Below are 72,089 nucleotides of genomic sequence, written 5' to 3'. Positions count from 1 at the left end.
TTGAAGAATAATGGAGGCCACTGTGTTCTTGGGGAACTTCAATGCTGTAGAAATGTTTTGGTAACCTTCCCCAGATCTGTGCCTCGACACAATGATGTTCCAGAGCTCTACGGACAATTACGTCAATCTCATGGCTTGGTTATTGCTTTGACATGCGCTGTCAATTGTGGGACCTTATATAGACAGGTGTGTGCATTTCCAAATCATGTCCAATCAATTGAATTGACCACTGGTGGACTCCAATGAAGTTGTAGAAACATCTCAAGGATTATCAATGGAAACAGGGTACAACTGAGCTCATAGCAAAGGGTCTGAATACTTATGTAAATAAGATATTTCTGTTTTTATTTTTAACCTGGTTTGACTTTGTCAGAATGGGGTATTGTTTTTAGTTTTTTAATCCATTTTATATTAAGGCTGAAATGTAACAAAATGTGTAAAAAGTCAAGGGGTCTGAATACTTTCCGAAGGCACTGTATATAACATATAATGTATGTTCAAACCTGTGAAAAAATTATTTTCTTCCGTTTTTACTTTTTTCCACATATGGGACTGATCAGTTTACCCTGAACATTTCAATCTTAATGGTTATGTAATTGCACCCCAAACAATCATTAATGGGCGCTTGCAGCAATACTGTGAAAGTCGGGTAAAAGACTGTTGAGTAAAATGGTTGTTGTATATTCCCCCCTCCTTCACTCAGCCCCCCTCTCTCTCCTTGTTTGCTCTTTCTCCCCTGTGCTGTGGGAGAGGCGGGGTTAGGGGAGGCTGCGTTGCTGCCATTTGGCTTGGAGGTCCCCATGTGTGCCGGAGGTCTTGGTTTTGATTCTAAATAGCCCTGACACCAAAACAAACAAACTCTCCCCACTGCCCCAAACAGGCCTGAAAAATTATGGTCACAGGGAGAGAGATGCAATTACGACAGCTAATTTTGGTCACCAAAGCTAACCCCCCCCCCCACCCCACCCCTCCCACCCATTCCCATTTTCTAACATTGGGGAGTATGGGCTGGTGTGTATATGTTTGGACAGTGAGAAGGTGTGTGAGATAGGTTATCCCATGTCTCCTCTTCTCTCACAGCTGCAAGAAGGTCAGGCCATTAGCTTTGCTCATCACGTACAATTAGAGTTTGCACTCTGCATGGAGGCATCTGTTGCTAATTGAAGCCGAATAGATATCAAGGAGTGCCATGCATTCTCCATGCTGTAAAAACAAACAGTCCACAGAACTGGAAGTAAATAGACTTTGGCTTGTGTGAAATTGAAACTTTGAACCACCTGCATATCTAAAATGAGAATGTTCTGTACTGGGGGCTTTGTTTGCAACTGTTAGGAATTTGTTAGCTTTTACACTGGAAGGGCCAAGATAATTGCCTGGTAATTTTAGAATGAGTGGATTGGCTCCAAAGCACACAGAATACACACACACACACAACCAGACACGCAGAGCCAGGCAGGCAGACAAAGAGGCTAGATGTCTTGGGGGCAGAGTGAATGTGAGCGGCACCAGACCAGGGCTGTGACGGCGATATGATGCGACTGGACTGTGTGCCCACTGGCCAGCTGACATCAGCCAGCGTCTGCCTCCCTGGTAGAGCGCTGATACCCCCCAGGCCCTTCATGCCAACACCAGATACAAAGAAAGAAACCAAGGCAAGCACTCCCAACCACACAGACACAGATAGAAGCACACACATGCAGTGCCTATAGAAAGTCTACACACCCTTTTTTCACATTTTGCTGCTTTAAAATTCAATCTAAAAAAGGAATAGAAATGTTCCTACAGATCTGCTCCATATTTTCAAAGTGAAAGAAAGTTATTGAACATTTTCCAAATTTAAGAATACAGTGCCTTGCGAAAGTATTCGGCCCCCTTGAACTTTGCGGGCTTTTGCGACATTTCAGGCTTCAAACATTAAGATATAAAACTGTCTTTTTTTGTGAAGAATCAACAACAAGTGGGACACAATCATGAAGTGGAACGACATTTATTGGATATTTCAAACTTTTTTTACAAATCAAAAACTGAAAAATTGGGCGTGCAAAATTATTCAGCCCCCTTAAGTTAATACTTTGTAGCGCCACCTTTTGCTGCGATTACAGCTGTAAGTCGCTTGAGGTATGTCTCTATCAGTTTTGCACATCGAGAGACTGACATTTTTTCCCATTACTCCTTGCAAAACAGCTCGAGCTCAGTGAGGTTGGATGGAGAGCATTTGTGAACAGCAGTTTTCAGTTCTTTCCACAGATTCTCGATTGGATTCAGGTCTGGACTTTGACTTGGCCATTCTAACACCTGGATATGTTTATTTTTGAACCATTCCATTGTAGATTTTGCTTTATGTTTTGGATCATTGTCTTTTTGGAAGACAAATCTCCGTCCCAGTCTCAGGTCTTTTGCAGACTCCATCAGGTTTTCTTCCCATCAATTTTAACCATCTTCCCTGTCCCTGCTGAAGAAAAGCAGGCCCAAACGATGATGCTGCCACCACCATGTTTGACAGTGGGGATGGTGTGTTCAGCTGTGTTGCTTTTACGCTAAACATAACGTTTTGCATTGTTGCCAAAAAGTTCAATTTTGGTTTCATCTGACCAGAGCACCTTCTTCCACATGTTTGATGTGTCTCCCAGGTGGCTTGTGGCAAACTTTAAACAACACTTTTTATGGATATCTTTAAGAAATGGCTTTCTTCTTGCCACTCTTCCATAAAGGCCAGATTTGTGCAATATACGACTGATTGTTGTCCTATGGACAGAGTCTCCCACCTCAGCTGTAGATCTCTGCAGTTCATCCCAGAGTGATCATGGGCCTCTTGGCTGCATCTCTGATCAGTCTTCTCCTTGTATGAGCTGAAAGTTTAGAGGGACGGCCAGGTCTTGGTAGATTTGCAGTGGTCTGATATTCCTTCCATTTCAATATTATCGCTTGCACAGTGCTCCTTGGGATGTTTAAAGCTCGGGAAATCTTTTTGTATCCAAATCCGGCTTTAAACTTCTTCACAACAGTATCTCGGACCTGCCTGGTGTGTTCCTTGTTCTTCATGATGCTCTCTGCGCTTTTAACGGACCTCTGAGACTATCACAGTGCAGGTGCATTTATACGGAGACTTGATTACACACAGGTGGATTGTATTTATCCTCATTAGTCATTTAGGTCAACATTGGATCATTCAGAGATCCTCACTGAACTTCTGGAGAGAGTTTGCTGCACTGAAAGTAAAGGGGCTGAATAATTTTGCACGCCCAATTTTTCAGTTTTTGATTTGTTAAAAAAGTTTGAAATATCCAATAAATGTCGTTCCACTTCATGATTGTGTCCCACTTGTTGTTGATTCTTCACAAAAAAATACAGTTTTATATCTTTATGTTTGAAGCCTGAAATGTGGCAAAAGGTCGCAAAGTTCAAGGGGGCCGAATACTTTCGCAAGGCACTGTATATCCATTGTTTTTGTCAAAATTGTTCAGGCTCAGTAAATTTGGTTTTGGATCATTGATGGACATCGATATTTAAACCTTGTCTCTGATTTTCTAGTAGATTTATGTCAAGGCTGAAACTAGACCATTCAAGAAAACTCAACAACACCTCTTGGAAAGCCATTCTGATCAGTCTTTGGCATTAAAATGGGTGTTATTGTCTCGCTGAACTATTTTAGAGTTAGGTTTTCAGAAGACTTCATCTATCTTTTTTACCTGGGCTTTGCTCCTTTCATATTTCTTTTGATCCTGACAAACTCCCCAGTCCCTGCCGATGACAAGCATACCTATAACATGATGCTGGCCTACAAACCACTCTGTGGAAAGGGGAGACTCTCACGAACATGATGGTGTTCTCCATTCTGCTCTATGTCCCCCACACATGGTCACGGGACTTATCTGAAAGTAACGGGTACCGGTTTAAAAATAAATGGAAGTATGGGGTCGTTTTATGCCTTACCCAAAAGAAAGGGGTTAAAAACTTGTATAAAAAACAAAACTATTTCCTCAGCTTTCTCATATCTCCTAGATATAGGACAGACACTTCAAAACCTTATTCCTTATGATTTATTGTATTTTTTGCCATTTATGAATGTGTTATTTGATGCGTTTCAATGGGATTTGGTAGTAAAAGGCCAAATTAAATAGCATAGCATTCCAAATCAAATAGCTAAATGATCCATGGTATGACAATCTTAAAACAATTATATATGTCAGCTTATAACCCTCCCTTGTGACTATGCATGTGCATCTGGATTTCTTGTTAGCACAGTGCTAGTAGCAGTTTCACATGATAAGACTAGGGTTATGGTCACAGGGAGAGAGATGCAATTACGACAGCTAATTTTGGTCACCAAAGCTACCCCCCCATTTCCATTGAGCTGTCACTCAACAGTGATGTTGAGTGACAGCAATACCCCACATGAACTGATTCATCTGCCACTGTGGGGAGAAGTGGTGTTGGGTGTCACACCACACCTATTCTCCAAAGGTCTACATTCTTGACAAGTAGACAGCATTTTACAGTAGGGGAAAAAAAGTCAGAAGAGCACACTATTCTAATGGTTGACCCTTTCACTGGGTAAAGCTTACACACCTTTTACGTCTCAACTACTCTTAGAGTTAGGGAAAGAGAGGGGGGGAAGAAAAGAGAGAACTGGCATTTGATTTGAGTGAATGGTGGTGAAAAGGTCTTCAGAAAGGGCCGTTATTTTTCATGGCGGTGAGCTTGTGTTGGTCGGAGGAACTGAGTGTGGAAACTATGAGGACAGACCTGTATAACGTCTGAGGGGAGCTTTGTGCGGTGATTTTAAAGGCTTCCTCCAGCAACTAACACACACACACACACACACACACACACACACACACACACACACACACACATAGAGCATAACAGGTTTTTATCCTATTTGACCTTCACAGTGAGAGTAAGAGGTAGAGCTTTGCTGGTTCAGCTAACTGGTGTGCCTGTCTCGAGGTGCAGCCAAAACACTACATATTAGTGTTGTGGCCCAATGGCTCTCGCTCAGAGTAATAAGTGTACCGCACCACTGGCTTTCAATGTATACTTTCACCACGGTTCCTCCTGGTGTACATCATGTTGTAGCCAGCCGTCTTGACCCCTGGCCTAAAGAGTAGTAAACATTATAATCCTGTTACAGTTCAGTGATGTAAGGATGCGGTGCATCTTTATCTATGGTTGACCCTGTAGTAGGTGGACAGAATTGTTCTCGTGGCCTGAGTGGGTGTTAGCCTAGAGAACAATATTGAGTGTAAAACATTAAGAACACCTTCCTAATATTGAGTTGAACCCAAGGTGTCGAAAGCATTCTACAGGGATGCGGGCCCATGTTGACTCCAATGCTTCCCATGGTTGTGTCAAGTTGGCTGGATATCCTTAGGCTGGTTGACCATTCTTGATACATACAGGAAACTGTTGAGCATGAAAAACCCAGCAGCGTTGCAGATCTTGACACAAACCGGTGCGCCTTTCACCTACTACCATATCCTGTTCAAAGGCACTTAAATCTTTTGTCTTGCCCATTCACCTTCTGAATGGCACACATACACACTTCATGCCTGAATTCTCTCCTCCCCTTCATCTACACTGATTGAAGTGGATTTAACAAGTGACATTAATAAGGGAGTGAACATTATTCATAATAAGGGTTACGTGGAGAATATCTGACCTCTCTGAAATGGAAATGGCTAGCGCACACGGCTGCGGGCCAGAAGGTTGTGGGTTCGCAGATCACCGTGGACAAGAGTAGGGGTGGAAAGATCTCCTTCATAGTAAAAGCATTGCATGAATCGATCATCATATTTGCAGGTTTGAGAAAAAAATGGCCTTTTATGTCATGCAATTCTACGTCATTTTACATATTAGCAGAGTGTTTTTTAATACCTCACAAATAACTGAAATTATAGGTTAAGAATGGACAAAGAGATAGACCAATGTGTTAATCTTATCATATTTCTCTGATGCCAAATAAGTGTGTATTGTTTGCAACAAAATTGTCCCTGTTTGCAAATAATAAAATCTGAGACATCATTAGGAATTTGAGCATGGTACTTCAAAAGTTAGGCTAAACCTTTCCACCCCAGAAAGAGATGGTCTACAAACGCTGAAAAATATAAGCTGCTGGCTACTCTTCTTCCGTAGCTTAACCCAACGAGAGAAGGTCTATTGTACAAAAAGTGAATAGCGTAATAAATTGATAGTGACAGAATTAGATTACTTTCCAAGAAAAGTACAAAAAAATGTATCCTCAACTATAGAAGGTTGTAGTTCAGCCTCTTAATTAAGAAATGGAACAATGAAATTCCCGTATGCATCGGCGCCATGTCTTTCCCTGGAATTTTACAGCTTGTTTCTAGCATAAAGCATCGTGGACCAAAGCTCTGTTATAGATCATTTAAAATAGTCAGATATGTTTTATTTTCTTCAAAATCTTAAGCTAACAAAGGGTAGACCTGTGTTCTTTGCCATTTTCTTTAATAGAAAAGTATGCCTACTGCATACCCTCTCATACCCTCTCATAACTTAACAGCCCTTCACTGATATGGAGTTAAGTTAACTAAAGTGTGCATGGTGGGTGAAGGGAAACGCTCATCCAGAGGTGGCGCTCCTAGTGGCCGGGGACTTTAATGCAGGGAAACTTAAATCCGTTTTACCTCATTTCTACCAATGTGTTAAATGTGCAGCCAAAGGGGGAAAAAAACCTCTAGAACACCTTTACTCCACACACAGAGATGCGTACAAAGCTCTCCCTCGCCCTCCATTTGGCAAATCTGACCAAAATTCTATCCTCCTGATTCCTGCTAACAAGCAAAAAGCAAAGCAGGAATCACCAGTGACTCGGTCAATAAAAACTCTCTGTTTATTATCTATGCATATCTCTTTAACTCTCCCTACATGTACATATTACCTCAATTACCTCGACTTACCGGTGCACCCGCACATTGACTGCGTACCAATACCCCTTCTATATAGTCTTGCTATTGTTATTTTACTGCTTTTACTTGTTACTTTTATTTACAATTTTTTAGTTAACACTTATTTTTCTTAAAACTGCATTGTTGGTTAAAGGCTTGTAAGTAAACATTTCACTGTAAGGTCTACCTGTTGTATTCGGTCCATATCCATTGCGGTGTGTAATGCAGCCCTGTTTTATTTACACCATTCCAGCAGCTATCTTAGACAAAAACTTGCTCTGCGCTTCTCCGAGCATGCACTTCGTAGACTATAGCCTATAGGCTATGGATCATTTGATTGAGACCACACTAAATAGCCAATAGGCACACTTGATATTGCATGCCTAGGGGAGAATCAGAGATACATAGCCTTATAATCAACTCATTCTAAAACACTGAGAAATATTGACATTTCATCAATTATAAATTACATGACCCTTCCCTGGAATAGATTTAAAAAAAATACTAAGCCCTCCCCTTGACTGAAATTGAAAAAGCTTGACCCTCCCCCATTTTCCTCCCGGTACCCATTATGTAAATGTCGATCCATCCCTAAGGAATCATAGCTTTCATCTGGAATCAGCTCAGTCTATGTCATGGAAAGAGCTAGTGTCAATGTTGGTACACTCAGGGACCTGTACATATCGTATGGACCAGTTTAGGAAATATCTTGCTGTTTTTAGAGTAGAGGGTTACTTAAGCAATAAGGCCTGAGGGGGTGTGGTATATTGCCAATATACTGTACCACGGCTAAGGGCTGGTCTTAAGCACGGCGCAACTCGGAATTCCAGATACAGCCCTTATCCGTGGTATATTGGCCATATACCACAAACCCCCAAGGTGCTTTATTGCTATTATAAACTGGTTTCCAACATACAGTGATTAGAACAGTAAATAAGTAATGCTGCAGAAGCATCAGCTAGTAAAATGTGGTATTGTAATAACTTGTGGATTGGGATAATTCACTTTAACTGATTTGCATGCCCTCATCTTCTGTGAAACGTGATCTGGAGAGATTTTGCTTATGTGGAACAAGCCTCTACCCGTGTTTCACCAAATCTATTTCATTAAGATGAATAATGAATGCCAGTGATGAACCTTTGGTGCCCTTTTTTTTCCTCTGAAGCCAGTATTTGTAAAGAATGTTCAGGTACCCAATAGAAAAACACTTGCAGTTACTCAGTGAACAGAGAAAGATCTTGTGTGTGTGTGTGTGTGTGTGTGTGTGCGTGTGTGTGTGTGCGTGTGTGTGTAGTCCTCATGTATCCCAGGCTCTGATATACAGACCTGTAACAACCCTATCTAATTAAGACAGGGACACACTAACAAGGGACACCATCATCATCATCGCTCAGCAGTCTCATCATCATCATTGTCACTATTAAGCTTTATATCAAATTCCACCCCAGCCCGCCAATAGAGGGACTCCTGTGTACCTAATGTATTGTATGTCATTAAATTGTTATTATTACTATGCCAGGGGTGTCAAAAAGGATGGAGATTCACCCATGTAATATTCTATATAGCCAACAGGGAGGACCCGCTTGGCATTCTCCTAATGACAACAATCAATTCCAAGGAATACAAAGGTCATTTGATTACTCCATGTCTCTCTCTCTCTCTCTCTCTGTCTGTCTGTCTGTCTGTCTGTCTGTCTGTCTGTCTGTCTGTCTGTCTGTCTGTCTGTCTGTCTGTCTGTCTGTCTGTCTGTCTGTCTGTCTGTCTGTCTGTCTGTCTGTCTGTCTGTCTGTCTGTCTGTCTCACAATGCAGTCTGATGAGAGTATTCAGGAAGGAACCAATTCAGACCCGAGTTATGCGCGCATACACAGAACTTAATTCCCTTTTTGTGTACTTTTCTCTCTATGCGCACTCTGAACTTGTACTTAGGTATGAGGTAACGCAAGTTTCAGCCAGCTAATCTTTTCACTGTATTTTTTAAAATTTGTATTGTGTTAAATAACAGCCACTATTGGTAACCACCGTCAGTTATGCACACATACATTTATAACGGTCCCTTTATTGTTTCCTGACATTTTTCATCATTCTATTATGTAGTTGTTGTTTTTTTTAAGTTTGTGTGGTTGTTCCTGGAGAACACAGAAGGGTGTGCAAGGTAACCACGCCTGCAAAGCCCTTACGCACCTGCATAAGGTAAGTCTGAGAAGTGCACAGGAAAGGTGTGTTTAAGCATGGGAGGCATTTCCTAAGACTCAATCACTCCTGAAGTGTATGTATTAACTTTATTTTGATGAGGGGTGTCATCCATCTATATTACTTGTGATTTACACACCAAATGCAGTCAATATTGATCGCTATCATAGAAAAGCAATGTGATTACAGTAGCCACTTTCTTTATAGATCCATGCATAATTCAAGTCAAATCACATTTTATTTGTCACATGCGCCGAGTACAGTGAAATGCTTACTTACAAGCCCTTCACCAACAATGCAGTTTTATGAAAAATACCCCCAAAAATAATAAATAAAAGTCACAGATAATTAAAGAGCAGCAGTAAAATAACAATAACGAGGCTATATACAGTGAGTAAAGGTACAGAGTCAATGTGCGGGAGTACAGTTTAGTCGAGGAAATTGAGGTAATATGTACATGTAGTTAGAGTTATTAAAGTGGACCGCTTGCGTGCGGTAGCAGAGAGAACAGTCTATGATTATGGTGGCTGGAGTCTTAGAACACTATATAGAAAACACTATAGAGAAAAGGGGACTAGAAAAGGGGGAATAGAAAAGGGGACTAAAAAAGGTATGAACAAATCTAAGACTGTTCAAACAAATATGTGACAGACTACCACAGGTGTCTGTACCAGCAACCCAGCCTTCTCAATGTAGCTCCTGTGTGGCTATGCTGTTCTGGTTTGTGCTGTTCTGTGCTCTGTGTTCTGTGCTCTGTGCTGTGTTCTGCTCTGTGTTCTGTGCTCTATTCTGTGCTGTGTGCTGTGCTCTGTGCACTGTGTGTGCCTCTGGCCAGCCTGAGCCGGGCAATGCTGAAAAGGCAGGTTTCTGATGATCGATGACTTCATCCAGACTCTTTAACTCCTCCTCTTGTGCAGAGAGAGCGCTTAATTTAACAGGCCCATAGAGAACAGCCCTGATTGGGTCATGAAAGGAGAGAGCCACGGGGAGCCACTTACAGGGAGAAGCTTTCCATGCAGGAGTCATTACCACCCCACACTTCAGTCTAACACACACCACAACCTAGCCCAGCCCAGCATATCACATCAACACCCAGCCCAGCATACCACACCACAACCCAGCAGAGCGCAGACTAGCATATCACACCACCACCAAGCCTAGAATATCACACCACACCACAGCAGTCCAGCCTAGCATATCACACCACCACTAAGCCTAGAATATCACACCACACCACAACACACTCCAGCCTAGCATATCACAGCACACCACAACACAACCCAGTCCAGCCTAGCATATCACACCATCCCCAAGCCTAGAATATCACACCACACCACAACCCAGTCCAGCCTAGCATATCACAGCACACCACAACACAACCCAGTCCAGCCTAGCATTTCACACCACCACCAAGCCTAGAATATCACACCACACCACAACCCAGTCCAGCCTAGCATATCACATCAACACCCAGCCCAGCATACCATACCACAATCCAGCAGAGCCCAGCCTAGCATATCACACCACCACCAAGCCTAGAATATCACACCACACCACAACACAGTCCAGCCTAGCATATCACACCACCACCAAGCCTAGAATATCACACCACACCACAACCCAGTCCAGCCTAGCATATCACACCACACCACAACACAACCCAGTCCAGCCTAGCATACCACACCACACCACCACCAAGCCTAGAATATCACACCACACCACAACCCAGTCCAGCCTAGCATATCACATCAACACCCAGCCCAGCATACCATACCACAACCCAGCAGAGCCCAGCCTAGCATATCACACCACCACCAAGCCTAGAATATCACACCACACCACAACACAGTCCAGCCTAGCATATCACACCACCACCAAGCCTAGAATATCACACCACACCACAACCCAGTCCAGCCTAGCATATCACAGCACACCACAACACAACCCAGTCCAGCCTAGCATATCACACCACCACCAAGCCTAGAATATCACACCACACCACAACCCAGTCCAGCCTAGCATATCACATCAACACCCAGCCCAGCATACCATACCACAACCCAGCAGAGCCCAGCCTAGCATATCGCACCACCACCAAGCCTAGAATATCACACCACACCACAACACAGTCCAGCCTAGCATATCACACCACCACCAAGCCTAGAATATCACACCACACCACAACCCAGTCCAGCCTAGCATATCACACCACACCACAACACAACCCAGTCCAGCCTAGCATATCACACTACCACACCACACCACAACCTAGCCCAGCCTAGCATATCACACTACCACAACCTAGCCCAGCCAAGCATATCACACCACCACAACCTAGCCCAGCCTAGCATATCACACCACCACAACCTAGCCCAGCCTAGCATATCACACCACCACAACCTAGCCCAGCCAAGCATATCACACCACACCACAACCTAGCCCAGCCTAGCATATCACACCACCACAACCTAGCCCAGCCTAGCATATCACATCACCACAACCTAGCCCAGCCTAGCATATCACACCACCACCACCCAGCCCAGCCTAGCATATCACACCACCACCAAGCCCAGCCTAGCATATCACACCACCACCACCCAGCCCAGCCTAGCATATCTCAACACCACCCAGCAGAGTCTAGCATATCACACCACCACCCAGCCCTGTCTAGCATATCACACCACCACCCAGCCCAGAATATCACACCACAGCATAACACAGCCCAGAATATCACACCACAGCATAACACAGCCCAGAATATCACACCACAACATAACACAGCCCAGCGCAGCTGCTTAGCAGAGAGCTAGGGCAGGAGCAGACACAACTCAAGAATTTGGGACTATAAGGTTCTATCTGCAAAAAGATGATTCTGAGATAATTGGCTTTAATGTTCAGAACACTCATTGGTTAGAATGGTGTCAGCAAATTTTGTTTTGTATTCTTTTAACAACATCAATTAGGGTAGGCAAAGGTAACTGAACTAAATGACTATCGCCCCGTAGCACTCACTTCTGTCATCATGAAGTGCTTTGAGAGACTAGTCAAGGACCATGTCACCTCCACCCTACCTGTCACCCTAGACCCACTCCAATTTGCTTACTGCCCCAATAGGTCCACAGACGATGCAATCGCCATAACCCCGCACACTACTCTATTCCATCTGGACAAGAGGAAGTATGTAAGAATGTAAGAATATGTAAGAATGCAAGATGTCTATGTAAGAATGCTGTTTATTGACTACAGCTCAGCATTCAACACCATAGTACCATCCAAGCTCATGATTAAGCTAGAGACCCTGGGTCTCAACCCCACCCTGTGCAATTGGGTCCTGGGCTTCCTGACGGGCCGCCCTCAGGTGGTGAAGGTAGGAAACAACATCTCCACTTCGCTCATCCTCAACACTTGGGCCCCACAAGGGTGCGTGCTCAGCCCCCTCCAGTACTCCCTGTTCACCCATGACTGTGTGGCCATGCACACCTCCAACTCAATCATCAAGTTTGCAGATGACACAACAGAAGTAGGCTTGATTACCAACAACGATGAGACAGCCTACAGGGAGGAGGTGAGGGCACTTGGAATGTGGTGTTAGCAAAACAATCTCTCACTCAACGTCAAACAAAACAAAGGAGATGATCGTGGAATTCAGGAAACAGCAGAGGGAGCACCCCCCTATCCACATCGACGGGACAGCAGGGGAGGTGGAAAGTTTTAAGTTCCTCGGCGTACACACCACGGACAAACTGAAATGGTCCACCCATACAGACAGTGTGGTGAAGAAGGCGCAACAGCACCTCTCCAACCACAGGAGAGAAGCACAAGAAATTTGGCTTGTCAACTAAAACCCTCACAAACTTTTACAGATGCACAATTGACAGCATTCTGTCGGGATGCATCACCGCCTGGTTCGGCAACTGGACATCCCTCAACCTTAATGCTCTCCAGACTGTGGTGCGGTCTGCACAACACATCACCGGGGCAGGCTCCAGGACACCTACAGCACCCGATGTCACAGGAAGGCCAAAAAGATAATCAAGGACAACAACCACCTGAGCCACAGCCTGTTCACCCCGCTACCATCCAGAAGGCGAGGTCAGTACAGGTGCATCAAAGCTGGGACCGAGAGACTGAAAAATAGCTTCTATCTCAAGGCCATCAGACTGTTAAACAACAATCACTAACACAGAGAGGCTGCTGCCTACATACAGACTTGAAATCATTGGCCACTTTAATAAATGGAACACTAGTCTTTAATAATGCCACTTTAATAATGTTTACATATCTTGCATTACTCATCTCATATGTATCTACTGTATTTTATACTATCTACTGCATCTTGTCTATGTCGCTCTGTCATTGTTCATCCATATATTTATATGTATATATTCTTATTCCATTCCTTTTGTTAGATTTTTGTGTATTAGGTAGTTGTTGTGGAGTCATTAGATGACATAGATATTAGATATTGATGCGTTGTCGGAACTAGATACACAAGCATTTTGCTACACTCACAATAACATCTGCTAACCATGTGTATGTGACCAATAACATTTGATTTGATTTGATTGAGAGTACTATATAGGTAGAGAACATTGAACAGAACAAGGCCATGTCAATAAATCATTTTTGACAAAAATGCAGATAGAACCTTATAGTTCCAATTTCTTGAACAATCCTTTGCTGTTGACTGTGGGGGTGTGTAGGTCTGCAACAAGGCGTGTACTTATAATGATGTGATTATATAATCAAACATGGCGTAGCTAAGTGATTGTATGGATGAAACTACATTGATCCCCAAGGAAGTAGAAAAAACCTCACAAATAGCCTCTATTTAATTCTGACTTGTTTATGTAACTTCTTTAAGCATTCCCTATAGAGGTGGCTAATCAGGGCCTAAGGTTGCCCCATTCACGTGTTGCCTGTGGCATTATGTTTTACCGTGGTACTGAGTGCTCGGGTTATGGGGTCTGGTGCTCAGGTATGCTTAATAGACTTTGATTTAATTCAGTTTTTTGGTTTTGTACAATACCCACCCCTCCCCCAAACTAATATAACACACACCGCCCCTCGCCACACAAACTCAAACCACCCCTTTCCAAACCCTGCCAACATCTGCTTGTTCTTTCTCTGATGAAAAAATCCTCTGTGTTTCATTATCACTGATTTGCATAGTAATAGCATGCATATTAAGCAGCTACTTCAGAGGGTGGGCGGTCTAATGAATGCTGCAGTCTCCTCTGTTTTAACTCAATTTTGCCTCATCCATATTCAGACATGTTCCCTCCTTCCTACCCCTTCTCGCGACCCCCCCTGCCCTCAGGGACCACAATTCAGTTTCCGCTGAAACGCTTCCCCCAGCCTCTCCCCAATCCCAAAACCCTCTCCATTAATCCAATTAATTAGTGCCATTGATATATTGGGCCGCTTGGACCAAGCAGCTGTTTGCCTGCCGCTTGCCTTGCAATACTGCGTAGTGGGGGCATGGGGAGTCAGATCACCCATGGCATATCATCGATGTGGTGGGGCACGATCCAAAACCCTCTCAACTCACCCTCTCGCCACATCAAACTCATAAGCACCTTTACCTTTGCAAAATACAAATTAAGTTAGATGGCGTTGTAAGCTGGATGAGTGGACCAGCAACCTAAAGATGGGTCATCTGAAATCCTTGGCATGCTGCCATTGTTGTGACCTATAGGGTCTTAACAGTCAATTGACAATACATTTATATCAAGAAGGATCATATGAAATTCCAGTGCATGCAAGTTGCCTTGTATAAAGGAATCTGACACAAAATAACAGCCACTAAAATTCAAATCCACTCCATTCACATTTATATTGTTTTTTATTACCCTCAAGCAGAGGTTCCTGGGGAGGAATGAAATGAAAGAAGAAAGAATGAAATGAAATGGAAATAGTGATGCCCTTTTATTCTATTACACGCTGGCTATTCCACTGTGGATTGGGAAGGAGAACTAAATATACATCAATGGATGATAATGCTCCCAATACCCCCCCCCCCCCCCCCCCCCCCCCCCCCACCCCCCAAAAAAACAGAATACCTCCAGAGATGTCCCCAGGTGCCTAGCCGGAGTGGTGTGATTCAGAATTACCATAGAGAAATGAATTGCCAGGACAATGTCTAATGTTTTGTGACACAGCACGAATTTGGAAATGTGTGGACCCTGGCCCGATGGAGGGCTGAAGCAACTCATCGGAGATATTAAATTAAGCAGTGCAGGAGTAGAAGAAGTAATTCACTTTTCTGCTTCACTGGCTATCACTGTGGAGCAAAGGGACGCTCTCTCTCCCTCCCTCTCTCTGTCACACTCTCTCACTCTGCCCGTTTCACTCTTTTTCTGTCAAACTGTTTCATGGAGATTAACTGTCATATCGTCGCCGTCTGATGAAACTGTAATTTTACAACGATTTTTGTGTTCAAATGTTTTAATTTATTAAAAACAGTAACTCCCCTTACTGTACACTGAACATTGAATGACTCTAGGATCAAGGACATTTGTTCAAAATAGCTTCTGAAGTTTCATAATTGTATGTTAGTTTATGGGGAAATATGGTCATTTCTTCAATTTCCTGAAAAGAAAATGTTTTAATAAGAGGTTTTCATCAGACAGCGACTGTATTTCTAATCTCTTCAATTCAATATCTTACTTCAGGCTGCATATTTTAGATAAAATGACGGCGAAGAGGATGGCTGATGTTTTACATGCCCGTAATCAATTCTTCTATTTTGTTAGTTTTTTTGTGTGTTTTTTAACTTATTTTGTACATAATGTTGCTGCTACCGTCTCTTATGACCAAAAATAACTCTGGACATCAGAACTGGGATTACTCACCACGAACTGGCAGAAGCTTTTTCCTTTAATGAGTCGAGAAAGATATACTGCTCTCCTGGGAACAAGCGCAGATCCACGTCATTTGGGTGAAGAAAAGACGGAGGAAAAGAGGACGCAGATCAGGCTGCCTTTTGAGAATTAGTCGGCGAGCGAGTAAACTCCCATTGCCATCAATTCTACTTGCGAACATGCAATCATTGGAAAATAAATGGATGACCTACGATTACGATTATCCAACCAATTATCCTACCAATCATACCAACAGTTCATGAAGAACTGCAATATCCTATGTTTCATCGAGTCGTGGCTGAACGACGACATGGACAATATAGAGCTGGAGGGATTTTCAATGCACAGGCAGAACAGAGAAGCAACGTCTGGTAAGATGAGGGGTGGGGGTGTGTGTCTTTATGTCAATAACAGCAAGTGCCCGATGTGTAATATTAAAGAAGTCTCGAGGTATTGCTTGCCTGAGGAAGAGTATCTTATGATAAGCTGTAGACCACGCTATCTACCAAAAGAGTTCTCATCTATTTTATTCGTATCCGTCTATTTACCACCACAGACCGATGCTGGCACTAAGAGTGTACTCAACCAACTCGATAAGGCCATAAGCAAACAAGAAAATGCTCACCCAGAAGCGAAGCTCCTAGTGCCTGGGGACTTTAATGCACGCAAACTTAAATCAGTTTTACCAAATTTTTACCAGCATGTCACAAGTGCAACCAGAGGGAAAAAACCTCTAGACCAGCTTTATTCCACACGCAGAGATGCATACAAAGCTCTCCCCCGCCCCCCGTTTGGAAAATTCGACCATAATTCTATCTTCCTGATTCCTGTGTACAAGAAAAAACTCGCTCAATACGGAAGTGGTCAGATGGCGCGGATGCTACGCTACAGGACTGCTTTGCTAGCTCGGACTGGAATATGTTCCGGGATTCATCCAATGGAATTGAGGAGTATACCACCTCAGTCATTGGCTTCATCAATAAGTGCATCAACGACATCGTCCCCACGGTGACCGTACTCACAAATCCCAACCAGAAGCCATAGATTACAGGCAACATCCGCATCAAGCTAAAGGGTAGAGCTGCCGCTTTCAAGGAGCAGGATACTAATCTGGACACCTATAAAACACCTCCTACCGCAACTGGATCCTGGACTTCCTGATGGGCTGCCCCCAGGTGGTAAGGGTAGGCAACAACACATTTGGCATGCTGATCCTCAACACTAAGGCACCTCAAGGGTGTGTACTTAGTCTCCTCCTGTACTCATTGTTCACCCACAACTGCGTGGCCAAACACAACTCCAACACCGTCATTAAGTTTGCTGATGACACAACAGTGGTAGGCCTGATCACCGACATTGATGAGACAGCCTAAAGGGAGGAGGTCAGAGACCTGGCAGTGTGGTGCCAGGACAACAACCTCTGCCTCAATGTGAGGAAGACAAAGGAGCTGATCGTGGACTACAGGAAAAGGCGGGCCGAACAGGCCCCCATTAACATCAACGTGACTGTAGTGGAGCGGGTTGAGAGTTTCAAGTTGCCTGGTGTCCACATCACCAACGATCTATCATGGTCCAAACACACCAAGACAATTGTGAAGAGGGCACAACAAAACATTTTCCCCCTCAGGAGACTGAAAAGATTTGGCAAGGGTCTCCAGATCCTCAAAAAGTTCAACAGCTGTACCATCGAGAGTATCCTGACCGGTTGCATCACCGCCTGGTATGGCAACTGCTCGGCATCTGACCGTAAGGTGCCACAGAGGGTAGTGTGAATGGCCCAGTACATCACTGGGGCCAAGGTTCCTGCAATCCAGGACCTATATAGTAGGCGATGTCAGAGGAAAGCCCATGAACTTGTCAGAGACTCCAGTCACCCGAGTCATAGACTGGTTTCTCTGCTACCGCACGGTAAGCGGTACCGGAGTGCCATGGCCAGATTTCAAAAAGGCTTTACGGCGAAAGCACACGATTATCTGAGGACAGCACCCCGCACACAAAAGCATTACATACATTTTTCAACTAAGCAGATGCGTTACGAAAGTCAGAAATGGCGATAAAATAAATCACTTACCTTTGAAGATCTTCATCTGGTTGCAATCACAAGGGTCCCAGCTACATAACAAATGGTAATTTTGTTCAATAAAGTCCTTCTTTATATCCCAAAAAAGTAAGTTTCAATGGCGCACTTGACTCAGTAATCCACCCGTGTCCCTCGTTCAAAATGCATGCAAAATCAATCCTGTATGTTACCAATAAAAATATTCTAAACAAGTCAGACAACCTTCCTAATCAATCCTCAGGTACCCTATTATGTAAATTAACGATACAATTTAAGACAGAGAATACCGGAGACCATTACCGGAGATAAATAATGAAGTACGCACACTCACCGGAACGCGCTACAAGCACTACAGCCAAAATGGGAGCCACTTAGAAAAACAAACAATTCTAGCTCATTTTTCAAAAAACAAGCCTGAAACTTTCTAAAGACTGTTGACATCTAGTGGAAGCCCTAGGAACTGCAATCTGGGAGGACTTCCCAGCCATTGTAATCAGAGGTGAGCTGAATTTTTTTTTTTCTGGATGGATTGTCCTCGGGTTTTCACCTGCCATATCAGTTTTGTTATACTCACAGACATTATTTTTAACAGTTTTGGAAACTTTAGAGTGTTTTCTATCCAATACTGTACCACCGCACACTGACTCGGTACCGGTGCCGCCTGTATATAGCCTCGTTGTTATGTTATTGTGTTACTTTTAATAATTTTTTTGTTTAGTTTATTTGGTAAATATTTTCTTAACTCTTCTTGAACTGCACTGTTGGTTAAGGGCCTGTGAGTAAGCATCTCACGGTAAGGTCTACACTTGTTGTATTCGGCGCATGTGACGAATAAAGTTTGATTTGATATGATATTCCACTGTAACATGCAGCAGTCAGACATGCAATCCGTAACATATTGACGTTTTCCCAGGACAGTGGTTTAAGGTTACATTAGTATGTGTGTCTCATCCCGTGGGAGTGACCCTGCTGATGGGTTGATGTTTGAGGTCTTTCTTTCAGGAATATACAAATCAGTATGTTGAAGAGACTTTCATTTTTCCAAAATAACACCTCACTTTTGGGACAGAGAAGAAAGCACAAGTCATTCAGCAGTTAGTATCCACATGCAGAATAGAGAGGCTACGTAATTGTTTAAATTGGTTTACTGTTTCAATTCATTATCACTCATCTTTTTCCCCTTTCTACTGTTACATCACTGTACAAATAACTGTAAACCCTCAGACCTTATTGACCCTTACACATGCACACACACGCACACGCATGCGTACGCACACACAAACGGCAGGTAGGTAGCCTAATGGTTAGTGCATTGGGCCAGTAACCAAAAGGTTGCTGGATCGAACCCCTGAGCTGTCAAGGTAAAAATCTGTCGTTCTGCCCCTGAACAAGGCAGTTGTTCCACGGTAGGCCATCATTGTAAATAAGAATTTGTTCTTAACTGATTTGCCTAGGTAAATAAAATTGCAGTACAATTATGAAAATGTGAAATATTAATAAGAAATCAAACATGAGTGTGTTCCATATAAAAGTATGCATAAACGATAGGAGCTCTAGCAAGACGGAGTAAATGTTGAAATGTAAATGTTTTGTTAGTGCAGAAGGATCTGCCCCCAGGATCTTCTTTAATGAAGTGTTGTGGTTTGTGATGGTTTGTCTTCAGGTGTGGGCCGGATGCTAATGTTGGGGTTTTTAAGCTGAAAGCTGCGGGAGGGCTGGTAACGGACCTGAAGGAAGGCCCGGTCCAGAGTCATCCAGAACCCCCTCCAGGACCCACCTGCAGCCTGCAGCAGCCAAAGCCCTGTGATGATCACCCTGAACACAGCACCCTAGGGTGGGCACAGCACCCTGAGCACAGCCCTGCCATAGAGAGAGGGAGAGAGAGAGACAGAAGACTTGAGGGGGGAGTGAGGAGAGGGTGCGATGGAGAGAGAGAAAGACTGGAGAAGAGAGGTCTATTTATCTGTCTGTGGAGGAAGTGAGGAGAGGGTGCGATTGAGAGAGAGAAAGACTGGAGAAGAGAGGTCTATTTATCTGTCTGTGGAGGAAGTGAGGAGAGGGTGCGATGGAGAGAGAGAAAGACTGGAGAAGAGAGAGGTCTATTTATCTGTCTGTGGAGGAAGTGAGGAGAGGGTGCGATGGAGAGAGAAAGACTGGAGAAGAGAGAGGTCTATTTATCTGTCTGTGGAGGAAGTGAGGAGAGGGTGCGATGGAGAGAGAGAAAGACTGGAGAAGAGAGAGGTCTATTTATCTGTCTGTGGAGGAAGTGCTTCTCCCCCCCTTTCTTCCACTACTCCCCCCAGTCCCCGTCCCCTGATGCAGAGAGCTGTGACTGAAACACACCAATGCAACCTCTCTCGGGATGAGTTCCAAATACAGGGGGGAAGGGGGTAGAGTGTATTGTAAAAATGGAAGGAACGAAGTGCAAAGTAGGGAGCTCCTTAAAGAGTCTTGTCAAAATAATGAAAACAAATGGCACAGCAGTCCCCAGAGACGAATAGGAGAACTTCATTTGTGAGGCATCTTCAGCAGAAATCTGCTGCGCTACAGCAACTCCTTCATTCAAAGGCAGAAAGGGAGACGAGTGGGGAGACTGAAGGAAGAAAAATGGGAGCACTCATTGTAATAATTGTTCAGGGTCAATTATCCCCACATCGGAGCAATCGTGCTGATGTGTGTTAGCAAGCAGGCAGCAGCCATGGAGCTGCAAAACCAACGGGGAATTAAAATAGTAGATATCTCCTCAGTGAAGGAAGGAAGGCCCTGAATAACAGCTCGTTCATCTCTTTAAATCATCTCCCCTCACTAATGACCATCCTGGGATTCTAATGTGCAGGTTTGGACAGGTTTGAGCTGTAATGTGTGTCAGGTGGAACAACAAGAGGTTAATATAGTAGGTGGTTGACTGGTTAACGGTAATAAAGCTCTTCATCTATCAGATACACTTAGATACACGTTCAAAGTTGAATACTCACCAACACAGTTAAACGTAAGTAAGCACCACCATCAAGTGAGCTAGAAGGCATCTTTGTCTCCTAACTCACATGGCTAGCAGTAAGGGAGAAAAATGTGACACTTCTTCTGCCTACACATAATTGTAGTTGTTGCAATTATTCCAGTTAATTTGCAAATGTCTACGTTTCAAAACTCTATCTACACTCTTTAAAAAAAAGTTATTCGGCTGTCCCCATAGGAGAACCCTTTTTGGTTCCAGGTCGAACTCTTTTTGGATCCATGTGGAACCATCTGTGGAAAAGGTTCTATATGGAACCAAAAGTTATTTTCTAAGAGTTCTCCTATGGGGACAGCCAAAGAACCCTTTTAGGTTCTAGATATCACCTTTTTTTTCAAAGAGTGCAGCTGTCTCAGGTTTCTTCTCTCCTGTATCTTTTATGTTTGGAATAAAGCCAATTGAATTGTTATCAGCCTCCCTCAAAAGGAAGAAGGCATTCCTTTCACTGCTTTTTTAGCTTCTCTCTCTCTTCAACTCTTCTTTCTTTATCTCTCTTTTCCCTCTCCTCTTCCTCTCTCTCTCTGTTTCTCTTTCTTTCTCTCTCCCTGACAGCAAATAGCTTTCTTCTCTTATCACCCCTTCTTTCTTCATCCTCCCTCCTCCTTCCTCTTCATCCTCCCTCCTCCTTCCTCTTCCGACTTTGACTTCATCTTTCAAGTGCAGCAGCAGTAGCTTTCCTCCCCATCCCGTCCTCTCCTCTCTGCTGCGTCCACTGTCTGCATTCCTGTCACGTGCTCACCAAAGGTTATATGGCCTACTTTCTTATCAGCTGCATTCTGGGATATCAGCTCTCAGGCCTGTCTTCTGGAGAACTATCTCTAACCCCCCACTCTCTGCTGACTGCTGGGAGGACGACCTTTGTCGACCTTGTTTTTTTCTTCCTTTTCTTTTTTCCTTCCAGGGAATCTTTTACAGAATAAAAATGAAAGAAAGAGCGTAACTGAGAGAGAAGGGGGAGGAAAAGAGAATGGGGGAGAAAGGAAAATAAAGCAGCCCAATTCCCCTGAGAGAATCTGTGATGAGATTGGGACGGAGTTAGCCTTGTAAGAAAAGCGCCGTCGGCCCCCTCTCTCACAGAGTGCAGTGGTTGTTGAATCGATATCCTACCCGCCCCCCAGAACTATTCTGTCGTGCCGTCCACCTGTCTGCCCCGTCTGGGGGGGTTGGGGACTGGAGAGGGGGCTGTGGGTTGGGGGTGCATGGATGTTTGACAGAGCCGTGATGTACAAATTCATTTTGGATCTTGCCAGCCTCTCGTCTAATAGGAACACATGCTCAAGGTCTTTGGAGGTCATGTTGGGACAGGAGTGGAAAGACGCTTCCCTACCTCTCTCTTAGCTGGTGCTGTTCCCTACCTCTCTCTTAGCTGGTGTTGTTCCCTACCTCCCTCTTAGCTGGTGGTGTTGTTCCCTACCTCTCTCTTAGCTGGTGGTGTTCCCTACCTCTCTCTTAGTTGGTGGTGTTGTTCCCTACCTCTCTCTTAGCTGGTGTTGTTCCCTACCTCTCTCTTAGCTGGTGGTGATGTTCCCTACCTCTCTCTTAGCTGGTGATGTTCCCTACCTCTCTCTTAGCTGGTGCTGCTTCCCTGCCTCTCTCTTAGCTGGTGCTGCTTCCCTACCGCTCTCTTAGCTGGTGTTGTTCCCTACCTCTCTCTTAGCTGGTGGTGTTGTTCCCTACCTCTCTCTTAGCTGGTGGTGTTGTTCCCTACCTCTCTCTTAGCTGGTGTTGTTGTTCCCTACCTGTCTCTTAGCTGGTGGTGTTGTTCCCTACCTCTCTCTTAGCTGGTGTTGTTGTTCCCTACATCTCTCTTAGCTGGTGGTGTTGTTCCCTACCTCTCTCTTTGCTGGTGGTGTTCCCTACCTCTATCTTAGCTGGTGTTGTTCCCTACCTCTCTCTTAGTTGGTGGTGTTGTTCCCTACCTCTCTCTTAGCTGGTGTTGTTTCCTACCTCTCTCTTAGCTGGTGGTGTTGTTCCCTACCTCTCTCTTAGCTGGTGGTGTTCCCTACCTCTCTCTTAGCTGGTGTTGCTTCCCTACCTCTCTATTAGCTGGTGTTGTTCCCTACCTCTCTCTTAGCTGGTGTTGCTTCCCTACCTCTCTTTTAGCTGGTGCTGCTTCCCTACCTCTCTCTTAGCTGGTGCTGCGTCCCTACCTCTCTCTTAGCTGGTGGTGTTGTTCCCTACCTCTCTCTTAGCTGGTGCTGCTTCCCTACCTCTCTCTTAGCTGGTGCTGCTTCCCTACCTCTCTCGTAGCTGGTGGTGTTGTACCCTACCTCTCTATTAGCTGGTGTTGTTCCCTACCTTTCTCTTAGCTGGTGCTGCTTCCCTACCTCTCTCTTAGCTGGTGCTGCTTCCCTACCTCTCTCTTAGCTGGTGGTGTTACTTCCCTACCTCTCTCTTAGCTGGTGGTGTTGCTTCCCTACCTCTCTCTTAGCTGGTGGTGTTGCTTCCCTACCTCTCTCTTAGCTGGTGGTGTTGCTTCCCTACCTCTCTCTTAGCCAGTGTTGCTTCCCTACCTCTCTCTTAGCTGGTGGTTCTGCTTCCCTACCTCTCTCTTAGCTGGTGTTGCTTCCCTACCTCTCTCTTAGCTGGTGGTGTTGCTTCCCTACCTCTCTCTTAGCTGGTGATGTTCCTTCCCTACCTCTCTCTTAGCTGGTGTTGCTTCCTACCTCTCTCTTAGCTGGTGGTGTTGTTCCCTACCTCTCTCTTAGCTGGTGGTGTTGTTCCCTACCTCTCTCCTCTCTCTTAGCTGGTGGTGTTGTTCCCTACCTTTCTCTTAGCTGGTGGTGTTGTTCCCTACCTCTCTCTTAGCTGGTGGTGTTGTTCTCTACCTCTTTCTTAGCTGGTGTTGTTCCCTACCTCTCTCTTAGCTGGTGGTGTTGTTCCCTACCTCTCACTTAGCTGGTGGTGTTGTTCCCTACCTCTTTCTTAGCTGGTGCTGTTCCCTCCCTCTTTCTTAGCTGGTGTTGTTCCCTACCTCTCTCTTAGCTGGTGGTGTTGTTCCCTACCTCTCTTAGCTTGTGTTGTTCCCTACCTCTCTCTTAGCTGGTGGTTCTGCTTCCCTACCTCTCTCTTAGCTGGTGTTGCTTCCCTACCTCTCTCTTAGCTGGTGGTGTTGCTTCCCTACCTCTCTCTTAGCTGGTGATGTTCCTTCCCTACCTCTCTCTTAGCTGGTGTTGCTTCCTACCTCTCTCTTAGCTGGTGGTGTTGTTCCCTACCTCTCTCTTAGCTGGTGGTGTTGTTCCCTACCTCTCTCCTCTCTCTTAGCTGGTGGTGTTGTTCCCTACCTTTCTCTTAGCTGGTGGTGTTGTTCCCTACCTCTCTCTTAGCTGGTGGTGTTGTTCTCTACCTCTTTCTTAGCTGGTGTTGTTCCCTACCTCTCTCTTAGCTGGTGGTGTTGTTCCCTACCTCTCACTTAGCTGGTGGTGTTGTTCCCTACCTCTTTCTTAGCTGGTGCTGTTCCCTCCCTCTTTCTTAGCTGGTGTTGTTCCCTACCTCTCTCTTAGCTGGTGGTGTTGTTCCCTACCTCTCTTAGCTTGTGTTGTTCCCTACCTCTCTCTTAGCTGGTGGTGTTGTTGCCTACCTCCCTCTTAGCTGGTGGTGTTGCTTCCCTAACTCTCTCTTAGCTGGTGTTGTTCCCTACCTCTCTCTTAGCTGGTGGTGTTGTTCCCTGCCTCTCACTTAGCTGGTGGTGTTGTTCCCTACCTCTTTCTTAGCTGGTGTTGTTCCCTACCTCTCTCTTAGCTGGTGGTGTGGTTCCCTACCTCTCTCTTAAGTGGTGGTGTTGTTCCCTACCTCTTTCTTATTTGGTGTTGTTCCTTACCTATCTCTTAGCTGGTGGTGTTTCTTCCCTACCTCTCTCTAAGCTGGTGGTGTTGTTCCCTACCTCTTTCTTAGCTGGTGTTGCTTCCCTACCTCTCTCTTAGCTGGTGGTGTTGTTCCCTACCTCTCTCTTAGCTGGTGGTGTTGTTCCCTACCTCTCTCTTAGCTGTTGGTGTTGTTCCCTACCTCTTTCTTAGCTGGAGTTGTTCCCTACCTCTCTCTTTGCTGGTGGTATTGTTCCCTACCTCTCTCTTAGCTGGTGGTGTTGCTGCCCTACCTCTCTCTTAGCTGTTGGTGTTGCTTCCCTACCTCTCTCTTAGCTGGTGTTGTTCCCTACCTCTCTCTTAGCTGGTGGTGTTGTTCCCTTCCTCTCACTTAGCTGGTGGTGTTGTTCCCTACCTCTTTCTTAGCTGGTGTTGTTCCCTACCTCTCTCTTAGCTGGTGGTTTGGTTCCCTACCTCTCTCTTAGCTGGTGGTGTTGTTCCCTACCTCTTTCTTAGCTGGTGTTGTTCCTTACCTATCTCTTAGTTGGTGGTGTTGCTTCCCTACCTCTCTCTAAGCTGGTGGTGTTACTTTCCTACCTCTTTCTTAGCTGGTGTTGCTTCCCTACCTCTCTCTTAGCTGGTGGTGTTGTTCCCTACCTCTCTCTTAGCTGGTGGTGTTGTTCCCTACCTCTCGCTTAGCTGGTGGTGTTGTTCCCTACCTCTCTCTTAGCTGTTGGTGTTGTTCCCTACCTCTTTCTTAGCTGGAGTTGTTCCCTACCTCTCTCTTAGCTGGTGGTGTTGTTCCCTATCTCTCTCTAGCTGGTGGTGTTGTTCCCTACCTCTCTCTTAGCTGGTGGTGTTCCCTACCTCTCTCTTAGCTGGTGTTGTTCTCTACCTCTCTCTTAGCTGGTGGTGTTGCTTCCCTACCTCTCTCTTAGCTGGTGGTGTTGTTCCCTTCCTCTCTCTTAGCTGGTGGTGTTGCTTCCCTAACTCTCTCTTAGTTGGTGTTGTTCCCTACCTCTCTCTTAGTTGGTGGTGTTGTTCCTTACCTCTCTCTTAGCTGGTGTTGTTCCCTACCTCTCTCTTAGCTGGTGGTGTTGTTCCCTACCTCTCTCTTAGCTGGTGGTTTTGCTTCCCTACCTCTCTCTTAGCTGGTGTTGTTCCCTACCTCTCTCTTAGCTGGTGGTGTTGCTTCCCTACCTCTCTCTTAGCTGGTGGTGTTGTTCCCTACCTCTCTCTTAGCTGGTGGTGTTGTTCCCTTCCTCTCACTTAGCTGGTGGTGTTGTTCCCTACCTCTTTCTTAGCTGGTGTTGTTCCCTACCTCTCTCTTAGCTGGTGGTGTGGTTCCCTACCTCTCTCTTAAGTGGTGGTGTTGTTCCCTACCTCTTTCTTAGCTGGTGTTGTTCCTTACCTATCTCTTAGCTGGTGGTGTTTCTTCCCTACCTCTCTCTAAGCTGGTGGTGTTGTTCCCTACCTCTTTCTTAGCTGGTGTTGCTTCCCTACCTCTCTCTTAGCTGGTGGTGTTGTTCCCTACCTCTCTCTTAGCTGGTGGTGTTGTTCCCTACCTCTCTCTTAGCTGTTGGTGTTGTTCCCTACCTCTTTCTTAGCTGGAGTTGTTCCCTACCTCTCTCTTTGCTGGTGGTATTGTTCCCTACCTCTCTCTTAGCTGGTGGTGTTGCTGCCCTACCTCTCTCTTAGCTGTTGGTGTTGCTTCCCTACCTCTCTCTTAGCTGGTGTTGTTCCCTACCTCTCTCTTAGCTGGTGGTGTTGTTCCCTTCCTCTCACTTAGCTGGTGGTGTTGTTCCCTACCTCTTTCTTAGCTGGTGTTGTTCCCTACTTCTCTCTTAGCTGGTGGTTTGGTTCCCTACCTCTCTCTTAGCTGGTGGTGTTGTTCCCTACCTCTTTCTTAGCTGGTGTTGTTCCTTACCTATCTCTTAGTTGGTGGTGTTGCTTCCCTACCTCTCTCTAAGCTGGTGGTGTTACTTCCCTACCTCTTTCTTAGCTGGTGTTGCTTCCCTACCTCTCTCTTAGCTGGTGGTGTTGTTCCCTACCTCTCTCTTAGCTGGTGGTGTTGTTCCCTACCTCTCGCTTAGCTGGTGGTGTTGTTCCCTACCTCTCTCTTAGCTGTTGGTGTTGTTCCCTACCTCTTTCTTAGCTGGAGTTGTTCCCTACCTCTCTCTTAGCTGGTGGTGTTGTTCCCTATCTCTCTCTTAGCTGGTGGTGTTGTTCCCTACCTCTCTCTTAGCTGGTGGTGTTCCCTACCTCTCTCTTAGCTGGTGTTGTTCTCTACCTCTCTCTTAGTTGGTGGTGTTGCTTCCCTACCTCTCTCTTAGCTGGTGGTGTTGTTCCCTTCCTCTCTCTTAGCTGGTGGTGTTGCTTCCCTAACTCTCTCTTAGTTGGTGTTGTTCCCTACCTCTCTCTTAGTTGGTGGTGTTGTTCCTTACCTCTCTCTTAGCTGGTGTTGTTCCCTACCTCTCTCTTAGCTGGTGGTGTTGTTCCCTACCTCTCTCTTAGCTGGTGGTTTTGCTTCCCTACCTCTCTCTTAGCTGGTGTTGTTCCCTACCTCTCTCTTAGTTGGTGGTGTTGTTCCCTACCTCTCTCTTAGCTGGTGTTGTTCCCTACCTCTCTCTTAGCTGGTGGTGTTCCCTACCTCTTTCTTAGCTGGTGGTGTTGTTCCCTACCTCTCTCTTAGCTGGTGGTGTTGCTTCCCTACCTCTCTTTTAGCTGGTGCTGCTTCCCTACCTCTATTTTAGCTGGTGTTGCTTCCCTACCTCTCTCTTAGCTGCTGCTACTTCCCTACCTCTCTCTTAGCTGGTGTTGCTTGCCTACCTCTCTCTTAGCTGGTGGTGTTACTTCCCTACCTCTCTCTTAGCTGGTGTTGTTGCTTCCCTACCTCTCTCTTACCTGGTGGTGTTCCCTACCTCTCTCTTAGATGGTGGTGTTGTTCCCTACCTCTCTCTTAGCTGGTGGTGTTGCTTCCCTACCTCTCTCTTAGCTGATGGTGTTGTTCCCTACCTCTCTCTTAGCTGATGGTGTTGTTCCCTACCTCTCTCTTAGCTGGTGGTGTTGCTTCCCTACCTCTCTCTTAGCTGGTGTTGTTCCCTACCTCTCTCTTAGCTGGTGTTGTTCCCTACCTCTCTCTTAGTTGGTGGTGTTGTTCCCTACCTCTCTCTTAGCTGGTGTTGTTCCCTACCTCTCTCTTAGCTGGTGGTGTTGTTCCCTACCTCTCTCTTAGCAGTGTTGTTCCATACCTCTCTCTTAGCTGGTGCTGCTTCCCTACCTCTCTCTTAGCTGGTGGTGTTCCCTACCTCTCTCTTAGTTTGTGGTGTTGTTCCCTACCTCTCTCTTAGCTGGTGTTGCTTCCCTACCTCTCTCTTAGCTGGTGTTGCTTCCCTACCTCTCTCTTAGCTGGTGCTGCTTCCCTACCTCTCTCTTAGCTGGTGCTACTTCCCTACCTCTCTCTTAGCTGGTGTTGCTTGCCTACCTCTCTCTTAGCTGGTGGTGTTACTTCCCTACCTCTCTCTTAGCTGGTGGTGTTGCTTCCCTACCTCTCTCTTTGCTAGGTGGTGTTGCTTCCCTTCCTCTCTCTTAGCTGGTGTTGCTTCCCTACCTCTCTTTTAGCTGGTGCTGCTTCCCTACCTCTCTCTTAGCTGGTGCTACTTCCCTACCTCTCTCTTAGCTGGTGTTGCTTGCCTACCTCTCTCTTAGCTGGTGGTGTTACTTCCCTACCTCTCTCTTAGCTGGTGTTGTTACTTCCCTACCTCTCTCTTAGCTGGTGGTGTTGCTTCCCTACCTCTCTCTTAGCTGGTGGTGTTGCTTCCCTACCTCTCTCTTAGCTGGTGTTGCTTCCCTACCTCTCTCTTAGCTGGTGCTGCTTCCCTACCTCTCTTAGCTGGTGGTGTTGCTTCCCTACCTCTCTCTTAGCTGGTGGTGTTGCTTCCCTACCTCTCTCTTAGCTGGTGTTGCTTCCCTACCTCTCTCTTAGCTGGTGCTGCTTCCCTACCTCTCTCTTAGCTGGTGGTGTTGCTTCCCTACCTTTCTCTTAGCTGGTGGTGTTGCTTCCCTACCTCTCTCTAAGCTGGTGGTGTTGCTTCCCTACCTCTTTCTTAGCTGGTGTTGCTTCCCTACCTCTCTCTTAGCTGGTCTTGTTCCCTACCTCTCTCTTAGCTGGAGTTGTTCCCTACCTCTCTCTTAGCTGGTGTTGCTTCCCTTCCTCTCCTAGCTGGTGGTGTTGCTTCCCTACCTCTCTCTTAGCTGGTGGTGTGACTTCCCTACCTCTCTCTTAGCTGGTGGTGTTGTTCCCTACCTCTCTCTTAGCTGGTGTTGTTCCCTACCTCTCTCTTAGCTGGTGGTGTTGTTCCCTACCTCTCTCTTAGCTGGTGGTGTGGCTTCCCTACCTCTCTCTTAGCTGGTGGTGTTGTTCCCTACCTCTCTCTTAGCTGGTGGTGTGACTTCCCTACCTCTCGCTTAGCTGGTGGTGTTGTTCCCTACCTCTCTCTTAGCTGTTGGTGTTGTTCCCTACCTCTTTCTTAGCTGGAGTTGTTCCCTACCTCTCTCTTAGCTGGTGGTGTTGTTCCCTATCTCTCTCTAGCTGGTGGTGTTGTTCCCTACCTCTCTCTTAGCTGGTGGTGTTCCCTACCTCTCTCTTAGCTGGTGTTGTTCTCTACCTCTCTCTTAGCTGGTGGTGTTGCTTCCCTACCTCTCTCTTAGCTGGTGGTGTTGTTCCCTTCCTCTCTCTTAGCTGGTGGTGTTGCTTCCCTAACTCTCTCTTAGTTGGTGTTGTTCCCTACCTCTCTCTTAGTTGGTGGTGTTGTTCCTTACCTCTCTCTTAGCTGGTGTTGTTCCCTACCTCTCTCTTAGCTGGTGGTGTTGTTCCCTACCTCTCTCTTAGCTGGTGGTTTTGCTTCCCTACCTCTCTCTTAGCTGGTGTTGTTCCCTACCTCTCTCTTAGCTGGTGGTGTTGCTTCCCTACCTCTCTCTTAGCTGGTGGTGTTGTTCCCTACCTCTCTCTTAGCTGGTGGTGTTGTTCCCTTCCTCTCACTTAGCTGGTGGTGTTGTTCCCTACCTCTTTCTTAGCTGGTGTTGTTCCCTACCTCTCTCTTAGCTGGTGGTGTGGTTCCCTACCTCTCTCTTAAGTGGTGGTGTTGTTCCCTACCTCTTTCTTAGCTGGTGTTGTTCCTTACCTATCTCTTAGCTGGTGGTGTTTCTTCCCTACCTCTCTCTAAGCTGGTGGTGTTGTTCCCTACCTCTTTCTTAGCTGGTGTTGCTTCCCTACCTCTCTCTTAGCTGGTGGTGTTGTTCCCTACCTCTCTCTTAGCTGGTGGTGTTGTTCCCTACCTCTCTCTTAGCTGTTGGTGTTGTTCCCTACCTCTTTCTTAGCTGGAGTTGTTCCCTACCTCTCTCTTTGCTGGTGGTATTGTTCCCTACCTCTCTCTTAGCTGGTGGTGTTGCTGCCCTACCTCTCTCTTAGCTGTTGGTGTTGCTTCCCTACCTCTCTCTTAGCTGGTGTTGTTCCCTACCTCTCTCTTAGCTGGTGGTGTTGTTCCCTTCCTCTCACTTAGCTGGTGGTGTTGTTCCCTACCTCTTTCTTAGCTGGTGTTGTTCCCTACTTCTCTCTTAGCTGGTGGTTTGGTTCCCTACCTCTCTCTTAGCTGGTGGTGTTGTTCCCTACCTCTTTCTTAGCTGGTGTTGTTCCTTACCTATCTCTTAGTTGGTGGTGTTGCTTCCCTACCTCTCTCTAAGCTGGTGGTGTTACTTCCCTACCTCTTTCTTAGCTGGTGTTGCTTCCCTACCTCTCTCTTAGCTGGTGGTGTTGTTCCCTACCTCTCTCTTAGCTGGTGGTGTTGTTCCCTACCTCTCGCTTAGCTGGTGGTGTTGTTCCCTACCTCTCTCTTAGCTGTTGGTGTTGTTCCCTACCTCTTTCTTAGCTGGAGTTGTTCCCTACCTCTCTCTTAGCTGGTGGTGTTGTTCCCTATCTCTCTCTTAGCTGGTGGTGTTGTTCCCTACCTCTCTCTTAGCTGGTGGTGTTCCCTACCTCTCTCTTAGCTGGTGTTGTTCTCTACCTCTCTCTTAGTTGGTGGTGTTGCTTCCCTACCTCTCTCTTAGCTGGTGGTGTTGTTCCCTTCCTCTCTCTTAGCTGGTGGTGTTGCTTCCCTAACTCTCTCTTAGTTGGTGTTGTTCCCTACCTCTCTCTTAGTTGGTGGTGTTGTTCCTTACCTCTCTCTTAGCTGGTGTTGTTCCCTACCTCTCTCTTAGCTGGTGGTGTTGTTCCCTACCTCTCTCTTAGCTGGTGGTTTTGCTTCCCTACCTCTCTCTTAGCTGGTGTTGTTCCCTACCTCTCTCTTAGTTGGTGGTGTTGTTCCCTACCTCTCTCTTAGCTGGTGTTGTTCCCTACCTCTCTCTTAGCTGGTGGTGTTCCCTACCTCTTTCTTAGCTGGTGGTGTTGTTCCCTACCTCTCTCTTAGCTGGTGGTGTTGCTTCCCTACCTCTCTTTTAGCTGGTGCTGCTTCCCTACCTCTATTTTAGCTGGTGTTGCTTCCCTACCTCTCTCTTAGCTGCTGCTACTTCCCTACCTCTCTCTTAGCTGGTGTTGCTTGCCTACCTCTCTCTTAGCTGGTGGTGTTACTTCCCTACCTCTCTCTTAGCTGGTGTTGTTGCTTCCCTACCTCTCTCTTACCTGGTGGTGTTCCCTACCTCTCTCTTAGATGGTGGTGTTGTTCCCTACCTCTCTCTTAGCTGGTGGTGTTGCTTCCCTACCTCTCTCTTAGCTGATGGTGTTGTTCCCTACCTCTCTCTTAGCTGATGGTGTTGTTCCCTACCTCTCTCTTAGCTGGTGGTGTTGCTTCCCTACCTCTCTCTTAGCTGGTGTTGTTCCCTACCTCTCTCTTAGCTGGTGTTGTTCCCTACCTCTCTCTTAGTTGGTGGTGTTGTTCCCTACCTCTCTCTTAGCTGGTGTTGTTCCCTACCTCTCTCTTAGCTGGTGGTGTTGTTCCCTACCTCTCTCTTAGCAGTGTTGTTCCATACCTCTCTCTTAGCTGGTGCTGCTTCCCTACCTCTCTCTTAGCTGGTGGTGTTCCCTACCTCTCTCTTAGTTTGTGGTGTTGTTCCCTACCTCTCTCTTAGCTGGTGTTGCTTCCCTACCTCTCTCTTAGCTGGTGTTGCTTCCCTACCTCTCTCTTAGCTGGTGCTGCTTCCCTACCTCTCTCTTAGCTGGTGCTACTTCCCTACCTCTCTCTTAGCTGGTGTTGCTTGCCTACCTCTCTCTTAGCTGGTGGTGTTACTTCCCTACCTCTCTCTTAGCTGGTGGTGTTGCTTCCCTACCTCTCTCTTTGCTAGGTGGTGTTGCTTCCCTTCCTCTCTCTTAGCTGGTGTTGCTTCCCTACCTCTCTTTTAGCTGGTGCTGCTTCCCTACCTCTCTCTTAGCTGGTGCTACTTCCCTACCTCTCTCTTAGCTGGTGTTGCTTGCCTACCTCTCTCTTAGCTGGTGGTGTTACTTCCCTACCTCTCTCTTAGCTGGTGTTGTTACTTCCCTACCTCTCTCTTAGCTGGTGGTGTTGCTTCCCTACCTCTCTCTTAGCTGGTGGTGTTGCTTCCCTACCTCTCTCTTAGCTGGTGTTGCTTCCCTACCTCTCTCTTAGCTGGTGCTGCTTCCCTACCTCTCTTAGCTGGTGGTGTTGCTTCCCTACCTCTCTCTTAGCTGGTGGTGTTGCTTCCCTACCTCTCTCTTAGCTGGTGTTGCTTCCCTACCTCTCTCTTAGCTGGTGCTGCTTCCCTACCTCTCTCTTAGCTGGTGGTGTTGCTTCCCTACCTTTCTCTTAGCTGGTGGTGTTGCTTCCCTACCTCTCTCTAAGCTGGTGGTGTTGCTTCCCTACCTCTTTCTTAGCTGGTGTTGCTTCCCTACCTCTCTCTTAGCTGGTCTTGTTCCCTACCTCTCTCTTAGCTGGAGTTGTTCCCTACCTCTCTCTTAGCTGGTGTTGCTTCCCTTCCTCTCCTAGCTGGTGGTGTTGCTTCCCTACCTCTCTCTTAGCTGGTGGTGTGACTTCCCTACCTCTCTCTTAGCTGGTGGTGTTGTTCCCTACCTCTCTCTTAGCTGGTGTTGTTCCCTACCTCTCTCTTAGCTGGTGGTGTTGTTCCCTACCTCTCTCTTAGCTGGTGGTGTGGCTTCCCTACCTCTCTCTTAGCTGGTGGTGTTGTTCCCTACCTCTCTCTTAGCTGGTGGTGTGACTTCCCTACCTCTCTCTTAACTGGTGGTGTTGCTTCCCTACCTCTCTTTTAGCTGGTGGTGTGACTTCCCTACCTCTCTCTTAGCTAGTGGCGTTACTTCCCTGCCTCTTTCTTAGCTGGTGTTGTTCCCTACCTCTCTCTTAGCTGGTGCTTCTTCCCTATCATGTATCTCTTGTTGTTGCATGGATGAAATACATTTACATGCTCTTTCCATGACATACACTGATCAGGTGAAACCGTAGTGAAAGCTATGACCCTTATTGATGTCACCTGTTAAATCACTTCACAATGTAGATGAAGGGGAGGAGACAGTTTAAAGAAGGATTTTTAAGCCTTGAGACAATTGAGACTTGGATTGTGTTTGTGTGCCATTCAGAGTGTCTTTGAACGGGGTAAGGTAGTGGGTACCAGGCGCACTAGTTTGAGTGTGTCAAGAACTGCAACACTGCTGGGGTTTTCACGCTCAACAGTTTCCTGTGTGTATCAAGAATGGTCCACCACCCAAAGGACATCCAGCCAACTTGACACAACAGTGGGTGGCATTGGAGTCAACATGGGCCAGAATTCCTGTGGAACACTTTCGACACCTTGTAAAGTCCGTGCCCTGACTAATTGAGGCTGTTCTGAGGGCAAAAGGGGTGTTCCTAATGTTTGTACACTCAGTGTATATATTTGGCTAATAACTGAATAATAATGTTGCTCATTTTTTTTACTGAAAGTTGTCTCTTGCAAAGTTTCACTAGAAAGCATAATGAACTATGTCCCAATACTGCTTCCTTTTCATGTGCGTTTAGGACTGCACAGATGAAAATTAGATGGGTCTGTCTGTAGACCTACAGTGTTTCCTGGGGTTAGCAGAGATAGAGGGGTATCAGCTGTGCTAACACACTATGGGATAGTAATGCCAATCTGAACATTCCTATAGATAACAATGCCAAGGAACTGGAGCAACAAATATAATTACTGTCTTCTAACAGGATGAAAGTGTCCCAGTCCACCCCATTAAAAGCATGTTGTTCTTCATCATTATACTGTTCTGTTTCTGTTTGGGTTGAAGAGACACGTACCCCATGCCTCTCCCTGACCCACTAGGGAGCTACAGTACAGTAGTGGGGAGGGAGAAAATGGTTTAATCACAGGATGGATCCACCCTTTTGTCTTTACTATGTTAGATATTGAATTACAGGCAGGGGTGGGGGGGGGCACTGGGAGATACTGCAAGGAGATCACATAGAGTAAGGGCACGGTCGTGACGATACTGCAGTGCTTTCTAATAAAGTGGAAAAGCAGGATGCATTGTGTGGGGCACGGCATGGTGGACGTAGGACGGTTTAGAAGGTACAGGAGGTTGTGGCTATGCGTTCCACAGGGTGAGAGGTGCAGGGAGGTTGATGGTGAGGCGTGACTCTAAGGGTGATAATAAGATGGCTCTTTATTGGTTCTCTCCACAGAGAACTGTTTGTTTGTTTGCTTGCATGATGTAGAGGAGCAGTTGTCCATGCATCTGAGACTGGGCTGGTTGATGCTGCCCCCTGCAGGGCAGGCACTCTTCCCCCTCACAGTGTTTGCGTGCAGTTTTGGGGAGTAGTTATGTAGTTCAGCTGGTAATTCAATTGCATTTTTCAAGAGACTTGGTGGTAATTGAACTAAATTCAAATGTAAGTAGTGTTTTCAGCAGTTAATTACTTTTTTGTCATGTAGTGGTGTAGCTAACTACTGGAACTACACACTACTTTTTTCTCAAATAAAAGATTGGATGAAGTCGGCAATGATTTCATTTATTTTAAACATCGTTTTTGTGTTTAATAGGGCAAATTTCATATTCTGTTAACATATGACCCCAAAGTGATCTGTTATTGTAATTTGTAGGCTATGACATTTTAGATTTACATATGATCATTTTTGAATGTAGTGAACATGAATATACTGTGCATATTATACTGTGCATATTATTACTGTGGATAATATACTGTGCATATTATTACTGTGGATAATATACTGTGCATATTATTCTTAAGGGTAGCTTCAGTGTAGCTTCACTTCTTCTTGTGTGTGTTACCATGCTTACAGATAAGACTGTTGGGGATATTTTTATAAAGTCAGCGGAGGATTTTCATAGACATCCTGTGAACATTCATAAGGTATCATGAATTACTCATGGATGCCCCCCCCCCCGAAAAGAATAACCTATTCTGTCAACCTGTTTTTAATGTGCTCTGTCTCTCTCCCTCTCTCCACTCTCCCCTGTTTCTTAAGGCTACTTTCTGGAGCTTCCCGTCACCAAAAACTTGGCGATGCAATAAGTGAGGTGAGGAAGCACATCTCTCTAGTGCCTCTCTGGGATGAGGTGGGGGGTGGGCGTTAGAGTTTCACATTTCACGTTTTAATGTCATGTGCAGTGAAATGCCAATCCTAAACCAAGCAACGCAGTAATCAATAGCAACGTGATACTAAAAATAACATAAAGTAGAACAAAAACACACAAGAAATAAAAAATAAGAAATAAGAAGAATATGAGAAAGTAAACAAGCATACTATATACAAGGCCAGTCAGTTCCAGTACCATATGTACAGTGTGCAGGAATACTGGAGTGATAGAAGTAGATATGTATAGGTATGTATAGGGGTAAGGTATAGGGGTAAGTCGACTAGGCATCACCATGTATGATAAACAGAGTAGCAGCAGCGTATAAGATGAGTGTATCAAAGATGAGTGTATCGAATACAATTGGTGTGGACTTTACAGTGAAATGCTTGCTTACGAACCTTCCCCAATGATGCAAAGTAAAAAAACAAACATTAGTTTAGTAACGTAATGTAGTAATAGTAACTAACACAAGATAAATAAAATAAAATACACAAGAATGGAGCTATATACAGGGAGTATCACTACCAGATTAATGTGCAGAGGTACGAGGTACTTGAGGTAGATATGTACATTCCAGATAGATAATAATAAGAGTAAAATAAAGAACAGAGTAGCAGCAGCATATGATGAGTGTAAAAGTGTGTGTGTGTGTGTGTGAGTGTGCGTAAGTAGAGTTTGAATGTGTGAGGGATTTGTGTGGGTGTGACAGTGTAAGGTGTGTGAGTGAGTGTGTATATGTTATGTATATAAAGTCTAGTCAGTGTGTATATGTTATGTATATAAAGTCTAGTCAGTGTGTATATGATGTTATGTATATAAAGTCTAGTCAGTGTGTATATGATGTTATGTATATAAAGTCTAGTCAGTGTGTATATGATGTTATGTATATAAAGTCTAGTCAGTGTGTGTAGGATCAGTGCAGATATTTCAGGTACCATTAATTTACTATTTAGCAGTCTGTCTCTTTAGCAGTCTTATGGCTTGGGGGTAGAAGCTGTCTCATTGATTGTTGGTCCGAGAGCCGATGCTCCGGTACCATTTGCCTGATGGTAGAAGAGTGAACAGTCTATGGTTTGGGTGGCTGGAGTCTTTGAACATTTTCGGGCCTTCCTCTGACACCGCCTGATATAGAGATCCTGGATAGCAGGGAACTCGGGCCCAGTTATGTACTGTGCTGTCCGCAACACCCTTTTTAGCGCTTTGCGATCTAGGCCGTCAATTGCCATACCAAGCAGTGATGCAGCCAGTCAAGATGCTCTCGGTGCAGCTGTAGAACTTTTTGAAGATCTGAGGACCCATGCTAAATCTTTGCAGCCTCCTGAGGGGGAATGTGAGTGAGTGTGCGCAGGGCTCGAAACTAAGAGCGTCCCGTTTATTTCTGGGATGGTTGACAACACTTTGGGACAACATACAACGGCGTTCCATAATAAAATGTTTAAACACAAAGACGAGGCTGATGAAACAGCTCAAAAAATGTAGCTTAAAAGTTGATAAACTATGAATAATTTACATTACAAGCGCAGCAATGTGTTTACTCGTCTCGGCCATTACGAAACGCGCACCTGATGCGAGCGGTTTTTATAATCAGACATGTGGTAGAAATTTAGAAAGAAGGAAAATGTGAAGATGCAGCAATAGGATTGTGCCTTACTGCCTTTGGACAGTAGAAGAAGAAATCCTGGTGTCAATGGCATATAAGGAAATCTTTGCTTTTTTTCTATGGTTGGATTTTGGGTGTAGGCTATTAAAAGCAAGGTAAAATAGGCTATGTAAAACGTCCATGTTTCAAACAGTGATATGACTAGCTAGGCATCGCATGTGTAATTATTTAGGTTATGGAAATGTATAATATTAGAATATCATTCCAAAATTGGTCAAATATGCCTATTAGAATGCACATTTTACTCTCCCAGCTTGTCTGGGGGCCTGAGGTTTTGTGTGCTGGGAGTTGCCATGGCGTTTGCATTGTCTATAGGCTACGGCAGGCAACTACGGTATTCTAGAGAATATGGTTGTAACTCCCTGACCTGAACCGAATGCACTGTAAAATGTGCAAAGTAGTTCTGCCTCGCGCTGCAACACTGCCTGACAGGGGCTGTGCCTGCACATGTGAAGAGCTGAGTGACCGATTCATTTTTAGAAGCGCTGCGCACAGGCATACAAGTTTGTTTAATTTACTTGAAACGGAAGTCTACTGAAGTGAGAATTTGTCCTTGTGTTCCTTGGCTATTTACAATGTTTTCTTCTCAAGCTAGGTTGTTTTTCAATGTTTGAGTTTGAACTGCTAGGAAAGAGAAGCAACGTGGATACTAGTCAGACTCAATCTCAGAGGCACAAACATTGAGTTGCATTACCACGGTAGCCTCTCCACTTTAAAGGGGCAGGTGAAAAATGTTGTCTCATCTGTGATATTTTGGTTAAAAGACTCAGGTCAGTGAGTGTGTACTGTATATTGTTGTGTATATAAAGTCTAGTGAGTGCATATGATCTGCAAGATAGAGTCAGTGATTCAACTTTATGACTCTATGACTCTATGGAGGTCATAGTGGGACTTGTTCCTGTCCACAGCCGTAGCCTTAGGGTAATCTGCGGTAGCCCTGTCTGCGGTAGCCCTGTCTGCGGTAGCCCTGTCGTTTAGTTTAGCGCCATCCTCTGTGTTAATCCAGGACTGATTATTGGGGAAGCAGCAAACCTTCAATGTGGGGACAATGCCGCCGATGCATTTCCTAATGAAGCCAGTGACGGAGGTGGGAGAGGGTGATAGGGGAGTTGAGGTCTGCTCCAGGAGAAAGATTAGAGCGGGGATCAGTGTCATCAGCAGCAGGAGAGTAATGGCATGGGCCAGGTTCAAGGCGAGAGCCCAGAACATATCGCCATCACAGCCACCCCCATCATCCCTCCCCCCCATGAAATAGAGGTTAACTGTCAATCCTAGACTTTTCCCCCCTTTTACTGAGGGTGAAAACTACCGTTGGGAGTCTCAGGACAATTTTTATATAGGATTAGAAAACAAAAATCAATATTTAATTATCTGTGAGCTTTTTGTGTCACTGCATCTTTAGATCAGTAAGTGTTGGAGCGCCCGGGTCGGCCCGCCACTTTAAGTGAAGGAGTCGTTAAAGAGACAGTATCTTTTTACACAGCGCGAACTGTACAAGGTTCAAGTTTCCTGTATCGTTCCCTTGTGGGTGGCTGCATGTTTGTGTCTGTATGAGTTTGTATGTGTGATAATAACGATAATAATAACTGTGTCTGAGAAATACATTTTATTCTGAAATGCCTAAAACGTGATCTTACAAGAGAATGATCTCAAACTCTTGATTTAACAAACAAAACAACTTCATGAACAACGGTGAAATAAAACCCAAGGCGGTGCTTGCATAGCACAAAAGCTTCATGTTCATGTTTATCATGATATGAATCAAATGAAAGAAACTATTAGCAAATGAGTAAAGACAAAATAACTTGCCATTGCCTTTGTCTTTCCTCTATCAGAGTAAAACTATGAACATACCATTTTTTTGCCTGTAGAAAATACAAGGCCAGGCCTTATGCAATTGCATTTTATGTTTAAAGGAATATTCCTTTCACTTTCGCTGGGTTTACTTCAGATAGCCTGCACTGACCCAGTACACAGCAATACACACCAGTGCCATGCACAGCCTCAGAGCCACAACATAAAGCAGCGTGCGTTTGCATGGCTCTCTGGCAGTGTGTTGGATTAAAGTTAGAATCCGCAGTTGCTACATCCATTTTTGGATTTATAACGTAACGATATATACCAATTGATTCTTGAAGAATGGAACTTATAAATCTTACCCCATCAGAACCCCAAATATCAGCTTGTTTTACTTCAATGTTTGCAAACAATGTAAATGTAAACAAACACTGTATATCCTCAAAGCATGGTTAAAACTACAATTTATATTATGGACTGTCAGTCCTTGCATCAATTGCTCTGTCTATGAATTTGAGAGTGGTTACATTTCTCCGGGCCCATCACTCAGCTTTTTACCAATACACAGGTGGGGTGCCCGCTTTGTTGTTTCAACTGTGGATTCTAACTTTAAGGTGGCTCTTTAGCTTTTTCCCCGTGGCAGTGGACGATGGGCTGGTGGAGTGCATGTGACGGCCGCTTTAGCAGTGACAAGCAGAAGGTCAGTGTCGCTGATGAAGGAGTGAGGCCAGCTGGACCTCTGATGTAGCCATCCTTTAGCAGAAAGGGAGAATCTATCCTAGTCAAGACAGACACCCCAGACAGGGACGAACCAGGGAGACACAGAGAGAGAGGGGGGGGGGGGGGGCTGAGAAAGATAGCGAAATGAGGAACAGAAGAATGAAGCAAGCTATTTTTACTCAGCAAGCAAGCCCATTTTTACTCAGCCCCTAGAGTAATTTATTGGAGGGATGAAAAGCACTGTAGGATGCTATGAATCAGACACTCATGGCCCATATGTATGCTGTTGGGCCGAATGTCCAGGCGCTCACACCAGCTGATTGCTATCATGTTAGGTTAAACCAAGTCAAATGGTGGTTGGACAACGTAAGGAGCACCAGATAAAAGTGACCCTTTTCCTCCGCCATATATTGACCTATTTGACTTGGAAATGTAATTGGCATACGTCTTCAAGTTTAATTGGGACAGTTACCATCCGAGAGACTACTACTGACACTAGATCCACACTGCCACTCACATACAGTGTTACCCCATTCCACAGATCCCACCCTATCCCACTGCATCCCACTTACCCACCGAACCCCAGCCCACTGCATCCCACTTACCCACCGAACACCAGCCCACTGCCCACATCTGCACAACACTATGTGAACTTGGCTGTGCTAAGTCAAGCTGAGCCATGCCATGCCAGGTGTTTGCTTTCATTTCCCTTAATGAGGATAGGGAAACTTCCAGACACCAATATATAGACATCTGTAATCATAACCCAGTGGAGAAGCACAAGGGCTATGGATAATGCTTGATATCACTGAATTGCTGTAGACATACATAGGAAACACATTCTATACTGTCAAGACAAGGAATGGAACACAGAACTTGGATGGAAGCATAATATTTTCATATATGCAATAAAATGAACATTTTACACAAATGTCCAGGTGCATCTGTAATGTCTCCACATTAAATGTAAAACTAAATTAAACAGATTGAAAGGTTATGTATCTTTTCCTAGATAAAACATAAGTGGAAGGTGTGCATGTATAGATCCATGCTATGGTTTATATGCTACCAGCTTTAGATTCTGTTGATTGATCAAAATGATACCTGTCACTTTGGGCACATTCCTCTGCCCATGGCGTTGCTGACGTATGCCAGATTTTACAACGCCTGGATAGGTATTTTACGCATCAACTAACCACATCATATGTTATAGCAATCTGTCAGTCGATGACACAGTCGTTGATGTGGCACGCAACCATTGGTTGATGCATGCAAGGTCTGAGCAGGGGAACGCAACCTTTAAGTATGGGGTCATGTGAGTAGGAAGGGAGAGCAACATGGCCGTGGTATGAGAAACAATGAATTAAATGTTTGTTTGAAAACTTGTAAAGTAAAATAGTTTGAAAATGGTTTGCTTTAAAAAAACAGTTATTTGTATTATCTACCTGGTAAAAAGGGAATTAGTGGACTAATCTCACATAAGGACTTCATATCATCACCAAGGAATGGTAAGCATCAAAATGTTTTTTCCTTTGTTGATTGAATCTCCAGCATGTCCTATTGGATTAAAATGTATCTTTGTTTGGATTTTTGGGGGGAGAAATAACAGAATTTAACTGAATGTAATACTTTTTGGTAATGTGACCTTTGAACTCTGGACTACTCAATTGACTATTGACTTTGAGTTGCTTTGATTGCTGGCTATAATCAATAATAAAAGCTTTATTGCATGACATTTTGAGTTTGGGTTATGAGTCCTGTTGCTGATGCTCTATTGCATCCATTGAATTACTAATCAAAGCTTTCATCTGTTGCTTATTAATGTGTCTTGCATTTAGCTGTGTTTGTGCATAATATGCTTATAGTGCATACGGCCTGCTATTCTGCAGTAAGGTCTAGGTGTCAAATGATATTCTACACGGTTCCCAATCCTTGTTTTATACAGACTTTATGATCAGGAACGGACAGGTGATTGTTTTCATTTGTCCAATCCAAATGAGTTTAAAGCTAAATTAAAGTCTCTCTGTACATGGAATACCAGGATGTTGTAAAATGTAATGATCTAAAATGTTTTATGATATCAGTAAAATGCAGCAAGACAAAATGGGAAACGTTACAGTGTGGCCATTTCCTCTATTAGCGCTTACTTACAAAATGCTTACAGTTATTGTAGGACCGGATATGTTCCATATTTTGTCCATTTAACTCGTATTGATAGCTCAGGTTGAGAGGTTAAAAGCTAGATTTAAAAGGTTTTTACTGAGGTGATTTTTGTCCCAAGTGTTAATGGCCATTATCGTCAATTGATTCTTGGATCAGTGAGTACTATTTAACTGGCCAAAGCTCTGAATGTTTGGTCACAAAAAATGTGTCCACTCATTTACTGATAATGTCATACTTGTCTGACAGCACTTACAGAGAGATACAGTATGAAAGGTACTGTATGAAAAGGTGTTGTACAAATATAGGATTGTTATTGCCCCCCCTTCTATCTCGCTCGCTCTCTCTCTCTCGCACTCTCTCTCTCTTTCGCTCTCTCCCTCTCTCGCTCACACCTCACCTCAGTCTAACACACAGCAGCAAGCAATCGATACACACTCAGCCGAGAGCAGGGAGGAATTGTGGCAGTGTGGCCATCACACATTACAGGGTGGCCAAGGCCAATAAGAAGAGGAGGGAGCTAGAGGAGCGAAGCAACGGTAGAGTATGAGTTCCATAGATTGGCTTTTCGTGTTTTAACCATTTTCTTGTTTCTCTTAAGATGATGCATGAAGTTGTATTTTTTTCAGGAAGTGCTAATTTGACCTTAAAGCTGGATTCCTTAATGGTGAAACGGCCACGTCTGTTTGCGATATTACAACAACAAATAAGTTACTGCAAACAAAGAACAGTTTTTTTCCCTCTAGACATCATTGCACGCACGACAGAAGAGCACAATATGCACTGCAATTTTTTTGTTGCCATGCTGCGCGATACTCCTCAGCTCAGCAACAAAAACAATAACAATGGTGGTGGGGTGGTCAGTGGCGCTGTTTCCCCTACTCTATTAGAAAAAAAAGGCTATTCCTATGAGGACAGCAGAGTAACCCTTTTTGACTTGTTTTTCTAATAGAGTAGGGGAAACAGCGCCACTGACCACCCCACCACCATTGTTATTGTTTATTGGTTCCAGAGAGAACCCTCTGTGGAAAGGGTCTTACATGAAACCCAAAAGGTTTCTACCTGGAACCAAACATTTGTTGTTCAAAGGGTTTTTCTATGGGGACAGCCGAATAACCCTTTTAGGTTCTACATAGCACCTTTTTTTATTTGTGTACTACGGATTCCATCTTTACTTTTATCCGTAAGGAAGAGCCTTTTGACTAATGCACCTCCCCAGCCAAATTACTGTAGTCATTACTGCTGTGGAAGTCTACATTATACGAGGGGAAATAAGACAACAGTATCACACTTACAGAGACATCCCTCCATGTTTCCATGGCAACACATCACACTTCCTCATCGTGAACTTAAATGACAGACACAACCTATTAAGCCTGCTAAGATATGAATCACAGTTTGCTAGCATACGAGTAGGAGTGTGTGTGCATGTGTGTGTATGTGAGGGAAATTGCTCCATAGCAACCAGCATTACAAATGCTGGACATAATTTTTGGTTGGTGCAGCTGGTGTGAATTCTGATGTAGCCTTTAAACTAAACTTTACATGAAGACTAATGTTGTTGTGCTTCCTGCTGGTGCAGCAGCTGACCCCTGCTGTTCCTCTGCTAGGATGTTCAGGGAATTAGGAGGAGCCTAGTCTGGTGGCCGTCAGGTTAATACTGGCTTGTTGATTGATTGCAGTAGGCCTACAATCAGTGCCACCCAAACATTATTATTAGCCATATAAGACCCCTTTCCTATTTCTAAAGGAAAATCTGAGAAAATCAAAATGCAAGATGTGTGTCTGTGTGCGCATGCGCGCATATACAGTGACATCCTTCTTTCTCACATTGTCTGAAAATAGGTAAGATGGCGCCGACAGACATGGCAGCTGTGCTAAAAGGCAACTTTTAGGAATATACATTTTTTGCATTATTTCTTACATTATTGGCCCTGAAAGTTTTTTTGTGTTATTACATACGGACGGAAATAACTTTTGGATATCAGAGCAGTGGTAACTCACCAGCATTCCGACCAGAAATACAACTTTCCCGAACTGTACCCCTCAATGCAATTGAATTTATCCCAGAGGCGGCTCCAAGACGCCGCCGGCGGAGAAGAGGTATTTTGAGTGGCCATCTAGTCCGACTCAGGAGGCGTGTACACCATCCACCACTTCTGAGTATATTACTCGCTAATGTTCAGTCCCTGGACATTAAAGTAGACAAACTCAGGGCGGGGATCTCCTTACAGAGAGACATCAGGGACTGTAACATACTCTTTTTCACGGAATCATGGCTCTTTCTGGATATGCTATCCCTGTCCGTACAGCCAGCTGGGTTCTCAGTACATTGCGCAGACAGGAACAAAGAACTCTCCGGAAAGAAGAAAGACGGAGGTTTATGTTTCATGATTAACTACTTATGGTGTGATTGTGATAACATACAGGAAGTCAAGTCCTTTTGTTCACCCGACCTAGAAAACCTCACAATCAAATGTCAACAGTATTGCCTCCCAAAATAATTATCTTTGGTTATAGTCACAGCCGTGTATATTTTCCCTCAAGCCGATACCACGACGGCCCTAGAGGAATAACACCAGACTTTGTGCAAACTGGAAACCACATATCCTGAGGCAACATTTATTGTAGCTAGGGACTCAAAGCAATTTGAGGAAAACTCTACCGAAGTTCTATCAACACAGCGACTGTAGTACTCACGCTTCAAAAACTCTCGACCACTGTTACTCTCCCTTCCGGGTTGGCTACAAAGCCCTCCCCCACCCTGCCTTCGGCAAATCAGATCACAAATTAATTCTGCTCCTTCCTTCCTATAGGCAGAAACTCAAACAGGAAGAACCTATGCTAAGGTCTATTCAATGCTGGTCTGACCAATTGGATTGAATGCTGTAAGATTGTATTGATTGTTTTGCCTCTGAGAATAACATTGATGTATACACGTGGCCACGAACGCCTCCAACTCAGTCATCAAGTTTGCAGATGACACAACAGTGTAGGCCTGATTACAGACAATGACGAAACAGCCTACAGGGAGGAGGTGAGGGCCCCGGTGGAGTGGTGCCAGGAAAATAACCTCTCCCTCCAATGTCAACAAAATGAAGGAGCTGATCGTGGACTTCAGGAGACAGCAGAGGGAGAACGCCCCCTCAGATACACCATTGAGAGCATCCTGTCGGGCTGTATCACCGCCTGGTACTGCACTGCCCGCAACCGCAGGGCTCTCCAGAGGGTTGTGCTGTCTGCACACTTCCTGCCCTCCAGGACACCTACAGCACCCGAAGTCACAGGAAGGCCAAAAAAATCATCAAGGATATCAACCACCTGAGCCACAGCCTCTTCACCCCGCTATCATCCAGAAGGCGAGGTCAGTACAGGTGCATCGAAGCTGGGACAGAGAGATTGAAAAACAGCTTCTATCTCAAGGCCATCAGACTGTTAAATAATAATCACTAGCCGGCCTCCACTCAGTACCCTGAACTTAGTCACTGACACCAGCCGGCTGCCACCCGGTTACGCAACCCTGCACCTTAGAGACTGCTGCCCTATATACAGTGCCTTGCGAAAGTATTCGGCCCCCTTGAACTTTGCGACCTTTTGCCACATTTCAGGCTTCAAACATAAAGATATAAAACTGTATTTTTTTGTGAAGAATCAACAACAAGTGGGACACAATCATGAAGTGGAATGACATTTATTGGATATTTCAAACTTTTTGAACAAATCAAAAACTGAAACATTGGGCGTGCAAAATTATTCAGCCCCCTTAAGTTAATACTTTGTAGCGCCACCTTTTGCTGCGATTACAGCTGTAAGTCGCTTGAGGTATGTCTCTATCAGTTTTGCACATCGAGAGACTGACATTTTTTCCCATTACTCCTTGCAAAACAGCTCGAGCTCAGTGAGGTTGGATGGAGAGCATTTGTGAACAGCAGTTTTCAGTTCTTTCCACAGATTCTCGATTGGATTCAGGTCTGGACTTTGACTTGGCCATTCTAACACCTGGATATGTTTATTTTTGAACCATTCCATTGTAGATTTTGCTTTATGTTTTGGATCATTGTCTTGTTGGAAGACAAATCTCCGTCCCAGTCTCAGGTCTTTTGCAGACTCCATCAGGTTTTCTTCCCATCAATTTTAACCATCTTCCCTGTCCCTGCTGAAGAAAAGCAGGCCCAAACGATGATGCTGCCACCACCATGTTTGACAGTGGGGATGGTGTGTTCAGCTGTGTTGCTTTTACGCCAAACATAACGTTTTACATTGTTGCCAAAAAGTTCAATTTTGGTTTCATCTGACCAGAGCACCTTCTTCCACATGTTTGGTGTGTCTCCCAGGTGGCTTGTGGCAAACTTTAAACGACACTTTTTATGGATATCTTTAAGAAATGGCTTTCTTCTTGCCACTCTTCCATAAAGGCCAGATTTGTGCAATATACGACTGATTGTTGTCCTATGGACAGAGTCTCCCACCTCAGCTGTAGATCTCTGCAGTTCATCCAGAGTGATCATGGGCCTCTTGGCTGCATCTCTGATCAGTCTTCTCCTTGTATGAGCTGAAAGTTTAGAGGAACGGCCAGGTCTTGGTAGATTTGCAGTGGTCTGATAATCCTTCCATTTCAATATTATCGCTTGCACAGTGCTCCTTGGGATGTTTAAAGCTCGGGAAATATTTTTGTATCCAAATCCGGCTTTAAACTTCTTCACAACAGTATCTCGGACCTGCCTGGTGTGTTCCTTGTTCTTCATGATGCTCTCTGCGCTTTTAACGGACCTCTGAGACTATCACAGTGCAGGTGCATTTATACGGAGACTTGATTACACACAGGTGGATTGTATTTATCCTCATTAGTCATTTAGGTCAACATTGGATCATTCAGAGATCCTCACTGAACTTCTGGAGAGAGTTTGCTGCACTGAAAGTAAAGGGGCTGAATAATTTTGCACGCCCAATTTTTCAGTTTTTGATTTGTTAAAAAAGTTTGAAATATCCAATAAATGTCGTTCCACTTCATGATTGTGTCCCACTTGTTGTTGATTCTTCACAAAAAAAGACAGTTTTATATCTTTATGTTTGAAGCCTGAAATGTGGCAAAAGGTCGCAAAGTTCAAGGGGGCCGAATACTTTCGCAAGGCACTGTACATAGACATGGAATCACTGCTCACTTTAATAATTGAGCACTGGTCACTTCAATCATGTTTACATACTGTTTTACTCATTTCATATGTATATACTGTATTTTACTATATTGTAGTCAATGCCACTCCGACATTGCTCATCCTAATGTTTATTCATTCCATTCTTTTACTCTGAAATGTGTGTGTATTGTTATGAATTTTTAGATACTACTGCACTGTTAGAGCCAGGAACACAAGCATTTTACTACACCCGCAATAACATCTGCTAAATATGTGCATGTGACCAATAACATTTTATTTTATATTATTGGCAGGTTCAGGGTCCTATTCTAGAGGTTTAGATCAACAGTCCTTATCATTTTGATTCCATGCATGTGTTTAACTGTAATGATAGTGATGATCTCACACCATAAATCATTTAATTTATTGAGCCTCTCATCCTGTGCCTGCCTGACCATGTCCTCTCTACACCGGCTGTGGGCAGCACATCCAGAGCCTTGTAAATGGAAGTGTGTGTGTGACTCATCAGGCAACCACAGTCTTTGTTCAGAGGGACCAGTCATTTGTTGAGGCTAAAGCACAGCGTTTGGAGAGAACTGCATCATACTCCACACCCTGCCTCTACGGCTTCCTGGCCTGGACCACCAGTGCTCTCTCTCTCTCTGCTTTGTTGTGGATGCTGGAGTCCAAGAGGCGGCTCAAATATCAAAGGCTGCTGAGTGACCACATCAAGAAGCTTGGGAACATGTGTTGAGCACACACACACTCGAGCAAACACACACACCCTAAACCAGGGATCATCAACTAGATTCAGTCGCGAGTCGATTTTTTTGTTATTGAGCGGATGGCCGGGGGCCCGGAACATAGTTACAAATCATTTGTAGACTGCAAGAAGCCCAAACAGACATAATGTTTGACTAAAACATAATAATTTCAAACCTTGCTTACATTGTATGTGATCACCTGTCTCTCTATTATGCGTGGGAATACTTGGGAACAGATTTCTTACATTAAAATCACTTGGCGCTGATTTCCTGGTGTTTTTCATCTTTTATGTCTAACAATAATCAAATCGATAAAAATTATAATTTATCCGCAGCTTTCAATGGGATAACTCCTTCATTTCTATATACCCCATTTTCGAACAACCACTGCGCTAGCCATAGTTTTCTATGTCTCTCACATGCTTCATTCTTTTTCACACTTTTTTCAGCCCCCCACCCTCTTCTATCTCGTTACCCCCTCCTACCTCCCCTCTACTCCTCATCACTCCTTTCCTCTTCCTTCATAGAGTGACTCTCCCCAATTACATTAGCACTTTCTTCAATCACATAGGAACAAATTACCTGACAAATTAAAAAACATCAGTGATATTCCTTGGCTGGCTTTAGAGCGGGCCCATCTTATCCTTAATGGAATTTGCAGCGCTATACATCTGTTGTCAGTCATGCATTGCTCCTCCAATCTTCCCCAGCCCCCTGCTGTTTTAATATGTATTGTCCTGATCATTATTTCCATATCAAATGTGTGTCACCGTGTCTGCTTCTCGCGCGCTCGTCGTTTTTTCCACCGTAAAATGAGTCCCCTACTGCATTCCTTTCCTTAATGATGACTGGATTAAAAGGAGACACATATTTGAATATGTATTCACCGCAGTCCGGTTACACTGCTAACACGCAGATGTAATTTGAGTGATTTAAGAGAGTTATACAATCAGTGTCAGATTCAGCTATACCTAATGAAAGACACATTTTCTTATAATATCCTTCATGGTTACTATACCAAGCAGAATGCAGGTCTATTTCTCTGCTCTCCTCAAATGAAATGTGTCTTCCACATTCAGGAAACCATTCATTATATTTGTAAATCTTTCTCTATCCTACCCTGAAGAAAATATTGTATTCATTACAGAATAAATGTACTCGCACAAGTATGTTCGACACACCGTGAGGTTAAATTAAATGATTCAGCATGCAGACAAATATATGTGTACAGTATGAACATCCATATTTGAGCTGTAGCTACAGGCTCATTTTTCACACTGTCTGTTTATCTACTTTAGTCTCGTGTTTGAACTAGAAGTTATTGGAGGAAATAATAACCTTTCCTTCACTGCAGATCTGGGCATACTGTGAAGGAGAGATGATATACACTTACACGCACACATTATTTGTGTGTGTGTGTGTGTGTGTGTGTGTGTGTGTGTGTGTGTGTGTGTGACAGAGAGAGAGAGTCTAGTCCAGACACATGCTAAGTAAGAGTAGTGGGACACAGAAAGGCTGGATAACAGTTATACAGATATCAATATTTGGCAAGCTGTTATAAAGAGATATTGAATTCAGCTAATGCTTGATATGATGTGTTGTTATATGTTATGACTCCACTTCCTTAGGTTGGTTGGTTTCCCTGCATATCATAAAGCAAGTAAAAATAGCTGTATTATAACAAGAGTAGGTCTTACTGAATAGTAATGACATCTTACGTCAAGTAGTAAGTAGTAGGCTGTTTTTCCTGGTCGTTTCGTGTCATCCTCAGTGGACGTTCAACAATGTGCAAAGTTTCAGTCTGTCCTATGCTAACCTACACAGTATCACTGGAGAGTTCATAGGAATCTGTTTCCCTGTGAGCAAAAACCCTACAGAGAGAGGACTGGAGGGATCTGTGGTGATAAACTTGGCTCAGGATGCAGAAAGCAGATGCCGGGGTTGGGAAGGGGCCAACACATGCTGGAGATCAGGGAGGGAGCAGGACAGGGCTGTGGATGAACAGAGAGAAAGAAATGTTTGCTTTTTAGAGGTGAGGTTTAAATGGGGAAGGACCATTAAAGGTGTGCGTGTGGAACTGATGAAGGAGGCCAGAGCCAGATGACCAAGTCTGACTCTCTGGAAGTAGACTTTTATCATTTATCACCAAACACTGTTTGATGGTGTTGAAGACAGATAAAATGTCATTAAATGTATACGAACGCTATACTATCTAGTCCATCATGAACTGTCTGTTCAAGCCCATTCTGTCGTAGTTTGTAGGTAAAGCTGGGAGTGAAAGGAACCTTGAATCTCTGCTATGTGTGAACCCTCTATGGGGGTTATCGATGGGCCTCTTCACCTCCTCCCCGGATCCATAAATCTCTGAGAAATGGCCCCTTCCTGGTGGAGGGCCAGACACTCCGCAATCGGGCTCGAGCCTGATGACAGCTTTAGCTGCTGCTGAAGTGGATGGCTCCAGTTTCTTCCCCGGCATATAGAGACTGGCCTCACTAAAACATGCGGACAGTATGCTCGCTGACCACCTAAAGACTCAATGTTATGATCATGAGAAATTAAGTATCTATTACATCCCTAACTGATGTAGATTAGATGGCTATAACTGTTTGGCTTAAGCATATTATCATGGGTCTAAATGTATTGATGCTGATTGTCTGAGAACTTTCCCCCAGGGCTGACTCCATGTCAATACCTTACTCCATACTCACAACATACAGACATACATTTACCATTGATTTCAATCTGGTGGCTATAGCATCCACACTAAAGCATATGTCTACAAAGTGCCCCTGAGGCCATTGTGTTATCTGGTTACATGTACTGTAGGCTACAGTAGTTTTCATTATATTTACCTAACCTTTAGTTATCCAGGAAGTTTGGCTGGTTAACTGTATTGTTGCCTTAGGTCATAGCCACATCGGGAAATATTAATGACCAGTGTTTGTAATGCTGCGCAGTGCATGCAAAATATTGTGGCAATCACTGCGCACGTTGAGATTGTAGTTGCTGTGTATGTGTGTGGGCATGCATGCATGTGTGTGTCCATGTCTGAATAAAATAAGGGCAAAGCCAGTGGTCATTCCTGCCTGGAGAAGTGGTTGGATAGTTCAGTCTGTTAGTCTGCACTTGCTCTTTCAGTCTGTCTGTCGTAGGATAAAGCAATGAGTGAGTCTCCTAGCTCCAATGAGTGAGTCTGCAGTAGGATGCTGTAAAAGTCAAACAGCGGATCATGCCCACTGGAGGATCCTTACAGAGAATCCTCAGCCAGGAGAAAGCAGTAAAATGTTATGTGTTCTGTGGGACCACTCTCAACGGAAAGACCTGAACATGACATGACGAGCTCTCCTCCATCCACCCCGCCAGGCCTGTGAGGCTGTGACATGTGTCTAAGGGGTGAGAGCTGGTGGTTCACATCTGTCACATGTCTAGCTTCAGCAGAACCTGGGCTTTTATATTATTCTCTCATGTCTTGAATCACATTTGTTGATTGTTTGGGACATTTTGGATTTACATTTATATCTAAATCCAGTGGAGGTTGAATGCAATGGATTTTGAAAGTGAGAGAATGTTGCAATGTGGAACGGTTGCATCATATTGCATCTCTCTCTCATTCTCCCTCTTTCTCTTTCTCTCCCTCTAGCATATAACGAGTAGAGGCCTACATACTGTATCTTCAGATAACGAGTAGAGGCCTACATACTGTATCTTCAGATAACGAGTAGAGGCCTACATACTGTATCTTCAGATAACGAGTAGAGGCCTACATACTGTATCTTCAGATAACGAGTAGAGGCCTACAGTAGGCCTACATACTGTATCTTCAGATAACGAGTAGAGGCCTACATACTGTATCTTCAGATAACGAGTGGAGGCCTACATACTGTATCTTCAGATAACGAGTAGAGGCCTACATACTGTATCTTCAGCTGAAGTAAAGGTCAGATGAAAGCCTCTTCTTCCGCTGAAGCATGTGATTCCTCCATCATTGCAATCATAGCCAAATAGATAATTAAACATTTGCATTTTGGCCTCACTTTGTCTCTGTTCCTTTCTTTGGTAAGGGGAAAGACAGAGATGCGTTCATGGCTTTTAAGGAATTTGAATAATAGTGAAATGCAAAACATTCAAAACAAATTTATAAAAAAAGTGGTGCCATTTAATGTTTGTGATTGAAAAATGTTACATCATACATGTAAATGTGTTGTACAACATAGCTACACACATTGTACTAGACATCTACACATTAATCTACACAATTTATGTAATTTATATAATTTTCTAAACTGCAATTGAATTTAATCGAATGTTATGAATTGAATTGATAATAATTACTCTTGCTTGATAGAGGTCTGCTCCAGAGTCTATAAAGGAATTCCTCTTAGGAGCCCCATGGAGAGAAATGTTGGTGTTGCTGCAGCACCTCTCTGTCCCTGTGCACCCTGCTGGTTTGGTGTTGACCTATAAACCTCCAGGAGTTATCAGTGTTTTAATATCTGCTCATCAGCCACTTGTGGTGTTTCTGTCTTCATTGTTACCACTATCCACAGGGTCTATGAAGACATGTCTCTAGTTCCACCATTTACACTGTGTCTAATTACGAATAACAAACATACTGTGCTATTACTGTGCAATCAGTGGACATGCCTTGGCAACATAAACTATTTAGTCTTGATAACATCATTAAATTATTATAATCTTTATTTTAGTTATAATCTTTCTCATAATTGATCTCCTGTATGAGTGAAACTAAACATTTAACGCTACAAAAACAATAGAACAACAGAATGCATTTAAGTTTGCTCTTTAAATCATAAGGGGGTAAAAATGACTAGCCCTTGGAGCATATGCACCCATGCAAGAACAGAAAAAAAGACTGAAAACAAAACAGAAAACAATTAAAATGCTAATTGAAGAGTGTGGTAGCTGTGAGGGGAAAAGTGGGTACGGAGGCCTCAAGAGCAGCCTTCTCAAACTGGAGCTGTCATCTCATCTGCTATTGCTGCTCCTGTGTGTGTGTGTGTGTGTGTGTGTGTGTGTGTGTGTGTGTGTGTGTGTGTGTGTGTGTGTGTGTGTGTGTGTGTGTGTGCGTGTGCGTGCGTGTGTGCGTGTTTACATATGTGGGTAAAATACAGACATTAAAAACGAAACATTATTCTAATTGTTTAACCACACTGAATGTTAACGTTTAAATGTTAACATTTTCATATTAATTAAAATCCTGCCTCCCTCTCTCTCTCACTATTACTACGCAGATGTCTCTGAATGGCTAATCTATTTTGGTGATTACTTTTCTAAGTGTAACTTCATAGGAGTTGTTTACTGAGCATGGTTATGGTTCATATTGGACGTCATACATCATACATCATACATCATGCTTCACCTGCTGGGTTTGACTGACAGTGGCCTGTCAGTGAATAAGGTATAATGTGAAGGATATGACTGTAACCCCCTGTACTAAAACATTCCAAACGCACAGGCCCACCAGTGCTGAATAGACAGAAAATGTAAACGCTTATTACTTAACAAGCCTCCAGCTCTCTATCCCCGCCACCCCTGGCTGCCTACCTCTTGCCCCCATCCTGCCCCACTGCCCCCCCCCCCCGCCTCTTTACACATTAAGTATGCAATGATTCAGCCTTCCCATGTGTTATAAATACAGAATCGATCTGCTGGACGGTCAATAAACTCATTTGAATGCATAGAGCCACTTTGATAACTCTCCTGCTCACTGCCTTCTCTATAGCATCTCTTTCTGTCTCTCTCTCTCTCTCTCGCTCTCTTTCTATCTTTGTCTGTCAGCCATTCTATGTTTCTATATTTTGCCAGACATTACAGAGACCCATAGATATACAGCTATACATCTTAGTATGCTCACACAGTATGCAATTATTTATTTACATACCTGATGTCAATATCGGAGAGGTCAATTCAGTTGTAAACTGGGGAATATTTGAATGGGTCACTAAACTCACTATCTTCTCCACTCATATAGTCATGCAGAAGGGATACCCTAGTCTAGAGTACCACAGAATGAGGACTAGACAATTGATGTGGTCAATGTATTCAAAATGGGATATAATTTCTATCAGTGGTAGACTTTGCAGCAGATTTTATGATGACAAGGTTATCTGTATTGGGCTATGAATGGATTTCTATGAGTGTGTTTATGGTTACTTAACTGAGAAATACTGCAGTTACAAAGTAAAACAATGCTGAAAATAAATAAATAAACTTGCTGCCAATGAGTGAGTTCAGTTTTAGTTTTTTTAATCAGGCTTGGTTAAAGTTCTGTGGCATTTCTCTGTTTGAGATTACATCCAGGTTGTTTATGATCTCTGGAGCAAGAAATGTCCCCATTGCAAAAAAAATCACTTGCTGTCTCTTTTCACCCCAAGCCTACCCACCTCTCTCACTCTCTCTCTCTCTCTCTCTCTCACGGTTCAGGTTCAGGACAGTTTAATACGGGCTGCTGAGGAAGGTTGAGTGGACTGATGGTCTTTACAGGGGTCTGTCTCTGTTGTACACTTTAGTTGCTCCTCATTGCTTTTATGGTGACTCACTAAAACCTGTCTTGTAAAAACGAGGTCTGGGGAGGATGAGGGATGGAGGGATGGGGAAATTGAGGGTTGCAGGAACAAAGGTCTAGGGAAAGGGAGGGATGGAGGTGTGGAGGCATGGGGAAGAGAAGAAAAAATATATTTCATTTCTGGTATGGGATGCTCAGATACACTTTCTCATACTGCTCTTCACACACATAATAAACACATTCAAAATGTGACCTACTGTAACTGGTGAAATGAAACTACAACTGAAGGATTCAGACCATGGATGTTTAGAAACGACCAAATCCACTGTGACAAAATGTGATTTCGCAACCACCATCTTCACATGTTTGTAATTGTGTGTTTTATACACTTTGCAACCACAAAATACACAGAATCTGATTTTCTCATTTCTCAAACATACTCTGATTTTCTCATTTTTCATACTTACTGCAGTAAACAACCATAGAGCTTTATTTTCAAATAAACCAACAATAATCTATGTAACTCTGACTTTGTTTGTTGTCTTTCTTGAGGTTTGTCAGTCAATAGTTTGTCATTTCAAAGCCCTATAGTTTTTCTCTCAGCTAATACTGACAGTCACAAAGCCTATTCCTAATGTAGTTCAATCTGAAATACGCTGCATTACATTAGCTCACTACATTACGCTGCACTACATTACGCTGTACAACATTACGCTGCACTACATTACGCTGCACTACATTACGCTGCACTACATTACGCTCAATACATTAGACTGCACTGCATTACGCTGTACTACATTACGCTGCACTGCATTACGCGCTGCACTACATTACGCTGCACTACATTACGCTCACTACATTAGACTGCACTACATTACGCTGTACTACATTACGCTGCACTGCATTACGCTGTACTACATTACGCTGCACTACATTACGCTGCACTACATTACGCTGCACTACATTACGCTGCACTACATTACGCTGCACTACATTACGCTGCACTACATTACGCTGCACTACTGTACATTACGCTGCACTACATTACGCTGCACTACATTACGCTGCACTACATTACGCTGCACTACTGTACATTACGCTGCACTACTGTACATTACGCTGTACTACATTACGCTGCACTACATTACGCTGCACTACTGTACATTACGCTGCACTACTGTACATTACGCTGCACTACTGTACATTACGCTGTACTACATTATGCTGCACTACATTACGCTGCACTACATTACGCTGCACTACATTACGCTGCACTACATTACGCTGCACTACATTAGACTGCACTACATTACGTTGCACTACATTACGCTGCACTACATTACGCTGCACTACATTACGCTGCGCTACTGTACATTACGCTGCACTACTGTATATTACTCTGCACTACGGTACATTACGCTGTGCTACATTACGCTGCACTACTGTACATTACGCTGCACTACATTACGCTGCACTACTGTACATTACGCTGCACTACTGTATATTACTCTGCACTACTGTACATTACGCTGCACTACTGTACATTACTATGCACTACATCACGCTGCACTACATTACGCTGCACTACTGTACATTACGCTGCACTACATTACGCTGCACTACATTACGCTGCACTACATTACGCTGCACTACATTACTACATTACGCTGCACTACTGTACATTACGCTGCACTACTGTACATTACTCTGCACTACTGTACATTACGCTGCACTACATTACGCTGCACTACTGTACATTACGCTACACTACATTACGCTGCTCTACTGTACATTACGCTGCACTACATTACGCTGCACTACATTACGCTGCACTACATTACGCTGTTCTACTGTACATTGTGCTGCACTACAATACGCTGCTCTACTGTACATTACGCTGCACTACATTACGCTGCACTACATTACGCTGTTCTACTGTACATTGTGCTGCACTACAATACGCTGCACAACAAAACGCTGCACTACTGTACATTATGCTGCAATTCTGTACATTACGCTGCACTACATTACGCTGCTCTACTGTACATTACGCTGCACTTCATTACGCTGCTCTACTGTACATTGCGCTGCACTACAATATGCTGCACTACAATACGCTGCACAACAAAACGCTGCACTACTGTACATTATGCTGCAATACTGTACATTACGCTGCACTACATTACGCTGCTCTACTGTACATTACGCTGCACTACATTACGCTGCTCTACTGCATATTACGCTGCACTACATTACGCTGCTCTACTGTACATTACGCTGCACTACATTACACTGCACTACTGTACATTACGCTGCACTATATTACGCTGCTCTACTGTACATTACGCTGCACTATATTACGCTGCACTACTGTACATTACGCTGCACTACATTACGCTGCACTACATTACGCTGCTCTACTGTACATTACGCTGCACTAGATTACACTGCTCTACTGTACATTACACTGCACTACTGTACATTACGCTGCACTACATTACGCTGCTCTACTGTACATTACGCTGCACTACATTGCGCTGCTCTACTGTACATTACGCTGCACTACATTACGCTGCTCTACTGTACATTACGCTGCACTACATTACACTGCACTACTGTACATTATGCTGCACTACATTACGCTGCTCTACTGTACATTACGCTGCACTACATTACGCTGCTCTACTGTACATTACGCTGCACTACATTACGCTGCTCTACTGTACATTACGCTGCACTACATTACACTGCACTACTGTACATTATGCTGCACTACATTACACTGCTCTACTGTACATTACGCTGCACTACATTACGCTGCTCTACTGTACATTACGCTGCACTACATTACGCTGCTCTACTGTACATTACGCTGCACTACATTACGCTGCACTACATTACCCTGCTCTACTGTACATTACGCTGCACTACATTACGCTGCTCTACTGTACATTACGCTGCACTACATTACGCTGCACTACATTACCCTGCTCTACTGTACATTACGCTGCACTACATTACACTGCACCGCTGCACTACATTTAAAAAACTCTTCTTAATGTCAAACCTCTCTTCACATTAACTGTGGCGTAGAACAAGCAAGCAGATAATGTCATTTTGTCACTGTGCTTTTCAGCTGTTCCATTTTAACGGTGAGACGCTCTCCTAATAGTGCCTCTCTTCCTAAAGATCAACCTTAATTGCGATAACGTGCAGGACCCTATCCATGAGTCTGGGAAACAACGTAGGCAATGCTGTTGATTCATTGATTGCGCAGAGCGGCTTACAGTTGGCCTAAAATTATAGTACATTTTTATTTGGTTTTAAATAGCCTAGTAATAGGGCTTTAAAAAATATATATTTTCATAATTAATAGGCTGACACATTACCTTTAGCTATACAGAATATACAGTGCCTTCAGAAAGAATTGACACCACTTGACTTTTTCCGAATTTTGTTGTGTTAAAGACTGACTTTAAAATTGATCAAAATTTGATGTTTGTCATTGGCCTAGAAACAATAAATAACCCATAATGGCAAAGTGTAAATATGTTTATTTTTTATTTTTATTAGTTACAAATTAAAAACTGAAATGTCAGTCAATAAGTATTATACCCCTTTGATATAGCAAGCCTAAATAAGTTTAGAAGTAAAAATGTGCCATAATAAGTTGCAAGTGCAATAATAGTGTTTATTCACGATTTTTGAATGACTACCCACACATACAATTATCTGTAAGGTCCCTCAGTCGAGCAGTGAATTTCAAACACAGATTCAACCATAAAGACCTGGGAGGTTTTCCAATGCCTCACAAAAAGTGCACCTATTGGTAGATGGGTAAAAAAAGAACAAGCAGACAATGAATATCCATTTGAGCATGGTGAAGTTATTAATTACACTTTGGATGGTGTATCAATACACCCAATCACAACAAACATACAGGTGTCCTTCCTAACTCAGTGGCCGTAGAGGAAGGAAACATCTCAGGGATTTCACCATGAGGCCAATGGTGACTTTAAAACAGGTACATGGCTATTATAGGAGAAAACTTAAGGTTAGGCATTAACTCTGAATGGTTAAGGTTTGGGATAGGCTTTTAACAAAAATATAAAAAGCAACTTTCCATTGTTGGATTCAAACTTGCAACCTTTGGAATGAGAGGCAGATGCAAACCGGCCCAACAAAACCAAAACCTACTTAAAAATAAATGTAACTAAGCAAGTCAGTTAAGAACAATTTTTTTTTTTACAATAACAGCCTACCAGGGAACAGTGGGTTAATTGCCTTGTTCAGGGGTAGAACAACAGCTTTTTACCTTGTCAGCTCAGGGATTTGATCCAGCAACCACTAGGCTACCTGCCACCCACCTTGAAGGTAACAGTGCTCGCTGTTGCCCTTAGTGGTTGGTTTTCATGTTATCTCCCAATGTCCTCCTCATAGGCTAGGTAGTAGCAACTGCATTATGGGTACAGGGAAAATTCTAGTATCATGTAGTAGCCTAAACCTATTGATGTTACATTGAACTGGGTGAATGGAATATGAATGACATTCATCCAATATGCTGTAATAGAAATAAGGCCATGCTCATAAAATAATAATCCTCTCTCATCAGCACCAACCATGCTCCTCAAACAGTGGTTGAGCTGTGGAGTGAAATAAGTGTTTTTATATTTATTTCTCAGCTGCTCATATTAAGCACATGCTCGCTATCAAGCCGAAGTAGCCTACACAGCATCTTTGAAAAACGAACCGGCAAGAAAGCGGCCTCCATTCGCTATTCGAGAGCATACTAATGGCATATTTCCTCTGCCCCTGTTCCTGCCTATTTGAAAACGGGCCATTCTAAATCAAAACATTTTTACATACACCACATGACCAAAAGTACACCTGCTCGTCAAACATCTAATTCTAAAATCATTACCATTAATATGGAGTTGGTCCCCCCTTTGTTGCTATAACAGCCTCCACTCTTCTGAGAAGGCTTTCCACTAGATGTTAGAACATTGCTGCGGGGACTTGCTTCTATTCAGCCGCTACAGCGTTAGTGAGGTCGGGCACTGATGTTGGGCAGATTAGGCCTGACTCGCTGTCGGTGTTCCAATTCATCCCAAAGGTGTTTGATGGGGTTGAGGTCAGGGGTCTGTGCAGGCCAGTCAACTTCTTCCACACCGATCTCGACAAACCATTTCTACACTGAAATCGTTTTGTGCATGAGGGCATTGTTATGCTGAAACAGGAAAGGGCCTTCCCCAAACTGTTGCCACAAGGTTAGAAGCACAGAATCATCTAGAATGTCATTGTATGCTGTAGTATTATGATTACCGTTCACTGGAACTAATGGGCCTAGCCCAAACCATGAAAAATAGTCCCAGGCCATTAATCCTCCTCCACCAATCTTTACAGTTGGCACTATGCATTCGGGCATGTAGCGTTCTCCTGACATCCGCCAAACCCAGATTTGTACTTCGGAATGCCAGAGTGATTCACTCCAGAGAACGCGTTTCCACTGCTCCAGAGTCCAATTGCGGCAAGCTTTACACCACTCCAGCTGATGCTTGGCATTGCGCATTGTGACCTTAGGCTTGTGCACGGCCATGGAAACCCATTTCATGAAGCTCCCGACGAACATTTCTTGTGCTGACATTGTTTGGAACTCTGTAGTCAGTGTTACAACCGAGGACAGACGATTTTTACATGATACACCCCATTTATGTTTCGCTTTCTACGAAATTCTAAGGTTTGTATAATTCACAACTTAAGTTGACAAATAATTCACAATGTGGCGTATAGGACCTGATTCAAATGATCACTTTTACGCTCAACATAACGCAAAAGTGATGGGGGAAAATATCCTTTCTATTTTTTGCAGTTAAGTTCAATTATATTCTTCTTACTATTAGAAGAAGAATTACAGAAGAATTTGTAACAGAATTACTGCAATTGAATTGGTTACATTGGGAAATCATAGTCGTCACAAACCACGCCTGCTACAATCCTCCCTTCCATTGGTACAGAGTTATGTTCAGCTCATAACTGTTTTCTTTCTCTTTCTTGTTGTCTGGTGGTTAATATAAATACTGGCATGGGACTTCTACAGTGCATTCGAAAAGTATTCAGACATTTTCAGCATTATTCTAAAATTATAACATTATTCTCATCAATCTACACACACTACTCCATAATGACAAAACAAAAAATAAAATAAATAAACATTGAAATATCACATTTACATAAGTTTTCAGACCCTTTACTCAGCACTTTGTTGAAGCACCTTTGGCAGCGATTACAGCACACCTGTATTTGGAGAAGTTCTCCCATTCTTCTCTGCAGATCCTCTCAAGCTCTATCAGGTTGGATGGAGAGTGTCGCTGCACAGCTATTTTCAGGTCTCTTCAGAGATGTTCAATCGGTCACTCAAGGACATTCAGAGACGTGTCCTGAAACCACTCCTGCATTGTCTTGATTGTGTGCTTATGATTGTTGTCCTGTTGGAAGGTGAACCTTCGCCCCAGTCTGAGTTCCTGAGCACACTGGAGCAGGTTTTCATCAAGGATCTCTCTGTACTTTGCGGCATTCATATTTGCCTCAATCCACACTAGTCTACCAGTCCCTGCCACTGAAAAACATCCCCACAACATCCCCACTGAGAAGTGGCTTCAGTCTGGCCACTCTACCATAAAGGCCTGATTGGTAGAGTGCTGCAGAAATGGTTGTCCTTCTGGAAGGTTCTTCCATCTCCACAGAGGAACTCTAGAGCTCTCTCAGAGTGACCATCGGGTTCTTGGTCACATCCCTGACCAAGGTCCTTCCCCCCCGATCGCTCAGTTTGGCCAGGCGGACAGCTCTAGGAAGAGTCTTGGTGGTTCCAAACTTCTTCCATTTAAGAATGGAATAAGTTTGAGTCTTCTTGGGTATGAGATGTGAAATCACAGACAGTGTCACCAGTAAAGTACCCCCACACCATCACACCCCCTCTTCCATGCTTCACGGTGTGAACCACACATGCGGAGATCATCCGTTCACCTACTTTGCGTCTCAAAGATACGGCGGTTGGAACATAAAATCTCAAATATGGACTAATCAGAACAAAGGACAGATTTCTACCGGTCTAATGTACATTGCTCGTGTTTCTTGGCCCAAGCAAGTCTCTTCTTCTTATTAGTGTCCTTTAGTAGTGATTTCGTTGCAGTAATTCGACCATGAAGACCATGAAGGTCTCTGAACAGTTAATGTTGAGAATTGTCTGTTACTTCAACTCCGTGAAGCATTTATTTGGGGTGCAATTTCTGAGGCTGGTAACTAATGAACTTATCCTCTGCAGCAGAGGTAACTCTGGGTCTTTCCTCATGAGAGCAGGTTTCATCATAGCGCTTGATGGTTTTTGCAACTGCACTTGAAGAAACTTTAAAAGTTCTTGAAATGTTCCGTATTGACTGACCTTAATGTCTTAAAGTAATGAGGGACTGTCATTTCTCTTTGCTTATTTTAGCTGTTTTGCCATAATATGGACTTGTTTTTCTACCAAATAGGGCTATCTTCTGTATACCACCCCTACCTTGTCACAACACAATTGGTTGCCTCAAATGCATTAAGAAGGAAAGTTTTAACTTTTAACTTTTAACAAGGCACACCTGTTAATTAAAATGCATTCCAGGTGACGATCTCATGAAGCTGGTTGAGAGAATGGCAAGAGTGTGCAAAGCTGTCATCAAGGCAAAATATTATTTGAAGAATCTCAAATATAAAATACATTTTGATTTGTTTAACACATTTTTTGGTTACTACCTGATTATTAATGTATCATTTCATAGTTTTGATGTCTTCACTGTTATTCTACAATGTAGAAAATAGTACAAATAAAGAGAAACCCTTGAATGAGCCAGCTGTGGGAATGTTGGCAGGATTGAAACAAACCCAACCTTCATTTACGTTATGATGCAGTCACAATCACAAGTCTCACAAAACATATTTTTTGGTCGAGAATGACTTCATGACCCAAATTATTGTATTTACATTTTGAAGTAAATTTTGCCAGTAGAATAAATGTTTCTTACTCATGTTGATGCCACGGGCTGTTTTCTAAACGAGAAGTAGTTTTTTTAGTCGAAGTTGATCTTTAAAGATATGTGTGTTTTTGGTAACGGAATTACAAGGTACAATGCAGTGCTTCTTAAAACTTACAGAATTTTTCAAAACTAAATATAGGTTTTGATATTAGTTGGTAGGGGCCTTTACTTCAAAATTATTTTGTTTTGATGTATTATAATATATTTTAAAACTTTTTCTGGTAGATGTCTAATTCTTTGCTTATTCCTAAATGCCTTAATTTCTCAAACATAAAGACTCATAGCTTTCATTTGACACCCAATTTGGTGCTCATAGGGGTCCTTTAACATGGAAATGCCCTACAGTAATGGCCCTTCGCCATTTGCCTCTTTCTCTCCAATCATGTCCTCTTTCAATGCACTTGGTTTTAAAGGCACACCTCAACTTTGATTCTTCTAACTGTATTTAATAAGGCTCGTTCATAGAAATGGGGGAGAGTGAGGGGTAATTTGCATGCCTTTGAAGACTAAAAGCACAGCACCTTTCAACCTGAAAGGTAAAAAACCCACCAATTCAAACTCACAGATTGATGGTAATGATTGCAGTAATATATTTTATTATATGTCTGGAATTCCTTGACTGAGATAGAGAAAATGAATTAAAGAGTATTTCTGCATATCAAAGTGTGCAGTTTTGCCATTTAATAAGAAGCAAAGTATACCCTTAGGTGCGGACAAATGTGACAAACAGTACAAAGGGCTTGCTTTATATTATACAGCATGCACATATACAGTACATATATATATATATATATATATATATATATACATATATATATATATATATATACATGCTTTGTAAGTAGGAAAACCTGCAAAATCGGCAGTGTAACAAATACTTGTTCTCCCCCCTGTATGTATTCCCTCTGTTCCCCCCCATGTCTTTGTGTGGAATTGTTTTGTTACGTGTTTTGTGTGACACGCCAGGCTGGTTTTTCCCTGGGTACCGTGTTTAATCCAATGTTTGTTTAATTGTTAAACATTTGCATTATTGTGACTGTTGTCGTGCATTTTCACTTTTGCCATTGGCTGGAGGTTTTTTGACGCAGTTGTGTCCGTCTGTTGTTGCTTCTGCCAAATAAAGTGTGTGCCTGATCACAACTCTCTGCTCTCCTGCACCTGACTTCTATACCAGTAGCACACAACCTGACAGAATTCCACACCAGGAGCAGGTACCCCGGTTCGAGGGGTCGAGGAGCACGTCCGAGTACACTAGGCGATGCTTCAACAACTCGGCGCCACGATGGATCGAGTTGTCCAGACCATGGACCGCTGGGAGAGACAGGGAGACTCAACCAGCACAACTGGGGTTACCACTACTCGTCCCTCCTGTATCCGGTCCCAGTGGGATGCGTCTCGCTCTTCCCAGGGAGTATGATGGCACAGCAGCACGGTGCCAGGGGTTCCTATTACAGCTGGACCTATACCTGGCCACCGTTCACCCGCTCTCGTCTCGTGCCTCTCGGGGAGAACTCTGGAGTGGCCAAACGCTGTGTGGAGACAAGGAGATGCGGCGTTGGACCACTTCCACCTGAGGCAGGGGGCGAGGAGCGTCCAGGAGTTTGCCCTGGAATTTCGGACCCTTGGCTGCCGGAGCAGGATGGAACGACAGGGCCCTCATCGACCACTACCGATGCAGCCTGTGCGAGGATGTCCATCGGGACTTGGCCTGCAGGGATGCCACGTTCACCTTTGACCAGCTGGTGGATCTGTCCATTCTGTTGGAAAACCTGCTGGTCACCCGCGGACGTTCAGAGAGGGCTCTGTCGGTCCCTGCTTCCAGCACCCCCGCTCCGGTGCCAATGGAACTGGGCGGAGCTGCGCTCAGGGAGGCCGGAGGAGGGGCCTTCACGTGCACTATCTGTGGCCGCAGAGGGCACACTGCCGGTCGGTGCCGGGTTGGTGCCTCTGGGAGTCGAGGCAGCAGGCAGGGCTCTCTGGCGTCACCCCAGGTGAGTCTGCACCACTCTCATCCAGAGCCCTCTGTTGTTAACCTGTTTGTGCATGTTTTTTTCCTGAGTTTCCCCCGCATTCCCAGCATAAGGCGCTCAACGATTCAGGCGCGGCTAGGAATTTTATTGACAGCGCATTCGCCTTTAGTTTAGGGATTCCCATTGTTCCTGTGGTTAGACCCTTGTTTAGACCCTTTGTTGGTGCTACCACGTTGGAAAGTCCAGACCAGGTCTCCACCGTGCGCAACCCCCTGAATATGCCGATTTCGCTCTCGCCTTCTCCAAAAAGAAGGCGACTCAATTACCACCCCATTGACGGGGGGATTGTGCGATAAATTTCCTGGTAGACGCCACACATCCAAGGAGTCACGTGTATCCCCTGTCACAGGCGGAGACAGCGGCTATGGAGACATATGTCTCTGAATCCCTGCGTCAGGGGTACATTTGGTCATCCACTTCACCTGCCTCCTCAAGTTTCTTTTTTGTGAAGAAGAAGGAGGGAGGTCTGCGCTCGTGTATTTAATATCGAGGTCTAAATCAAATCACGGTGAGGTACAGTTACCCGCTACCTCTCGTCGCCACGGCGATTGAGTCAATGCACGGGGCCCGCTTCTACACTAAACTGGATCTCAGGAGCACTTACAACCTGGTGCGTATCCGGGAGGGAGACGAGTGGAAGACGCCTTTCAGTACCACCTCATGGCATTATGAGTACCTCGTCATGCCGTACGGGTTGATGAATGCTCCATCAGTCTTCCAATCCTTTGTAGACGAGATTTTCAGGGACCTGCACGGGCAGGGTGTAGTGGTGTATATCGATGACATTCTGATATACTCTGCTACACGCACCAAGCATATGTCCTTGGTGCACGTGGTGCTTGGACGACTGTTGGAGCATGACCTGTACGTCAAGGCTGAGAAATGGCTGTTCTTTCAGCAGGCCGTCTCCTTCCTAGGGTATCGCATTTCCACCTCAGAGGTGGAGATGGAGAATGACCGCATTTCAGCCGTGCGTAATTGGCCGACTCCCACCACGGTAAAGGAGGTGCAGCGGTTTTTAGGGTTTGCCAATTACTGCCGGAGATTTATCCGGGATTTTGGCTAGGTGGCGGCTCCCATTACCTCACTGCTGAAGGGGGGTCCTGTACGTTTGCAGTGGCCGGCTGAGGCAGACAGGGCTTTTGGGAACCTAAGGGCTCTGTTTACCTCGGCTCCCGTGCTGGTCCATCCAGGTCCATCTTTGGCGTTCATAGTGGAGGTGGAACGTCCGAGGCTGGGATAGGAGCTGTGCTCTCTCAGTACTCGGGCAGCTCCGCCCCTGTGCTTTCTTCTCGAAGAAGCTCAGCCCGGCGGAGCGGAACTATGATGTGGGGGACCGGGAGCTGTTGGCTGTGGGTAAGGCTTGCAAGGCCTGGAGACGTTGGCTTGAGGTTGCTAAACACCCTTTTCTCATCTGAACTGACCACCGCAACCTGTGGATACATCCTGGCAGCGAGGAGACTGAATCATCGTCAGGCAAGGTGGGCCATGTTTTTTTTACCCATTTTGTGTTCACCCTGTCCTACAGACCAGGTTCCCAAAATGTGAAGGCAGACACACTGTCCCGGCTGTATGACACAGAGGAGCGGCCCATGGATCAGACTCCCATACTCCCGGCTTCCTGCCTGGTAGTGCCAGTCGTATGGGAGCTGAACTCGGACATTGAGCAGGCGTTACGTACAGTGCCTGCTCCCCTCCAGTGTCCCGTCGGGCGTCTGTACGTTCTGTCTGCTGTCCGTGACCAGTTGATCTATTGGGCCCACACGTCACCCTCCTCTGGTCATCCGGGGATCGGTCAGACGGTGCGCTGTCTGAGTGGGATGTACTGGTGGCCTACCTAGGCAAAGAACGTAAGGGTTTATGTTTCCTCCTGCTCAGTGTGCGCCCATTGTAAGGCTCCTAGACACCTGCCCAGAGGTAAGCTACATCCCTTACCCTTTCCACAACGGGCCTTGGTCACACCTGTCGGTGGATTTTCTGACTGATCTTCCTCCCTCACAGGGAAACACCACGGTCCTGGTGGACCAGGGATTGTTTCTATAAATACTACCGTCTCCTTCCTCTGCCCGGTCTCCCTACGACCCTTCAGACTGCGGAGGCCTTGTTTACACATGTCTTCCGGCACTACGGTGTGCCTGAGGATATAGTGTCTGATTGAGGTCCCCAATGCACTTCGATAGTCTGGAGGGCGTTCATGGAACGTCTGGGGGTCTCGATCAGCCTTACCTCAGGTTTTCATCCCGATAGTAATTGGCAGGTGGAGAGAGTGAACCAGGATGTGTGCAGGTTTCTGTGGTATTATTGCCAGGACCGGCCTGGGGAGTGGGCGGCGTTCGTGCCCTGGGCAGAGATGGCGCAGAACTCGCTCTGCCACTCCTCCATTAACCTCTCCTACTTCCAGTGCGTATTGGGGTACCAGCCGGTTCTGGCGATGTGCCATCAGAGTCTGAACGATGCTCCTGCGGTGGACGACTGGTTCAGGCGCACGCAGGAGGCATGGGAAGCCGCCCATGTTCACCTCCAGCGGGCCGCGCTGTGCCAAATAACCTGCGCGGACCGTCACCGCACCGGGTCTGGCTCTCGACCCGAAACCTGCCCTTCCACCTGCCCTGCAGGAAGCTGGGTCTGTGGTTTGTGGGGCCATTTAACTTCTTACGGCTGAAATCCCGTCAACTTCTTGACGCTACCCATCCCTTAAGCAGGATAATTGTCATCAGCAACCGCTGAATAGCATAGCACCACAGTCAAATAATATTACTAAAAATATTAATATTCATGTCACAAGTGCAATATTGCAAAACACAGCTTAGCCTTTTGTTAATCCACCTGTCGTCTCAGATTTTGAAATTATGCTTTACAGCGAAAGCAATACAAGCGTTTGTGTAAGTTTATCGATCGCATGACAAAACATTAAGTACACTTAGCATCAGGTAGCTTGGTCACGAAAATCAGAAAAGCAATCAAATGAATTGTTTACCTTTGAAGATCTTCGGATGTTTTCACTCACGAGACTCCCAGTTACACAACAAACGTTCCTTTTGTTCCATAAAGATTATTTTTATATCCAAAATACCTCAGTTTGTTTGGAGCGTTATGTTCAGAAATCCACAGGAAAGAGCGGTCACGACAACGCAGACAAATTCCAAATAATATCCGTAATGTCCACAGAAACATGTCAACGTTTTTTATAATCAATCCTCAGGTTGTTTTTAAAATATATAATCGATATTATATCAACCGCAAATGTCTTTATCAGAAGGAGAGGGAAAAACAATAGCTGTCCAAACTCTGTTGCGCGAGCAAAACTCATGTGACCACCTGACGCAATGTTATCTTTCTGGCTCATTTTTCTAAATAAAGCCCGAAACTATGTCTGAAGACTGTTGACACCTTGAGGAAGCGATAGGAAAAGGAATCTGGTTGATATCCCTTTAAATGGAGCAATGTGAGGCTATGGAACATGGAGTTTTCAAAATAAAAGCCACTTCCTGGTTTGAAATCTCATCATTAAAATTCCTCAAACATGCAAGTATTATACGCCATTTAAAAGATAAACTTGATGTTAATCCCACGACAGTGTACGATTTCATAAAGGCTTTACTACAAAAACATACCTGTTCGGTCAGTGCAAAACACAGCCATTTTTCCAGCCAAAGAGAGGAGCCACAAAAAGCAGAAATAGAGATACAATTAATCACTAACCTTTGATGATCTGCATCAGATGGCACTCATAGGACTTCATGTTACATGTTTTGTTTGATAAAGTTCATATTTATATCCAAAAATCTCAGTTTACGTTGGCGTGTTATGTTCAGTAATGTTTTGCTTCCAAAACATCCGGTGATTTTGCAGAGAGCCACATCAATTTACAGAAATACTCATCATAAATGTTGATGAAAATACAAGTGTTATGCATGGAATTAAAGATATACTTCACCTTAATGCAACTGCTGTGTCATATTTAAAAAAAGCTTTACAGCGAAAGCACTCCATGGAATAATCTGAGTACAGCGCTCAGCCACCAAAACAAGCCATACAGATACCTGCCATGTTGTGGAGTCAACAGAAGTCAGAAATAGCATTATAAATATTCACTTACCTTTGATGATCTTCATCGGAATGCACTCCCAGGAATCCCAGTTCCACAATAAATGTTTGTTTTGTTCGATAAAGTCCATAATTTATGTCCAAATACCTTTTTGTTTGCGCGTTTAGTTCACAAATCCAAATTCTCAAGGCGCAGGCACTTAGTCCAGACGAAAAGTCAAAACAGTTCCATTACAGTTCGTAGAAACATGTCAAACGATGTACAGAATCAATCTTTAGGATGTTTTTATCATAAATCTTCAATAATATTCCAACCGGACAATTCCTTTGTCTTTAGAAATGAAAGTGAACGCAGCTCGCTCTCACGGCCGCGTGCGTGACTTAGCTCATGGCATTCTGCCAGACCCCTTAGTCAAACAGCTCTTATTCGCTCCCCCTTCACAGTAGAAACAAGGCTCTAAAGACTTTTGACATCTAGTGGAAGCCTTAGGAAGTGCAATTGGACCAAATTGACACTGTATCTTGGATAGGTATATACTTGAAAATCTACAAACCTCAGATTTCCCACTTCCTGGTGGATTTTTTCTCAGGTTTTTGCCTGCCATATGAGTTATGTTATACTCACAGACATCATTCAAACAGTTTTAGAAATTTAAGAGTGTTTTCTATCCAAATATACTAATACTATGCATATCTTAGCTTCTGGGCCTGAGTAGCAGGCAGTTTACTCTGGGCACCTGCCCCCCAGCAGTATTGAGGAGAGTCCTGAGGAGAGTGAACGAGGTGTGTTACAGGTTACAGTTCCCCAGATTACCGTATTAACCCCTCGTTCCATATGTCTCTCCTCAGGCCGGTGGTGGTTGGTCCGCTCCCGGAGTCTGAGGTACGGGAGGTTCCTCCGCCCCCTCTGGACATCGAGGGGGCCCCGGCGTACTCTGTTCGGTCCATCCTGGATTCAAGGCGTCGGCGAGGGGCCTTCAATATCTCGTGGAGTGGGAGGGGTACTGTCCGGAGGAGAGGTGCTGGGTTCCGGTGGAGGACGTGTTGGACCCTTCAATGCTGCGGGAGTTCCACCGTCTCTGGCCGGATCGCCCTGCGCCTCGCCCTGCGGTTCGTCCCCGAGGCCAGTATCGGTGCGCTGCTGGAGCCACGCGTCAAGGGGGGGGGGGTATTGTCAAGACTTCCGCCGAAGTCGGCTCCTCTCCTTGTTCGGGCAGCGGTCGGCGGTCGACGTCACCGGTCTTCTAGCCATCGCCGCTCAACTTTTCATTGTTCCATTTGTTTTGTCTGGTTCCCAGCACACCTGGTTTACATTCCCTAATCACACTACATATATTTTCCCTCTGTTCCCCCCATGTCTTTGTGTGGAATTGTTTTGTTAAGTGTTTTGTGTGACGCGCCAGGGTGGTTTTTCCCCGGGTACCTTGTTTAACCCAAAGTATGTTTAATTGTTAAACATTTGCATTATTGTGACTGTTGTCGTGCATTTTCACTTTTGCCATTGGCTGGAGGTTTTTTGACGCAGTTGTGTCCATCTGTTGTTGCTTCTGCCAAATAAAGTGTGTGCCTGATCACAACTCTCTGTTCTCCTGCACCTGACTTCTTTACCAGTAGCACACAACCTGACACAAGGTGTCATTCTCTTACCAAACTTTACATCTGCACAATTCTTCCAGTAAATATGTTTTGGTAAAATGTTTAGTGGAAATTTTTAAAATTAGTCCTTGTGCATAGAGTGGTAAGGTTTGTTAAACTATTAAATCAATTGTTTTTGAAGTGAATAATCTGAGTCTCATGTTATTGTGGAATTACCCTGTACACTACTTCAATTAGGGTCCTTGGAGTGTCTCTATGTCCATTACTGTACACTACTTAACTTAGAACCAATTAGATTCCCAGTCCCTTTTTGGTTGCTAATGCCCAGGCTTGCAGGGTCTATGCTAAATGAACCATTAGATCTTCATTGCAGGCAGCAAAGCAATTGATTTTACCCCTTATACAATTTATTTCATGAGTTATACATTCCTCTTCTTCCCCCTCTCGCCTCTATCTCTCCCAGCTTGTCTCATGAGCCAGCATCTGGAGAGTGACCTATCCCAGCGCATGACACGGGAGGCGAGTGATTTGAATGATAACCAAATAGCTAGCGCGGCCTCGCCAGTGTTTAAAGATCATATGTAAATCAAATGTCGGGGGGAGAAATTGCTTGGTGGGGTTCTGTCAGAAAACAATTTAGTGATCGTTAAAAGAGATGCCTCGCCATCGCACAAATTAAATCAATGCAGCCACTGGACTCTGCCCCCTCTCACTTCTATCAAACCCCTCTCTCTCTCTCTCTCTCTCTCTCTCTCTCTCTCTCTCTCTCTCCTTTCTTTAACCACTATACACACCTCCAAATCTAAACTCCAAACTATCCTTTGTCATCCCCAAAAAGAGATATTCTTTCATTAATGATATACCGCGTCAGAAGAGATTGAATTATGAAGACAGAATGAGAGCTGCAAAGCGGCTTTGTAAATAATACAAAGAGACACAGCATAGCACGTCTGATGACAGCCGTGATAATGCAACATAAGTTGGTAGGAGAGTGAAACAGTCCACACCAAGTATTTATCCTAATGAGAAGGTTATCATATCAGCCAGGCGACTCTGATGGACGAGCCATCAGGACTAGATGATGGAGGATACAGGAAATATTCTGATATATACCCCCACAAGATAAATATTTAGGACTCCCATCCCAAAGAGGGGATGTGTCAGTCACTGTCCCGGGGGACTGGCTGTGTGGTAGAGAACGCTTCAAGGAAGAGAGAAACATTTTGCAAGAAATATGCATGAGGTAGATGGAGGCTATGTCGATCAGTGTACAGTGTTAACTGAGTTTTTTGTATGTGTAAAGATGTGGTTTTCTATTTTAAAAGAGCATAAACACTTCCCCGCTGTCTTTCAAACACATACACACACACACTCTTACAGTCATGCTCATTCACACACATATTCATGGTTTTGGCCTCCACTTGGTGTAACTACCATGTAACTACACACACACACACACACACACACACACACACACACACACACACACACACACACACACACACACACACACACACACACACACACACACTATCAGTCCAGAGTACCAAAAACATTGTCTCAGTCGTTGAGACACACACACACTCACATACACACAATCTCACACACAATGCATCAGTCCGGAGTATCCCACACAGGTCCACTGTGCAGAACACACTCATTGCGTCCCCTCGTCAAATGGCACCTGATATCATCCACCGTTGGGGAATCAAATTAAGAGAGCTACTGCTGCTGCTGCTGCTGCCTCTGCTGCTGCCTCTTTCCCTTTTTTCTCATCTGCCATCCCTGGGAATAATTAATTTTATCATCAGCGTCATTATTATTGTTAAATTGTTTTTCAGATTTCTTCATTTTTTTCTTTGCCTGCCTGGAATACCAAGTGGATGCTAATGTATTTGGAAATTGCCAGCACAGAGGGAGAAAGGGGGAGGGAGAGAGAGAGAGAATTAGAGGGAGAGAGAGAGAATGATAGAGAGTGGGATGAAGGGGGGGGGGATAGGCGGTGGAGACAGAGTGAAAAAAGCGGAGAGTGGTGGAGAGAGGAGAAGATGAGAGGAGAGTGGAGCAGAGGGAGGGGTGTTGTGAAGGAAACATTACGTATTCCACCGGCATTTTTGGAACCCAATTAATCAAGCGGAGGAGAGGAGAGATGCAGAAAGG

The sequence above is a fragment of the Oncorhynchus clarkii genome, chromosome 30, assembly GCF_045791955.1.
Source record: "Oncorhynchus clarkii lewisi isolate Uvic-CL-2024 chromosome 30, UVic_Ocla_1.0, whole genome shotgun sequence".
In the NCBI taxonomy this organism is placed as follows: Eukaryota; Metazoa; Chordata; class Actinopteri; order Salmoniformes; family Salmonidae; genus Oncorhynchus; species Oncorhynchus clarkii.
The sequence above is the reverse complement of the archived record's forward strand: the minus strand, read 5'-3'. Positions refer to the sequence as shown.